Raw genomic sequence first — 72,089 nt, forward strand, 5'->3', positions numbered from 1 at the left:
ATGAAAGTGCGCATGGTGACTGTTGTATTCAATCCCAATGCAATTTTTTGTGTTTCATCAACACTCTGATAGTCCACACATTACAGAATGCCTCCAGATGAGCATCGGAAACTACTACTGGTCTTCCAGGGAACGATCAAAGCGTCGACTGTCTGAGACATTACTCCTGTGGAGGAAAGTGCGCATGGTGACTGTTGTATTCAATCGCGATGCAATTTCTGTGTTTCATCAACACTCTGATAGTCCACAGATTACAGAATGCCACCAGATGTGCATCTAAAACTACTACTGGTATTCCAGGGAATGATCAAAGCGTCGACTGTTTGAGACATTACCCCCGTGGAGGGAGTGCGAATGGTGACGGTTGTATTGAATCCCGATGCAATTTCTGGGTATCATCAACACTCAGCTTGTCCACAGACTTCATAATGCCTCCATATGTGCATCGGAATCTACTACTGGTCTTCCAGGGAACGATCAAAGCATAGACAGTTTGAGACATTACTCCCATGGAAGAAATAGCACATGGTGAATGTAGTATTTAATCCCGATGCAATTTCAGTGTTTCATCAACACTCTGATAGTCCACAGATAACAGAATGCATCCAGATGTGCATCGGAAACTACTACTGGTCTTCCAGGGAACGATCGAAGCGTAGACTATTTGAGACATTACTCCCATGGAGGAAAGTGCGCATGGTGACTGTTGTATTCAATCCCGATGCTATTTCTCTGTTTCATCAACACTCTGATAGTCCACATATTAAGGAATGCCACCAGATGTGCATCGGAACTACTACTGGTCTTCCAGGGAACGATCAAAGCGTCGACTGTTTGAGACATTACACCTGTGGAGGAAAGTGCGCATGGTGACTGTTGTATTCAATCCCGATGCAATTTCTGTGTTTCATCAACACTCTAATAGTCCACAGATTACAGAATGCCACCTGATTTGCATCTGAAACTACTACTGGTCTTCCAGGGAATGATCAAAGCGTAGAAGGTTTGAGATATTACTAGCAAGGAGGAAAGTGCGCATGGTGACTGTTGTATTCAATCCCGATGCAATTTCTCTGTTTCATCAACACTCTGATATTCCAGAGATTACAGAATGCCACCACACGTGCATCGGAAACTACTACTGGTCTTCCAGGGAACGATCAAAGCGTAGACTGTTTGAGACACTACTCTCATGGATGAAAGTGCGCATGGTGACTGTTGTATTCAATCTCGATGCAATTTCGGTGTTTCATCAACACTCTGATAGTCCACAGATAACAGAATGCCACCAGACGTGCATCGGAAACTACTACTGGTCTTCCAGGGAACGATCAAAGCGTAGACTGTTTGAGACACTACTCTCATGGAAGAAAGTGCGCATGGTGACTGTTGTAATCAATCCCGATGCAATTTCTGTGTTTCATCAACACTCTGTTAGTCCACAGATTACAGAATGCCTCCAGATGTGAATCAGAAACTACTGGTGGTCCTCCAGGGAACGATCAAAGCGTAGACTGTTTGACACATTACTCCCATGGAGGAACGTGCGCATGGTGACTGTTGTATTCAATCCCGATGCAATTTCTGTGTTTCATCAACACTCTGATAGTCCACAGATTACAGAATGCCACCAGATGTGCATCTGAAACTACTACTGGTCTTCCAGGGAATGATCAAAACGTAGACTGTTTGAGACATTATTTCAATGGAAGAAATAGCACATGGTGACTGTTGTATTTAATCCCGATGCAATTTCTGTGTCTCATCAACACTCTGATAGTCCACAGATTACTGAATTTCTCCAGATGTGCATCGGAAACTACTAGTGGTCTTCCAGAGAACGATCAAAGCTTAGACTGTTTGAGACATTACTCCCGTGGAGGAAGTGCGCATGGTGGCTTTTGTATTCAATCCTCATGCAATTTGTTTATTTCATCAACACTCTGACAGTCCACAGATTACAGAATGCCTCCAGATGTGCATCAGAAACTACTTCTGGTCTTCCAGGGAACGATCAAAGCGTAGACTTTTTGACTTACTACTCCCATGGAGGAAAGTGCGCGTGGTGACTGTTACATTCAATCCCGATGCAATTTCTGTGTTTCATCAACACTCTGATAGTCCACAGATTACAGAATGCCACCAGATGTGCATCTGAAACTACTACTGGTCTTCCAGGTAACGATCAAAGCGTAGACTGTTAGAGACATTACTCCCATGGAGGTTACTGCGCATAGTGACTGTTGTATTCAATCCCGATGCAATTTCTTTGTTTCATCAACACTCTGATAGTCCACACATTACAGAATACCTCCAGATGTGCATCGGAAACTACTACTGGTCTTCCAGGGAACGATCAAACAGTAGACTGTTTGAGACATTACTCCCGTGGAGGAAAGTGCGCATGGTGACTGTTTTATTCAATCCCGATTCAATTTGTGTATTTCATCAACGTCTCTGACAGTCCACAGATTACAGAATGCCTCCAGATGTGCATCGGAAACTACTTCTGGTCTTCCAGGGAACGATCAAAGCGTAGACTCTTTGACACACTACTCCCATGGAGGATTGTGCGCATGGTGACTGTTGTATTCAATCCCGATGCAATTTCTGTGTTTCATCAACACTCAGATAGTCCACAGATTACTGAATGCCTCCAGATGTGCATTGGAAACTAATACTGGTCTTCCAGGGAACGATCACAGGATAAAATGTTAGAGACATTACTCCCATGGAGGAAAGTGCGCATGGTGACTGTTGCATTCAATCCCGATGCAATTTCTGTGTATCATCAACACTCTGATAGACCACAGATTACGGACTGAACCGGATGTGCATCGGAAACTACTACTGGTCTTCTAGGAAACGATCAAAGCGTAGACTGTTTGAGACATTACTCCCGTGGAGAAAAGTGCGGATGGTGACTGTTGTATTCAATCCCTATCTAATATCTCTGTTTCATCAACACTATGATAGTCTACAGATTACAGAATGCCACCAGACGTGCATCGGAAGCTACTACTGGTCTCCCAGGGAATGATCAAAGCGTAGACTGTTTGAGACACTACTCTCATAGATGAAACTGCGCAAGGTGACTGTTGTATTCAATCCCGATGCAATTTTTTGTGTTTCATCAACACTCTGATAGTCCACAGATTACAGAATGCCTCCAGATGTGCATCTTAAACTACTACTTCTCTTCCAGGGTACGATCAAAGCATAGACTGTTTGAGACATTACTCCCATGGAGGAAAGTGCGCATGGTGACTGTTGTATTCAATCCAGATGCAATTTCGGTGTTTCATCAACACTCTGATAGTCCACAGATTACAGAATGCCACCAGACATGCAGGAGAAACTACTACTGGTCTTCCAGGGATCGATGAAAGCGTAGACTGTTTGAGACACTACTCTCATGGAAGAAAGTGCGCATGGTGACTGTTGTATTCAATCCCGAAGCAATTTCTGTGTTTGATCAACACTTTGATAGTCCACAGATTACAGCATGCCTCCAGATGTGAATCGGAAACGACTACTGGTCCTCCAGGGAACGATCAAAGCGTAGACTGTTTGAGACATTACTCCCAAGGAAGAAAGTGGGCATGGTGACTGTTATATTCAATCCCGATGCGGTATCTGTGTTTCATCAACACTCTGATAGTCCACAGACTACAGAGTGCCTCCAGATGTGCATCGGAAACTAATACTGGTCTTCCAGGGAGCGATCAAAGCGTAGACTGTTTGAGACATTACTAACATGGAGGCAAGAGCGCTTGGTGACTGTTGTATTCAATCCCGATGCAATTTCTGTGTGTCATCAACACTCTGATAGTCCACAGATTACAGATTGCATCCAGATTTGCATCGGAAACTACTACTGGTCTTCCAGGGAACGATCAAAGCGTAGACTAATTGAGACATTACTCCCATGGAGGAAAGTGCGCATGGTGACTGTTGTATTCAATCCCGATGCAATTACTGTGTTTCATCAACACTTTGAAGGTCCACAGATTACAAAATGCATCCAGATGTGCATCGGAAACTACTACTGGTCTTCCAGGGAACCATCGAAGCGTAGACTATTTGAGACATTACTTCCATGGAGGAAAGTGCACATGGTGTCTGTTGTATTCAATCCCGATGCAATTTCTGTGTTTCATCAACACTCTGATAGTCCACAGATTAAGGATTGCTACCAGATGTGCATCGGAAACTACTACTGGTGTTCCAGGGAACGATCAAAGCGTAGACTGTTTGAGACACTACACTCATGGAAGAAAGTGCGCATGGTGACTGTTGTATTCAATCCCGATGCAATTTCTGTGTTTCATCAACACTCTGATAGTCCACAGATTAAGGAATGCTACCAGATGTGCATCGGAAACTACTACTGGTCTTAGAGGGAACGATCAAAGCGTCGACTGTTTGGGACATTACTCCAGTGGAGGAAAGTGCGCATGGTGACTGTTGTATTCCATCCCGATGCAATTTCTGTGTTTCATCAACACTCTGATAGTCCACAGATTACAGAATGAACCGGATGTGCATCGGAAACTACAACTGGTCTTCCAGGGAACGATCAAAGCGTAGAATGTTTGAGACATTAGTCCCGTGGAGGAAAGTGCGGATGGTGACTGTTGAATTCAATCCCGATGCAATTTCTGTGTTTCATCAAAACTCTGATATTCCACAGATTACTGAATGCCACCAGACTTGAATCGGAAACTACTACTGGTCTTCCAGGGAACGATCAAAACGTAGACTGTTTGAGACACTACTCTCATGGATGAAAGTGCGCATGGTGACTGTTGTATTCAATCCCAGTTCAATTCTTTGTGTTTCATCAACACTCTGATAGTCCACAGATTACAGAATGCCTCCAGAGGAGCATCGGAAACTACTACTGGTTTTCCAGGGAACGATCAAAGTGTAGACTCTTTGAGACATTACTCCCGTGGAAAAAATTGCGGATGGTGACTGTTGTATTCAATCACTATCTAATTTCTCTGTTTCATCAACACTATGATAGTCTACAGATTACAGAATGCCACCAGACGTGCATCGGAAACTACTACTGGTCTCCCAGGGAATGATCAAAGCGTAGACTGTTTGAGACACTACTCTCATGGATGAAACTGCGCATGGTGACTGTTGTATTCAATCCCGAAGCAATTTCTGTGTTTGATCAACACTCTGATAGTCCACAGATTGCAGCATGCCTCCAGATGTGTATCGGAAACTACTACTGGTCCTCCAGGGAACGATCAAAGCGTTGACTGTTTGAGACATTACTCCCAAGGAGGAAAGTGGGCATGGTGACTGTTGTATTCTATCCCGATGCGGTATCTGTGTTTCATCTACACTCTGATAGTCCACAGATTACAGAGTGCCTCCAGATGTGCATCGGAAATTAATACTTGTCTTCCAGGGAGCGATCAAAGCGTAGACTGTTTGAGACATTACTAACATGGAGGCAAGAGAGCTTGGTGATTGTTGTATTTAATCCCGCTGCAATTTCTGTGTTTTATCAACACTCTGATAATCCACAGATTACAGAATGCATCCAGATTTGCATCGGAAACTACTACTGGTCTTCCAGGGAACGATCAAAGCGTAGACTATTTGAGACATTACTCCCATGGAGGAAAGTGCGCATGGTGACTTTTGTATTCAATCCCGATGCAATTTCTGTGTTTCATCAACACTTTGAAGGTCCACAGATTACAAAATGCATCCAGATGTGCATCGGAAACTACTACTGGTCCTCCAGGGAACCATCGAAGCGTAGATTATTTGAGACATTACTTCCATGGAGGAAAGTGCACATTGTGTCTGTTGTATTCAATCCCGATGCAATTTCTGTGTTTCATCAACACTCTGATAGTCCACAGATTAAGGAATGCTACCAGATGTGCATCGGAAACTACTACTGGTCTTAGAGGGAACGATCAAAGCGTCGACTGTTTGAGACATTACTCCTGTGGAGGAAAGTGCGCATGGTGACTGTTGTATTCAATCCCGATGCAATTTCTGTGTATCATCAACACTCTGATAGTCCACAGATTACAGAATGAACCGGATGTGCATTGGAAACTACAACTGGTCTTCCAGGGAACGATCAAAGCGTAGACTGTTTGAGACATTAGTCCCGTGGAGGAAATTGCGGATGGTGACTGTTGAATTCAATCCCGATGCAATTTCTGTGTTTCATCAAAACTCTGATATTCCACAGATTACTGAATGCCACCAGACTTGAATCGGAAACTACTACTGGTCTTCCAGGGAACGATCAAAACGTAGACTCTTTGAGACACTACTCTCAAGGAAGAATGTGCGCATGGTGACTGTTGTATTCAATCCCGATACTATTTCTGTGTTTCATCAACACTCTGTTAGTCCACAGATAACAGAATGCCTCCAGATGTGCATCAGAAACTACTACTGGTCCTCCAGGGAACGATCAAAGCGTAGACTGTTTGAGACATTACTCCCATGGAGGAAAGCGCGCATGGTCACTGTTTTATTCAATCCCGATACAATTTCTGTGTTTCGTCAACAATCTGATAGTCCACAGGTTACAGAATGCCTGCAGATGAGCATCGGAAACTACTACTAGTTTTCCAGGGAACGATCAAAGTGTAGACTCTTTGAGACATTACTCCTGTGGAGGAAAGTGCGCATGGTGACTGTTGTATTCAATCTCGATGCATTTTCGTTGTTTCATCAACACTCTGATAGTCCACAGATAACAGATTGCCACCAGACGTGCATCGGAACCTACTACTGGTCTTCCAGGGAACGATCAAAGCGTAGACTCTTTGAGACACTACTCTCAAGGAAGAATGTGCGCATGGTGACTGTTGTATTCAATCCCGATACTATTTCTGTGTTTCATCAACACTCTGTTAGTCCACAGATAACAGAATGCCTCCAGATGTGCATCAGAAACTACTACTGGTCCTCCAGGGAACGATCAAAGCGTAGACTGTTTGAGACATTACTCCCATGGAGGAAAGCGCGCATGGTCACTGTTTTATTCAATCCCGATACAATTTCTGTGTTTCGTCAACAATCTGATAGTCCACAGATTAAGGAATGCCACCAGATGTGCATCGGAAACTACTACTGGTCTTCCAGGGAGCGATCAAAGAGTCGACTGTTTGAGACATTACTCCTGTGGAGGAAAGTGCGCATGGTGACTGTTGTATTCAATCGCGATACAATTTCTGTGTTTCATCAACACTCTGATAGTCCACAGATTACAGAATGCCACCAGATGTGCATCTGAAACTACTACTGGTCTTCCGGGGAATGATCAAAGCGTAGACTGTATGAGACATTACTCCCGTGGAGGAAAGTGCACATGGCGACTGTTGTATTGAATCCCGATGCAATTTCTGGGTATCATCAACACTCAGCTTGTCCACAGATTTCATAATGCCTCCATATGTGCATCGGAATCTACTACTGGCCTTCCAGGGAACGATCAAAGCGTCGACTGTTTGAGACATTACTCCTGTGGAGGAAAGTGCGCATGGTGACTGTTGTATTCAATCGCGATGCAATTTCTGTGTTTCATCAACACTCTGATAGGTCACAGATTACAGAATGCCACCAGATGTGCATCTAAAACTACTACTGGTATTCCAGGGAATGATCAAAGCGTAGACTGTTTGAGACATTACCCCCGTGGAGGAAAGTGCGAATGGTGACTGTTGTATTGAATCCCGATGCAATTTCTGGGTATCATCAACACTCAGCTTGTCCACAGACTTCATAATGCCTCCATATGTGCATCGGAATCTACTACTGGTCTTCCAGGGAACGATCAAAGCATAGACAGTTTGAGACATTACTCCCATGGAAGAAATAGCACATGGTGAATGTAGTATTTAATCCCGATGCAATTTCGGTGTTTCATCAACACTCTGATAGTCCACAGATAACAGAATGCATCCAGATGTGCATCGGAAACTACTACTGGTTTTCCAGGGAAAGATCGAAGCGTAGACTATTTGAGACATTACTCCCATGGAGAAAAGTGCGCATGTTGACTGTTGTATTCAATCCCGATGCAATTTCTCTGTTTCATCAACACTCTGATAGTCCACATATTAAGGAATGCCACCAGATGTGCATCGGAACTACTACTGGTCTTCCAGGGAACGATCAAAGCGTCGACTGTTTGAGACATTACACCTGTGGAGGAAAGTGCGCATGGTGACTGTTGTATTCAATCCCGATGCAATTTCTGTGTTTCATCAACACTCTAATAGTCCACAGATTACAGAATGCCACCTGATGTGCATCTGAAACTACTACTGGTCTTCCAGGGAAAGATCAATACGTAGAAGGTTTGAGATACTACTAGCGTGGAGGAAAGTGCGCATGGTGACTGTTGTATTCAATCCCGATGCAATTTCTCTGTTTCATCAACACTCTGATATTCCAGAGATTACAGAATGCCACCACACGTGCATCGGAAACTACTACTGGTCTTCCAGGGAACGATCAAAGCGTAGACTGTTTGAGACACTACTCTCATGGATGAAAGTGCGCATGGTGACTGTTGTATTCAATCTCGATGCAATTTCGGTGTTTCATCAACACTCTGATAGTCCACAGATAACAGAATGCCACCAGACGTGCATCGGAAACTACTACTGGTCTTCCAGGGAACGATCAAAGCGTAGACTGTTTGAGACACTACACTCTTGGAAGAAAGTGCGCATGGTGACTGTTGTATTCAATCCCGATGCAATTTCTGTGTTTCATCAACACTCTGTTAGTCCACAGATTACAGAATGCCTCCAGATGTGCATCAGAATCTACTGCTGGTCCTCTAGGGAACGATCAAAGCGTTGACTGTTTGACACATTACTCCCATGGAGGAAAGTGCGCATGGTGACTGTTGTATTCAATCCCGATGCAATTTCTGTGTTTCGTCAACACTCTGATAGTCCACAGATTAAGGAATGCCACCAGATGTGCATCGGAAACTACTACTGGTCTTCCAGGGAGCGATCAAAGCGTCGACTGTTTGAGACATTACTCCTGTATAGGAAAGTGCGCATGGTGACTGTTGTATTCAATCGCGATGCAATTTCTGTGTTTCATCAACACTCTGATAGTCCACAGATTACAGAATGCCACCAGATGTGCATCTGAAACTACTACTGGTCTTCCAGGGAATGATCAAAGCGTAGACTGTTTGAGACATTATTTCCATGGAAGAAATAGCACATGGTGACTGTTGTATTTAATCCCGATGCAATTTCTGTGTCTCATCAACACTCTGATAGTCCACAGATTACTGAATGCCTCCAGATGTGCATCGGAAACTACTAGTGGTCTTCCAGAGAACGATCAAAGCTTAGACTGTTTGAGACATTACTCCCGTGGAGGAAGTGCGCATGGTGGCTTTTGTATTCAATCCTCATGCAATTTGTTTATTTCATCAACACTCTGACAGTCCACAGATTACAGAATGCCTCCAGATGTGCATCAGAAACTACTTCTGGTCTTCCAGGGAACGATCAAAGCGTAGACTGTTTGACTCACTACTCCCATGGAGGAAAGTGCGCGTGGTGACTTTTACATTCAATCCCGTTGCAATTTCTGTGTTTCATCAACACTCTGATACTCCACAGATTACAGAATGCCTTAAGATGTGCATCGGAAACTACTACTGGTCTTCCAGGGAACGATCAAAGCGTCGACTGTTTGAGACATTACTCCTATGGAGGAAAGTGCGCATGGTGACTGTTGTATTTAATCCCGATGAAATTTCTGTGTTTCATCAACACTCTGATAGTACACAGATTACAGAATGCCTCCAGATGTGCATTGGAAACTAATACTGGTCTTCCAGGTAACGATCAAAGCGTAGACTGTTAGAGACATTACTCCCATGGAGGAAACTGCGCATGGTGACTGTTGTATTCAATCCCGATGCAATTTCTTTGTTTCATCAACACTCTGATAGTCCACACATTACAGAATACCTCAAGATGTGCATCGGAAACTACTACTGGTCTTCCAGGGAACGATCAAACAGTAGACTGTTTGAGACATTACTCCCGTGGAGGAAAGTGCGCATGGTGACTGTTGTATTCAATCCCGATTCAATTTGTGTATTTCATCAACGTCTCTGACAGTCCACAGATTACAGAATGCCTCCAGATGTGCATCGGAAACTACTTCTGGTCTTCCAGGGAACGATCAAAGCGTAGACTCTTTGACACACTACTCCCATGGAGGATTGTGCGCATGGTGACTGTTGTATTCAATCCCGATGCAATTTCAGTGTTTCATCAACACTCAGATAGTCCACAGGTTACTGAATGCCTCCAGATGTGCATTGGAAACTAATACTGGTCTTCCAGGGAACGATCACAGGATAAAATGTTAAAGACATTGCTCAAATGGAGGAAAGTGCGCATGGTGACTGTTGCATTCAATCCCGATGCAATTTCTGTGTTTCATCAACACTCTGATAGTCTACCAATTACACAATGCCACCAGATGTGCATCGGAAACTACTACTGGTCTTCCAGAGAACGATGAAAGCGTAGACTGTTTGAGACATTACTCACGTGGAGGAAAGTGCGCATGGTGACTGTTGTATTCAATCCCGATGCAATTTCTGTGTTTCATCAACACTCTGATAGTCCACAGATTACAGAATGAACCGGATGTGCATTGGAAACTACTACTGGTGTTCCAGGGAACGATCAAAGCGTAGACTGTTTGAGACATTACTCCCAAGGAGGAAAGTGCGCATGGTGACTGTTGTACTCAATCCCGATGCAATTTCTGTGTTTCATCAACACTCTGGTAGACCACAGATTACAGACTGAACCGGATGTGCATCGGAAACTACTACTGGTCTTCTAGGACACGATCAAAGCGTAGACTGTTTGAGACATTACTCCCGTGGAGAAAAGTGCGGATGGTGACTGTTGTATTCAATCCCTATCTAATTTCTCTGTTTCATCAACACTATGATAGTCTACAGTTTACAGAATGCCACCAGACGTGCATCGGAAGCTACTACTGGTCTCCCAGGGAATGATCAAAGCGTAGACTGTTTGAGACACTACTCTCATGGATGAAACTGCGCAAGGTGACTGTTGTATTCAATCCCGATGCAATTTTTTGTGTTTCATCAACACTCTGATAGTCCACAGATTACAGAATGCCTCCAGATGTGCATCTTAAACTACTACTTCTCTTCCAGGGTATGATCAAAGCGTAGACTGTTTGAGACATTACTCCCATGGAGGAAAGTGCGCATGGTGACTGGTGTATTCAATCCAGATGCAATTTCGGTGTTTCATCAACACTCTAATAGTCCACAGATTACAGAATGCCACCAGACGTGCAGGAGAAACTACTACTGGTCTTCCAGGGAACGATGAAAGCGTAGACTGTTTGAGACACTACTCTCATGGAAGAAAGTGCGCAAGGTGACTGTTGTATTCAATCCCGAAGCTATTTCTGTGTTTGATCAACACTCTGATAGTCCACAGATTACAGCATGGCTCCAGATGTGAATCGGAAACTACTACTGGTCCTCCAGGGAACGATCAAAGCGTAGACTGTTTGAGACATTACTCCCAAGGAGGAAAGTGGGCATGGTGACTGTTGTATTCAATCCCGATGCGGTATCTGTGTTTCATCAACACTCTGATAGTCCACAGATTACAGAGTGCCTCCAGATGTGCATCGGAAACTAATACTGGTCTTCCAGGGAGCGATCAAAGCGTAGACTGTTTGAGACATTACTAACATGGAGGCAAGAGCGCTTGGTGACTGTTGTATTCAATCTCGATGCTATTTCTGTGTGTCATCAACACTCTGATAGTCCACAGATTACAGATTGCATCCAGATTTGCATCGGAAACTACTACTGGTCTTCCAGGGAACGATCAAAGCGTAGACTATTTGAGACATTACTCCCATGGAGGAAAGTGCGCATGGTGACTGTTGTATTCAATCCCGATGCAATTTCTGTGTTTCATCAACACTTTGAAGGTCCACAGATTACAAAATGCATCCAGATGTGCATCGGAAACTACTACTGGTCTTCCAGGGAACCATCGAAGCGTAGACTATTTGAGACATTACTTCCATGGAGGAAAGTGCACATGGTGTCTATTGTATTCAATCCCGATGCAATTTCTGTGTTTCATCAACACTCTGATAGTCCACAGATTAAGGAATGCTACCAGATGTGCATCGGAAACTAACACTGGTCTTAGAGGGAACGATCAAAGCGTCGACTGTTTGGGACATTACTCCCGTGGAGGAAAGTGCGGATGGTGACTGTTGTATTCAATCCCTATCTAATTTCTCTGTTTCATCAACACTATGATAGTCTACAGATTACAGAATGCCACCAGACGTGCATCGGAAGCTACTACTGGTCTCCCAGGGAATGATCAAAGCGTAGACTGTTTGAGACACTACTCTCATGGATGAAACTGCGCATGGTGACTGTTGTATTCAATCCCGAAGCAATTTCTGTGTTTCATCAACACTCTGATAGTCCACAGATTGCAGCATGCCTCCAGACGTGAATCGGAAACTACTACTGGTCCTCCAGGCAACGATCAAAGCGTAGACTGTTTGAGACATTACTCCCAAGGAGGAAAGTGGGCATGGTGACTGTTGTATTCTATCCCGATGCGGTATCTGTGTTTCATCTACACTCTGATAGTCCACAGATTACAGAGTGCCTCCAGATGTGCATCGGAAACTAATACTTGTCTTCCAGGGAGCGATCAAAGCGTAGACTGTTTGAGACATTACTAACATGGAGGCAAGAGAGCTTGGTGATTGTTGTATTCAATCCCGGTGCAATTTCTGTGTTTCATCAACACTCTGATAATCCACAGATTACAGAATGCATCCAGATTTGCATCGGAAACTACTACTGGTCTTCCAGGGAACGATCAAAGCGTAGACTATTTGAGACATTACTCCCATGGAGGAAAGTGCGCATGGTGACTGTTGTATTCAATCCCGATGCAATTTCTGTGTATCATCAACACTCTGATAGTCCACAGATTACAGAATGAACCGGATGTGCATTGGAAACTACAACTGGTCTTCCAGGGAACGATCAAAGCGTAGACTGTTTGAGACATTAGTCCCGTGGAGGAAAGTGCGGATGGTGACTGTTGAATTCAATCCCGATGCAATTTCTGTGTTTCATCAAAACTCTGATATTCCACAGATTACTGAGTGCCACCAGACTTGAATCGGAAACTACTACTGGTCGTCCAGGGAACGATCAAAACGTAGACTGTTTGAGACACTACTCTCACGGATAAAAGTGCGCATGGTGACTGTTGTATTCAATCCCAGTTCAATTCTTCGTGTTTCATCAACACTCTGATAGTCCACAGATTACAGAATGCCTGCAGATGAGCATCGGAAACTACTACTAGTTTTCCAGGGAACGATCAAAGTGTAGACTCTTTGAGACATTACTCCTGTGGAGGAAAGTGCGCATGGTGACTGTTGTATTCAATCTCGATGCATTTTCGGTGTTTCATCAACACTCTGATAGTCCACAGATAACAGATTGCCACCAGACGTGCATCGGAAACTACTACTGGTCTTCCTGGGAACGATCAAAGCGTAGACTGTTTGAGACATTACTCCCATGGAGGAATGAGCGCATGGTGACTGTTGTATTCAATCCCGATCCAATTTCTGTGTTTCATCAACACTCTGATAGTCCACAGATTACAGAATGCCACCAGATGTGCATCGGAAACTACTACTGGTCTTCCTGGGAACGATCAAAGCGTAGACTGTTTGAGACATTACTCCCATGGAGGAATGAGCGCATGGTGACTGTTGTATTCAGTCCCGATGCGATTTCTCTGTTTCATCAACACTCTGATAGTCCACAGATTACAGAATGCCTCCAGATGTGCATCGGAAACTACTAGTGGTCTTCCAGAGAACGATCTAAGAGTCCACTGTTAGAGACATTACTCCCATGGAGGAAAGTGCGCATGGTGATTGTTGTATTTTATCCCGTTGCAATTTCTGTGTTTCATCAACACTCTGATAGTCCACAGATTACAGAATGCCTTCAGCAGTGCATCGGAAACTACTACTAGTCTTCCAGGGAACGATCAAAGCGTAGACTGTTTGAGACATTACTCCCAAGGAGGAAAGTGCGCATGGTGACTGTTGTACTCAATCCCGATGCAATTTCTGTGTTTCATCAACACTCTGATAGACCACAGATTACAGACTGAACCGGATGTGCATCGGAAACTACTACTGGTCTTCTAGGACACGATCAAAGCGTAGACTGTTTGAGACATTACTCCCGTGGAGAAAAGTGCGGATGGTGACTGTTGTATTCAATCCCTATCTAATTTCTCTGTTTCATCAACACTATGATAGTCTACAGTTTACAGAATGCCACCAGACGTGCATCGGAAGCTACTACTGGTCTCCCAGGGAATGATCAAAGCGTAGACTGTTTGAGACACTACTCTCATGGATGAAACTGCGCAAGGTGACTGTTGTATTCAATCCCGATGCAATTTTTTGTGTTTCATCAACACTCTGATAGTCCACAGATTACAGAATGCCTCCAGATGTGCATCTTAAACTACTACTTCTCTTCCAGGGTATGATCAAAGCGTAGACTGTTTGAGACATTACTCCCATGGAGGAAAGTGCGCATGGTGACTGGTGTATTCAATCCAGATGCAATTTCGGTGTTTCATCAACACTCTAATAGTCCACAGATTGCAGAATGCCACCAGACGTGCAGGAGAAACTACTACTGGTCTTCCAGGGAACGATGAAAGCGTAGACTGTTTGAGACACTACTCTCATGGAAGAAAGTGCGCATGGTGACTGTTGTATTCAATCCCGAAGCTATTTCTGTGTTTGATCAACACTCTGATAGTCGACAGATTACAGCATGGCTCCAGATGTGAATCGGAAACTACTACTGGTCCTCCAGGGAACGATCAAAGCGTAGACTGTTTGAGACATTACTCCCAAGGAGGAAAGTGGGCATGGTGACTGTTGTATTCAATCCCGATGCGGTATCTGTGTTTCATCAACACTCTGATAGTCCACAGATTACAGAGTGCCTCCAGATGTGCATCGGAAACTAATACTGGTCTTCCAGGGAGCGATCAAAGCGTAGACTGTTTGAGACATTACTAACATGGAGGCAAGAGCGCGTGGTGACTGCTGTATTCAATCTCGATGCTATTTCTGTGTGTCATCAACACTCTGATAGTCCACAGATTACAGATTGCATCCAGATTTGCACCGGAAACTACTACTGGTCTTCCAGGGAACGATCAAAGCGTAGACTATTTGAGACATTACTCCCATGGAGGAAAGTGCGCATGGTGACTGTTGTATTCAATCCCGATGCAATTTCTGTGTTTCATCAACACTTTGAAGGTCCACAGATTACAAAATGCATCCAGATGTGCATCGGAAACTACTACTGGTCTTCCAGGGAACCATCGAAGCGTAGACTATTTGAGACATTACTTCCATGGAGGAAAGTGCACATTGTGTCTGTTGTATTCAATCCCGATGCAATTTCTGTGTTTCATCAACACTCTGATAGTCCACAGATTAAGGAATGCTACCAGATGTGCATCGGAAACTACTACTGGTCTTAGAGGGAACGATCAAAGCGTCGACTGTTTGAGACATTACTCCTGTGGAGGAAAGTGCGCATGGTGACTTTTGTATTCAATCCCGATGCAATTTCTGTGTATCATCAACACTCTGATAGTCCACAGATTACAGAATGAACCGGATGTGCATTGGAAACTACAACTGGTCTTCCAGGGAACGATCAAAGCGTAGACTGTTTGAGACATTAGTCCCGTGGAGGAAAGTGCGGATGGTGACTGTTGAATTCAATCCCGATGCAATTTCTGTGTTTCATCAAAACTCTGATATTCCACAGATTACTGAATGCCACCAGACTTGAATCGGAAACTACTACTGGTCTTCCAGGGAACGATCAAAACGTAGACTGTTTGAGACACTACTCTCACGGATAAAAGTGCGCATGGTGACTGTTGTATTCAATCCCAGTTCAATTCTTCGTGTTTCATCAACACTCTGATAGTCCACAGATTACAGAATGCCTGCAGATGAGCATCGGAAACTACTACTAGTTTTCCAGGGAACGATCAAAGTGTAGACTCTTTGAGACATTACTCCTGTGGAGGAAAGTGCGCATGGTGACTGTTGTATTCAATCTCGATGCATTTTCGGTGTTTCATCAACACTCTGATAGTCCACAGATAACAGATTGCCACCAGACGTGCATCGGAAACTACTACTGGTCTTCCTGGGAACGATCAAAGCGTAGACTGTTTGAGACATTACTCCCATGGAGGAATGAGCGCATGGTGACTGTTGTATTCAATCCCGATCCAATTTCTGTGTTTCATCAACACTCTGATAGTCCACAGATTACAGAATGCCACCAGATGTGCATCGGAAACTACTACTGGTCTTCCTGGGAACGATCAAAGCGTAGACTGTTTGAGACATTACTCCATTGGAGGAATGAGCGCATGGTGACTGTTGTATTCAGTCCCGATGCGATTTCTCTGTTTCATCAACACTCTGATAGTCCACAGATTACAGAATGCCTCCAGATGTGCATCGGAAACTACTAGTGGTCTTCCAGAGAACGATCTAAGAGTCCACTGTTAGAGACATTACTCCCATGGAGGAAAGTGCGCATGGTGATTGTTGTATTTTATCCCGTTGCAATTTCTGTGTTTCATCAACACTCTGATAGTCCACAGATTACAGAATGCCTTCAGAAGTGCATCGGAAACTACTACTAGTCTTAGAGGGAACGATCAAAGCGTAGACTGTTTGAGACATTACTCCCAAGGAGGAAAGTGCGCATGGTGACTGTTGTACTCAATCCCGATGTAATTTCTGTGTTTCATCAACACTCTGATAGACCACAGATTACAGACTGAACCGGATGTGCATCGGAAACTACTACTGGTCTTCTAGGACACGATCAAAGCGTAGACTGTTTGAGACATTACTCCCGTGGAGAAAAGTGCGGATGGTGACTGTTGTATTCAATCCCTATCTAATTTCTCTGTTTCATCAACACTATGATAGTCTACAGTTTACAGAATGCCACCAGACGTGCATCGGAAGCTACTACTGGTCTCCCAGGGAATGATCAAAGCGTAGACTGTTTGAGACACTACTCTCATGGATGAAACTGCGCAAGGTGACTGTTGTATTCAATCCCGATGCAATTTTTTGTGTTTCATCAACACTCTGATAGTCCACAGATTACAGAATGCCTCCAGATGTGCATCTTAAACTACTACTTCTCTTCCAGGGTATGATCAAAGCGTAGACTGTTTGAGACATTACTCCCATGGAGGAAAGTGCGCATGGTGACTGGTGTATTCAATCCAGATGCAATTTCGGTGTTTCATCAACACTCTAATAGTCCACAGATTACAGAATGCCACCAGACGTGCAGGAGAAACTACTACTGGTCTTCCAGGGAACGATGAAAGCGTAGACTGTTTGAGACACTACTCTCATGGAAGAAAGTGCGCATGGTGACTGTTGTATTCAATCCCGAAGCTATTTCTATGTTTGATCAACACTCTGATAGTCCACAGATTACAGCATGGCTCCAGATGTGAATCGGAAACTACTACTGGTCCTCCAGGGAACGATCAAAGCGTAGACTGGTGGAGACATTACTCCCATGGAGGAAAGTGGGCATGGTGACTGTTGTATTCAAACTCGATGCTATTTCTGTGTGTCATCAACACTCTGATAGTCCACAGATTACAGATTGCATCCAGATTTGCATCGGAAACTACTACTGGTCTTCCAGGGAACGATCAAAGCGTAGACTATTTGAGACATTACTCCCATGGAGCAAAGTGCGCATGGTGACTGTTGTATTCAATCCCGATGCAATTTCTGTGTTTCATCAACACTTTGAAGGTCCACAGATTACAAAATGCATCCAGATGTGCATCGGAAACTACTACTGGTCTTCCAGGGAACCATCGAAGCGTAGACTATTTGAGACATTACTTCCATGGAGGAAAGTGCACATGGTGTCTATTGTATTCAATCCCGATGCAATTTCTGTGTTTCATCAACACTCTGATAGTCCACAGATTAAGGAATGCTACCAGATGTGCATCGGAAACTAACACTGGTCTTAGAGGGAACGATCAAAGCGTCGACTGTTTGGGACATTACTCCCGTGGAGGAAAGTGCGGATGGTGACTGTTGTATTCAATCCCTATCTAATTTCTCTGTTTCATCAACACTATGATAGTCTACAGATTACAGAATGCCACCAGACGTGCATCGGAAGCTACTACTGGTCTCCCAGGGAATGATCAAAGCGTAGACTGTTTGAGACACTACTCTCATGGATGAAACTGCGCATGGTGACTGTTGTATTCAATCCCGAAGCAATTTCTGTGTTTCATCAACACTCTGATAGTCCACAGATTGCAGCATGCCTCCAGACGTGAATCGGAAACTACTACTGGTCCTCCTGGGAACGATCAAAGCGTAGACTGTTTGAGACATTACTCCCAAGGAGGAAAGTGGGCATGGTGACTGTTGTATTCTATCCCGATGCGGTATCTGTGTTTCATCTACACTCTGATAGTCCACAGATTACAGAGTGCCTCCAGATGTGCATCGGAAACTAATACTTGTCTTCCAGGGAGCGATCAAAGCGTAGACTGTTTGAGACATTACTAACATGGAGACAAGAGAGCTTGGTGATTGTTGTATTCAATCCCGGTGCAATTTCTGTGTTTCATCAACACTCTGATAATCCACAGATTACAGAATGCATCCAGATTTGCATCCGAAACTACTACTGGTCTTCCAGGGAACGATCAAAGCGTAGACTATTTGAGACATTACTCCCATGGAGGAAAGTGCGCATGGTGACTGTTGTATTCAATCCCGATGCAATTTCTGTGTTTCATCAACACTTTGAAGGTCCACAGATTACAAAATGCATCCAGATGTGCATCGGAAACTACTACTGGTCTTCCAGGGAACCATCGAAGCGTAGACTATTTGAGACATTACTTCCATGGAGGAAAGTGCACATTGTGTCTGTTGTATTCAATCCCGATGCAATTTCTGTGTTTCATCAACACTCTGATAGTCCACAGATTAAGGAATGCTACCAGATGTGCATCGGAAACTACTACTGGTCTTAGAGGGAACGATCAAAGCGTCGACTGTTTGAGACATTACTCCTGTGGAGGAAAGTGCGCATGGTGACTTTTGTATTCAATCCCGATGCAATTTCTGTGTATCATCAACACTCTGATAGTCCACAGATTACAGAATGAACCGGATGTGCACTGGAAACTACAACTGGTCTTCCAGGGAACGATCAAAGCGTAGACTGTTTGAGACATTAGTCCCGTGGAGGAAAGTGCGGATGGTGACTGTTGAATTCAATCCCGATGCAATTTCTGTGTTTCATCAAAACTCTGATATTCCACAGATTACTGAATGCCACCAGACTTGAATCGGAAACTACTACTGGTCTTCCAGGGAACGATCAAAACGTAGACTGTTTGAGACACTACTCTCACGGATAAAAGTGCGCATGGTGACTGTTGTATTCAATCCCAGTTCAATTCTTCGTGTTTCATCAACACTCTAATAGTCCACAGATTACAGAATGCCTGCAGATGAGCATCGGAAACTACTACTAGTTTTCCAGGGAACGATCAAAGTGTAGACTCTTTGAGACATTACTCCTGTGGAGGAAAGTGCGCATGGTGACTGTTGTATTCAATCTCGATGCATTTTCGGTGTTTCATCAACACTCTGATAGTCCACAGATAACAGATTGCCACCAGACGTGCATCGGAAACTACTACTGGTCTTCCTGGGAACGATCAAAGCGTAGACTGTTTGAGACATTACTCCCATGGAGGAATGAGCGCATGGTGACTGTTGTATTCAATCCCGATCCAATTTCTGTGTTTCATCAACACTCTGATAGTCCACAGATTACAGAATGCCACCAGATGTGCATCGGAAACTACTACTGGTCTTCCTGGGAACGATCAAAGCGTAGACTGTTTGAGACATTACTCCCATGGAGGAATGAGCGCATGGTGACTGTTGTATTCAGTCCCGATGCGATTTCTGTGTTTCATCAACACTCTGATAGTCCACAGATTACAGAATGCCTCCAGATGTGCATCGGAAACTACTAGTGGTCTTCCAGAGAACGATCTAAGAGTCCACTGTTAGAGACATTACTCCCATGGAGGAAAGTGCGCATGGTGATTGTTGTATTTTATCCCGTTGCAATTTCTGTGTTTCATCAACACTCTGATAGTCCACAGATTACAGAATGCCTTCAGAAGTGCATCGGAAACTACTACTAGTCTTCCAGGGAACGATCAAAGCGTAGACTGTTTGAGACATTACTCCCATGGAGGAAAGTGCGCGTGGTGACTGTTGTAATCAGTCCCGATGCAATTTCTGTGTTTCATCAACACTCTGATAGTCCACAGATTACAGAATGCCACCAGAAGTGCATCGGAAACTACTACTGGTCTTCCTGGGAACGATCAAAGTGTAGACTGTTTGAGACATAACTCCCGTGGAGGAAAGTCCGCATGGTGACTTTTGTATTCAATCCCGATGCAAGTTGTTTAATTCATCAACACTCTGACAGTCCACAGATTACAGAATGCCTCCAGATGTGCATCAGAAACTACTTCTGGTCTTCCAGGGAACGATCAAAGCGTAGACTGTTTGAGACACTACTCTCATTGATGAAAGTGCGCATGGTGACTGTTTTATTCAATCCCAATTCAATTTTTTGTGTTTCATTAACACTCTGATAGTCCACAGATTACAGAATGCCTCCAGATGAGATCGGAAACTACTACTGGTCTTCCAGGGAACGATCAAAGCGTAGACTCTTTGAGACATTACTCCTGTGGATGAAACTGCGCATGGTGACTGTTGTATCCAATCTCGATGCAATTACTGTGTTTTATCAACACTCTGTTAGTCCACAGATTACAGAATGCCTCCAGATGTGCATCAGAAACTACTACTGGTCCTCCAGGGAACGATCAAAGCGTAGACTGTTTGAGACATTACTCCCATGGAGGAAAGCGCGCATGGTGGCTGTTGTATTCAATCCCGATGCAAATTCTGTGTTTCGTCAACAATCTGATAGTCTACAGATTAAGGAATGCCACCAGATGTGCGTAGGAAACTACTACTGGTCATCCAGGGAGCGATCAAAGCGTCGACTGTTTGAGACATTACTCCTGTGAAGGATAGTCCGCATGGTGACTGTTGTATTTAATCCCGATGAAATTTCTGTGTTTCATCAACACTCTGATAGTCCACAGATTACAGAATGCCACCAGACGTGCATCGGAAACTACTACTGATCTTCCAGGGAACGATCAAAGCGTAGACTGTTTGAGACATAAGTCCCGTGGAGGAAAGTGCGCATGGTGACTTTTGTATTCAATCCCGATGCAATTTGTTTATTCATCAACACTCTGACAGTCCACAGATTACAGAATGCCTCCAGATGTGCATCAGAAACTACTTCTGGTCTTCCCAGGAACGATCAAAGCGTAGACTGTTTAACACACTACTCCCATGGAGGAAAGTGCGCATGGTGACTGTTGCATTCAATACCGATGCAATTTCTGTGTTTCGTCAACACTCTGATACTCCGCAGATTACAGAATGCCTCCAGATGTGCATCGGAAACTACTACTGGTCTTCCAGGGAACGATCAAAGCGTAGACTGTTTGAGACATTACTTCCGTGGAGGAAAGTGCGCATGGTGACTGTTGTATTCAATCCCGATGGAATTTCTGTATTTCATCGACACCCACACAATCCAAAGATTACAGAATGCCTCCAGATGTGCATCGGAAACTACTTCTGGTCTTCCAGGGAACGATCAAAGCGTAGACTGTTTGACACACTACTCCCATGGAGGGATGTGCGCATGGTGACTGTTGTATTCAATCCCGATGCAATCTCTGTGTTTCATCAACACTCTGATAGTCCACAGATTACAGATTGCCTCCAGATGTGCATCGGGAATTAATACTGGTCTTCCAGGGAACGATCAAAGCGTAGACTGTTTGAGACATTACTCCCATGGAGGAAAGTTCGCATGGTAACTGTGGTATTTAATTCCGATGAAATGTCGGTGTTCATCAACACTCTGATATTCCACAGATTACAGAATGCCTCCAGATGTGCATTGGAAACTACTACTGGTCTTCCAGGGAACGATCACAGGGTAAAATGTTAGAGACATTACTACCATGGAGGAAAGTGCGCATGGTGACTGTTGTATTCAATCCCAATGCAATTTCTGTGTTTCATCAACACACTGATAGTCCACAGATTACAGAATGCCTCCAGATGTGCATCGGAAATTACCACTGGTCTTCCAGGGAACGATCAGAGCGTAGACAGTTTGAGACATTACTCCCATGGAGGAAAGTGCGCATGGTAACTGTTGTATTTCATCCCGATGAAATTTCGGTGTTCATCAACACTCTGATAGACCACAGATTACAGAATGCCTCCAGATGAGCATTGGAAACTACTACTGGTCTTCCAGGGAACGATCACAGGGAAAAATGTTAGAGACATCACTACCATGGAGGAAAGTGCGCATGGTGACTGTTGTACTCAATCCTGATGCAATTTCTGTGTTTCATCAACACTCTGATAGTCTACAAATTACACAATACCACCAGATGTGCATCGGTAACTACTACTGGTCTTCCAGGGAACGATCAAAGTGTAGACTGTTTGAGACATTACTCCCGTGGAGGAAAGTGCGCATGGTGACTGTTGTATTCAATTCAGATGCAATTCATGTGTTTCATCAACACTCTGATAGTCCACAGATTACAGAATGAACCGGATGTGCATCGGAAACTACTACTGGTATTCCAGGGAACGATCAAAGCGTAGACTGTTTCAGACATTACTCCCATGGAGGCAAGTGCGCATGGTGACTGTTGTAATCAATCCCGATGCAATTTCTGTGTTTCATCAACACTCTCATAGTCCACAGATTACAGAATGAACAGGATGTGCATCGGAAACTACTACTGGTCTTCAAGGGAACGATCAAAGCGTAGACTGCTTGAGACATTACTCCCGTGGAGGAAAGTGCGGATGGTGATTGTTGTATTCAATCCCTATCTAATTTCTCTGTTTCATGAACACTCTGATAGTCCACAGATTACAGAATGCCACCAGACGTGCATCGGAAACTACTACCGGTCTTCCAGGGAACGATAAAAGCGTAGACTGTTTGAGACACTACTCTCATGGTTGAAACTGCGCATGGTGACTGTTGTATTCAATCCCGTTGCAATTTTTTGTGTTTCATCAACACACTGATAGTCCACAGATTACAGAATGCCTCCAGATGTGCATCTTAAACTACTACTGCTCTTCCAGGGTACGATCAAAGCGTAGACTGTTTGAGACATTACTCCCATGGAGGAAAGTGCGCATGGTGTCTGTGGTATTCAATCCCGATGCAATTTCGGTGTTTCATCAACACTCTGATAGTCCACAGATTACAGAATGCCACCAGACGTGCATCGGAAACTACTACCGGTCTTCCAGGGAACGACCAAAGCGTAGACTGTTTGAGACATTAGTCCCATGGAGGAAAGTGGGCATGGTTACTGTTGTATTCTATCCCGATGCAATATCTGTAATTCATCAACACTCTGATAGTCCACAGATTACAGAATGCCTCCAGATGTGCATCGGAAACTACCACTGGTCTTCCAGGGAATGATCAAATCGTAGACTGTTTGAGACATTACTAACATGGGGGCAAGTGCGCATGGTGACTGTTGTATTCAATCCCGATGCAATTTCTGTGTTTCATCAACACTTTGAAGGTCCACAGATTACAAAATGCATCCAGATGTGCATTGGAAACTACTACTGGCCTTCCAGGGAACGATCAAGGCGTAGACTATTTGAGACATTACACCCATGGAGGAAAGTGCGCATGGAGACTGTTGTATTGAATCCCGACGCAGTCTCTGTGTTTCATGAACACTCAACTTGTCCACAGATTTCATGATGCCTCCATATGTGCATCGGAATCTACAGCTGGTCTTCAGGGAACGATCAAAGCGTAGACTGTTTGAGACATTACTCCCATGGAGGAAAGTGCTCATGGTGACTTTGGTATTCAATCCTGATATTATTTCTGTGTTTCATCAACACTCTGATTGTCCACAGATTACAGAATGCCACCAGATGTGCATAGGAAACTACCACTGGTCTTCCAGGGAGCGATCAACGCGTAGACTGTTTGAGACATTACTAACATGGAGGCAAGTGCGCATGGTGACTGTTGTATTCAATCCCGATGCATTTTCTTTGTTTCATCAACACTCTGATAGTCCACACATTACAGAATACCTCCAGATGTGCATCGGAAACTACTACTGGTCTACCAGGGAACGATCAAAGCGTAGACTGTTTGAGACATTACTCCCGTGGAGGAAAGTGCGCATGGTGACTGTTGTATTCAATCCCGATGCAATTTGTGTATTTCATCAACACTCACACAGTCCATAGATCACAGAATGTCTCCAGATGTGCATCGGAAACTACTTCTGGTCTTCCAGGGAACGATCAAAGCGTAGACTGTTTGACACAATACTCCCATGGAGGGATGTGCGCATGGTGACTGTTGTATTCAATCCCAATGCAATTTCTGTGTTTCATCAACACACTGATAGTCCACAGATTACAGAATGCCTCCAGATGTGCATCGTAAATTACCACTGGTCTTCCAGGGAACGATCAAAGCGTAGACTGTTTGAGACATTACTCCCATGGAGGAAAGTGCGCATGGTAATTGTTGTATTTCATCCCGATGAAATTTCGGTGTTCATCAACACTCTGATAGTCCACAGATTACAGAATGCCTCCAGATGAGCATTGGAAACTACTACAGGTCTTCCAGGGAACGATCACAGGGAAAAATGTTAGAGCCATCACTACCATGGAGGAAAGTGCGCATGGTGACTGTTGTATTCAATCCTGATGCAATTTCTGTGTTTCATCAACACTCTGATAGTCTACAAATTACACAATACCACCAGATGTGCATCGGTAACTACTACTGGTCTTCCAGGGAACGATCAAAGCGTAGACTGTTTGAGACATTACTCCCGTGGAGGAAAGTGCGCATGGTGACTGTTGTATTCAATTCAGATGCAATTCCTGTGTTTCATCAACACTCTGATAGTCCACAGATTACAGAATGAACCGGATGTGCATCGGAAACTACTACTGGTCTTCCAGGGAACGATCAAAGCGTAGACTGTTTCAGACATTACTCCCATGGAGGCAAGTGCGCATGGTGACTGTTGTAATCAATCCCGTGCAATTTCTGTGTTTCATCAACACTCTCATAGTCCACAGATTACAGAATGAACAGGATGTGCATCGGAAAGTACTACTGGTCTTCAAGGGAACGATCAAAGCGTAGACTGCTTGAGACATTACTCGCGTGGGGGAAAGTGCGGATGGTTACTGTTGTATTCGATCCCTATCTAATTTCTCTGTTTCATGAACACTCTGATAGTCCACAGATTACTGAATGCCACCAGACGTGCATCGGAAACTACTACTGGTCTTCCAGGGAATGATCAAAGCGTAGACTCTTTGAGACACTACTCTCATGGTTGAAACTGCGCATGGTGACTGTTGTATTCAATCCCGATGCAATTTCGGTGTTTCATCAACACACTGATAGTCCACAGATTACAGAATGCCACCAGACGTGCATCGGAAACTACTACCGGTCTTCCAGGGAACGATCAAAGCGTAGACTGTTTGAGACACTACTCTCATGGAAGAAAGTGCGCATGGAGACTGTTGTATTCAATCCCGAAGCAATTTCTGTATTTGATCAACACTCTGATAGTCCACATATTACAGAATGCCTCCAGATGTGAATCGAAAACTACTACTGGTCCTCCAGGGAACGACCAAAGCGTAGACTGTTTGAGACATTACTCCCATGGAGGAAAGTGGGCATGGTTACTGTTGTATTCTATCCCGATGCAATATCTGTGTTTCATCAACACTCTGATAGTCCACAGATTACAGAATGCCTCCAGATGTGCATCGGAAACTACCACTGGTCTTCCAGGGAATGATCAAAGCGTAGACTGTCTGAGACATTACTAACATGGGCTCAAGTGCGCATGGTGACTGTTGTATTCAATCCCGATGTAATTTCTTTGTTTCATCAACACTTTGAAGGTCCACAGATTACAGAATGCATCCAGATGTGCATTGGAAACTACTACTGGCCTTCCAGGGAACGACCAAGGCGTAGACTATTTGAGACATTACTCCCATGGAGGAAAGTGCGCATGGAGACTGTCGTATTCAATCCCGACGCAGTCTCTGTGTTTCATGAACACTCAACTTGTCCACAGATTTCATAATGCCTCCATATGTGCATCGGAATCTACAGCTGGTCTTCCAGGGAACGATCAAAGCGTAGACTGTTTGAGACATTACTCCTATGGATGGAAGTGCGCATGGTGACTGTTGTATTCAATCCCGATGCAATTTCTGTGTTTCATCAACACTCTGATAGTCCACAGATTAAGGAATGCTACCAGATGTGCATCGGAAACTACTACTGGTCTTAGAGGGAACGATCAAAGCGTCGACTGTTTGAAACATTACTCCTGTGGAGGAAAGTGCGCATGGTGACTTTTGTATTCAATCCCGATGCAATTTCTGTGTATCATCAACACTCTGATAGTCCACAGATTACAGAATGAACCGGATGTGCATTGGAAACTACAACTGGTCTTCCAGGGAACGATCAAAGCGTAGACTGTTTGAGACATTAGTCCCGTGGAGGAAAGTGCGGATGGTGACTGTTGAATTCAATCCCGATGCAATTTCTGTGTTTCATCAAAACTCTGATATTCCACAGATTACTGAATGCCACCAGACTTGAATCGGAAACTACTACTGGTCTTCCAGGGAACGATCAAAACGTAGACTGTTTGAGACTCTACTCTCACGGATAAAAGTGCGCATGGTGACTGTTGTATTCAATCCCAGTTCAATTCTTCGTGTTTCATCAACACTCTGATAGTCCACAGATTACAGAATGCCTGCAGATGAGCATCGGAAACTACTACTAGTTTTCCAGGGAACGATCAAAGTGTAGACTCTTTGAGACATTACTCCTGTGGAGGAAAGTGCGCATGGTGACTGTTGTATTCAATCTCGATGCATTTTCGGTGTTTCATCAACACTCTGATAGTCCACAGATAACAGATTGCCACCAGACGTGCATCGGAACCTACTACTGGTCTTCCAGGGAACGATCAAAGCGTAGACTCTTTGAGACACTACTCTCAAGGAAGAATGTGCGCATGGTGACTGTTGTATTCAATTCCGATGCAATATCTGTGTTTCATCAACACTCTGTTAGTCCACAGATAACAGAATGCCTCCAGATGTGCATCAGAAACTACTACTGGTCCTCCAGGGAACGATCAAAGCGTAGACTGTTTGAGACATTACTCCCATGGAGGAAAGCGCGCATGGTCACTGTTGTATTCAATCCCGATGCAATTTCTGTGTTTCGTCAACAATCTGATAGTCCACAGATTAAGGAATGACACCAGATGTGCATCGAAAACTACTACTGGTCTTCCAGGGAGCGATCAAAGAGTCGACTGTTTGAGACATTACTCCGATGGAGGAAAGTGCTCATGGTGATTGTTGTATTCAGTCCCGATGCGACTTCTGTGTTTCATCAACACTCTGATAGTCCACAGATTACAGAATGCCTCCAGATGTGCATCGGAAACTACTAGTGGTCTTCCAGAGAACGATCTAAGAGTCCACTGTTAGAGACATTACTCCCATGGAGGAAAGTGCGCATGGTGATTGTTGTATTTTATCCCATTGCAATTTCTGTGTTTCATCAACACTCTGATAGTCCACAGATTACAGAATGCCTCCAGAAGTGCATCGGAAACTACTACTAGTCTTCCAGGGAACGATCAAAGCGTAGACTGTTCGAGACATTACTCCCATGGAGGAAAGTGCGCGTGGTGACTGTTGTAATCAGTCCCGCTGCAATTTCTGTGTTTCATCAACACTCTGATAGTCCACAGATTACAGAATGCCACCAGAAGTGCATCGGAAACTACTACTGGTCTTCCTGGGAACGATCAAAGTGTAGACTGTTTGAGACATTACTCCCGTGGAGGAAAGTGCGCATGGTGACTTTTGTATTCAGTCCCGATGCAATTTGTTTATTCATCAACACTCTGACAGTCCACAGATTACAGAATGCCTCCAGATGTGCATCAGAAACTACTTCTGGTCTTCCCAGGAACGATCAAAGCGTAGACTGTTTGACACACTACTCCCATGGAGGAAAGTGCGCATGGTGACTGTTGCATTCAATACCGATGCAATTTCTGTGTTTCGTCAACACTCTGATACTCCGCAGATTACAGAATGCCTCCAGATGTGCATCGGAAACTACTACTGGTCTTCCATTGAACGATCAAAGCGTAGACTGTTTGAGACATTACTTCCGTGGAGGAAAGTGCGTATGGTGACTGTTGTATTCAATCCCGATGGAATTTCTGTATTTCATCAACAGTCACACAGTCCAAAGATTACAGAATGCCTCCAGATGTGCATCGGAAACTACTTCTGGTCTTCCAGGGAACGATCAAAGCGTAGACTGTTTGACACACTACTCCCATGGAAGGATGTGCGCATGGTGACTGTTGTATTCAATCCCGATGCAATCTCTGTGTTTCATCAACACTCTGATAGTCCACAGATTACAGAATGATCAGGATGTGCATCGGGAATTAATACTGGTCTTCCAGGGAACGATCAAAGCGTAGACTGTTTGAGACATTACTCCCATGGAGGAAAGTTCGCATGGTAACTGTGGTATTTAATCCCGATGAAATGTCGGTGTTCATCAACACTCTGATATTCCACAGATTACAGAATGCCTCCAGATGTGCATTGGAAACTACTACTGGTCTTCCAGGGAACGATCGCAGGGTAAAATGTTAGAGACATTACTACCATGGAGGAAAGTGCGCATGGTGACTGTTGTATTCAATCCCGATGCAATTTCTGTGTTTCATCAACACTCTGATAGTCCACAGATTACAGAATGCCACCAGACGTGCATCGGAAACTACTACTGGTCTTAAAGGGAATGATCAAATCGTAGACTGTTTGAGACATTACTCCCATGGTTGAAACTGCGCATGGTGACTGTTGTATTCAATCCCGATGCAATTTTTTGTGTTTCATCAACACTCTGATAGTCCACAGATTACAGAATGCCTCCAGATGTGCATATTAAACTACTACTGCTCTTCCAGGGTACGATCAAAGCGTAGACTGTTTGAGACTTTACTCCCATGGAGGAAAGTGCGCATGGTGACTGTTGTATTCAATCCCGATGCAATTTCGGTGTTTCATCAACACTCTGATAGTCCACAGATGACAGAATGCCACCAGACGTGCATCGGAAACTACTACTGGTCTTCGAGGGAACGATCAAAACGTAGACTGTTTGAGACACTACTCTCATGGAAGAAAGTGCGCATGGTGAGTGTTGTATTCAATCCCGAACCAAATTATGTGTTTGATCAACACTCTGATAGTCCACAGATTACAGAATGCTTTCAGATGTGAATCGGAAACTACTACTGGTCCTCCACCGAACGACCAAAGCGTAGACTGTTTGAGACATTACTCCCATGGAGGGAAGTGGGCATGGTTACTGTTGTATTCTATCCCGATGCAATATCTGTGTTTCATCAACACTCTGATAGTCCACAGATTACAGAATGCCTCCAGATGTGCATCGGAAACTACCACTGGTCTTCCAGGGAGCGATCAACGCGTAGATTGTTTGAGACATTACTAACTTAGAGGCAAGTGCGCATGGTGACTGTTGTATTCAATCCCGATGCAATTTCTTTGTTTCATCAACACTCTGATAGTCCACACATTACAGAATACCTTCAGATGTGCATTGGAAACTAATACTGGTCTACCAGGGAACAATCGAAGCGTAGACTGTTTGAGACATTACTCCCATGGAGGGATGTGCGCATGGTGACTGTTGTATTCAATCCCAATGCAATTTCTGTGTTTCATCAACACACTGATAGTCCACAGATTACAGAATGCCTCCAGATGTGCATCGGAAATTACCACTGGTCTTCCAGGGAACGATCAAAGCGTAGACTGTTTGAGACATTACTCCCATGGAGGAAAGTGCGCATGGTAACTGTTGTATTTCATCCCGATGAAATTTCGGTGTTCATCAACACTCTGATAGTCCACAGATTACAGAATGCCTCCAGATGAGCATAGGAAACTACTACTGGTCTTCCAGGGAACGATCACAGGGAAAAATGTTAGAGACATCACTACCATGGAGGAAAGTGCGCATGGTGACTGTTGTACTCAATCCTGATGCAATTTCTGTGTTTCATCAACACTCTGATAGTCTACAAATTACACAATACCACCAGATGTGCATCGGTAACTACTACTGGTCTTCCAGGGAACGATCAAAGTGTAGACTGTTTGAGACATTACACCCGTGGAGGAAAGTGCGCATGGTGACTGTTGTATTCAATTCAGATGCAATTCCTGTGTTTCATCAACACTCTGATAGTCCACAGATTACAGAATGAACCGGATGTGCATCGGAAACTACTACTGGTCTTCCAGGGAACGATCAAAGCGTAGACTGTTTCAGACATTACTCCCATGGAGGCAAGTGCGCATGGTGACTGTTGTAATCAATCCCGATGCAATTTCTGTGTTTCATCAACACTCTCATAGTCCACAGATTACAGAATGAACAGGATGTGCATCGGAAACTACTACTGGTCTTCAAGGGAACGATCAAAGCGTAGACTGCTTGAGATATTACTCCCGTGGAGGAAAGTGCGGATGGTGACTGTTGTATTCAATCCCTATCTAATTTCTCTGTTTCATGAACACTCTGATAGTCCACAGATTACAGAATGCCACCAGACGTGCATCGGAAACTACTACTGGTCTTCCAGGGAATGATCAAAGCGTAGACTCTTTGAGACACTACTCTCATTGTTGAAACTGCGCATGGTGACTGTTGTATTCAATCCCGATGCAATTTTTTGTGTTTCATCAACACACTGATAGTCCACAGATTACAGAATGCCTCCAGATGTGCATCTTAAACTACTACTGCTCTTCCAGGGTACGATCAAAGCGTAGACTGTTTGAGACATTACTCCCATGGAGGAAAGTGCGCATGGTGACTGTGGTATTCAATCCCGATGCAATTTCGGTGTTTCATCAACACTCTGATAGTCCACAGATTACAGAATGCCACCAGACGTGCATCGGAAACTACTACCGGGCTTCCAGGGAACGATCAAAGCGTAGGCTGTTTGAGACACTACTCTCATGGAAGAAAGTGCGCATGGTGACTGTTGTATTCAATCCCGAAGCAATTTCTGTATTTGATCAACACTCTGATAGTCCACATATTACAGAATGCCTCCAGATGTGAATCGAAAACTACTACTGGTCCTCCAGGGAACGACCAAAGCGTAGACTGTTTGAGACATTACTCCCATGGAGGAAAGTGCGCATGGTTACTGTTGTATTCAATCCTGATATTATTTCTGTGTTTCATCAACACTCTGATAGTCCACAGATTACAGAATGCCACCAGACGTGCATCGGAAACTACCACTGGTCTTCCAGGGAGCGATCAACGCGTAGACTGTTTGAGACATTACTAACATGGGGGCAAGTGCGCATGGTGACTGTTGTATTCAATCCCGATGCAATTTCTTTGTTTCATCAACACTCTGATAGTCCACACATTACAGAATACCTCCAGTTGTGCATCAGAAACTACTACTGGTCTACCAGGGAACGATCAAAGCGTAGACTGTTTGAGACATTACTCCCGAGGAGGAAAGTGCGCATGGTGACTGTTGTATTCAATCCCGATGCAATTTGTGTATTTCATCAACACTCACACAGTCCACAGATCACAGAATGCCTCCAGATGTGCATCGGAAACTACTTCTGGTCTTCCAGGGAACGATCAAAGCGTAGACTGTTTGACACACTACTCCCATGGAGGGATGTGCGCATGGTGACTGTTGTATTCAATCCCAATGCAATTTCTGTGTTTCATCAACACACTAATAGTCCACAGATTACAGAATGTCTCCAGATGTGCATCGGAAATTACCACTGGTCTTCCAGGGAACGATCAAAGCGTAGACTGTTTGAGACATTACTCCCATGGAGGAAAGTGCGCATGGTAATTGTTGTATTTCATCCCGATGAAATTTCGGTGTTCATCAACACTCTGATAGTCCACAGATTACAGAATGCCTCCAGATGAGCATTGGAAACTACTACAGGTTTTCCAGGGAACGATCACATGGAAAAATGTTAGTGACATCACTACCATGGAGGAAAGTGCGCATGGTGACTGTTGTATTCAATCCTGATGCAATTTCTGTGTTTCATCAACACTCTGATACTCTACAAATTACACAATACCACCAGATGTGCATCGGTAACTACTACTGGTCTTCCAGGGAACGATCAAAGCGTAGACTGTTTGAGACATTACTCCCGTGGAGGAAAGTGTGCATGGTGACTGTTGTATTCAATTCAGATGCAATTCCTGTGTTTCATCAACACTCTGATAGTCCACAGATTGCAGAATGAACCGGATGTGCATCGGAAACTACTACTGGTCTTCCAGGGAACGATCAAAGCGTAGACTGTTTCAGACATTACTCCCATGGAGGCAAGTGCGCATGGTGACTGTTGTAATCAATCCCGATGCAATTTCTGTGTTTCATCAACACTCTCATAGTCCACAGATTACAGAATGAACAGGATGTGCATCGGAAACTACTACTGGTCTTCAAGGGAACGATCAAAGCGTAGACTGCTTGAGACATTACTCCCGTGGAGGAAAGTGCGGATGGTTACTGTTGTATTCGATCCCTATCTAATTTCTCTGTTTCATGAACACTCTGATAGTCCACAGATTACTGAATGCCACCAGACGTGCATCGGAAACTACTACTGGTCTTCCAGGGAATGATCAAAGCGTAGACTCTTTGAGACACTACTCTCATGGTTGAAACTGCGCATGGTGACTGTTGTATTCAATCCCGATGCAATTTTTTGTGTTTCATCAACACACTGATAGTCCACAGATTACAGAATGCCTCCAGATGTGCATCTTAAACTACTACTGCTCTTCCAGGGTACGATCAAAGCGTAGACTGTTTGAGACATTACTCCCATGGAGGAAAGTGCGCATGGTGACTGTTGTATTCAATCCCGATGCAATTTCGGTGTTTCATCAACACTCTGATAGTCCACAGATTACAGAATGCCACCAGACGTGCATCGGAAACTACTACCGGTCTTCCAGGGAACGATCAATGCGTAGACTGTTTGAGACACTACTCTCATGGAAGAAAGTGCGCATGGAGACTGTTGTATTCAATCCCGAAGCAATTTCTGTATTTGATCAACACTCTGATAGTCCACATATTACAGAATGCCTCCAGATGTGAAACGAATACTACTACTGGTCCTCCAGGAAACGACCAAAGCGTAGACTGTTTGAGACATTACTCCCATGGAGGAAAGTGGGCATGGTTACTGTTGTATTCTATCCCGATGCAATATCTGTGTTTCATCAACACTCTGATAGTCCACAGATTACAGAATGCCTCCAGATGTGCATCGGAAACTACCACTGGTCTTCCAGGGAATGATCAAAGCGTAGACAGTTTGAGACATTACTAACATGGGGGCAAGTGCGCATGGTGACTGTTGTATTCAATCCCGATGCAATTTCTTTGTTTCATCAACACTTTGAAGGTCCACAGATTACAGAATGCATCCAGATGTGCATTGGAAACTACTACTGGCCTTCCAGGGAACGATCAAGGCGTAGACTATTTGAGACATTACTCCCATGGAGGAAAGTGCGCATGGAGGCTGTTGTATTCAATCCCGACGCAGTCTCTGTGTTTCATGAACACTCAACTTGGCCACAGATTTCATAATGCCTCCATATGTGCATCGGAATCTACAGCTGGTCTTCCAGGGAAGGATCAAAGCGTAGACTGTTTGAGACATTACTCCCATGGAGGAAAGTGCTCATGGTGACTGTGGTATTCAATCCTGATATTATTTCTGTGTTTAATCAACACTCCGATAGTCCACAGATTACAGAATGCCTCCAGATGTGCATCAGAAACTACTTGTGGTCTTCCAGGGAACGATCACAAGATAAAATGTTAGAGACATTACTCCCATGGAGGAAAGTGCGCATGGTGACTGTTGTATTCAATCCCGATGTAATTTCTGTGTTTCGTCAACACTCTGATAGTCTACAAATTACACAATGCCACCAGATGTGCATCGGAAACTACTACTGGTCTTCCAGGGAACGATCAAAGCGTAGACTGTTTGAGACATTACTCCCGTGGAGGAAAGTGCGCATGGTGACTGTTGTATTCCATCCCGATCCAATTTCTGTGTTTCATCAACACTCTGATAGTCCACAGATTACAGAATGAACCGGATGTGCATCGGAACCTACTACTGGTCTTCCAGGGAACGATCAAAGCGTAGACTGTTTGAGACATTACTCCCGTGGACGAAAGTGCGCATGGTGACTGTTGTATTCAATCCCGATGCAATTTCTGTGTTTCATCAACACTCTGATAGACCTCAGATTACAGACTGAACCGGATGTGCATCGGAAACTACTACTGGTCTTCTAGGAAACGATCAAAGCGTAGACTGTTTGAGACATTACTCCCTTGGAGGAAATTGCGCATGGTGACTGTTGCATTCAATCCCGATGCAATTTCTGTGTTTCATCAACACTCTGATAGCCCACAGATTACAGAATGCCTCCAGATGTGCATTGGAAACTACTACTGGTCTTCCAGGGAACGATCACAGGGAAAAATGTTAGAGACATCACTACCATGGAGGAAAGTGCGCATGGTGACTCTTGTATTCAATCCTGATGCAATTTCTGTGTTTCATCAACACTCTGATAGTCTACAAATTACACAATACTACCAGATGTGCATCGGTAAGTACTACTGGTCTTCCAGGGAACGATCAAAGCGTAGACTGTTTGAGACATTACTCCCGTGGAGGAAAGTGCGCATGGTGGCTGTTGTATTCAATTCAGATGCAATTCCTGTGTTTCATCAACACTCTGATAGTCCACAGATAACAGAATGAACCGGATGTGCATCGGAAACTACAACTGGTCTTCCAGGGAACGATCAAAGCGTAGACTGTTTCAGACATTACTCCCATGGAGGCAAGTGCGCATAATGACTGTTGTAATCAATCCCGATGCAATTTCTGTGTTTCAACAACACTCTCATAGTCCACAGATTACAGAATGAACAGGATGTGCATCGGAAACAACTACTGGTCTTCAAGGGAACGATCAAAGCGTAGACCGTTTGAGACATTGCTCCCATGGAGGAAAGTGCGCATTGTGACTGTTGTATTCAATCCCGATGCAATTTCTGTGTTTCATCAACACTATGATAGTCCACAGATTACAGAATGAACAGGATGTGCATCGGAAACTACTACTGGTCTTCAAGGGAACGATCAAAGCGTAGACTGTTTGAGACATTACTCCTGTGGAGAAAAGTGCGCATGGTGACTGTTGTATTCAATCGCGATGCAATTTCTGTGTTTCATCAACACTCTGATAGTCCACAGATTACAGAAAGCCTCCAGATGTGCATCGGTAACTACCACTGGTCTTCCAGGGAGCGATCAAAGGGTAGAGTGTTTAAGACATTACTAACATGGAGGCAAGTGCGCATGGTTACTGTTGTATTCAATCCCGATGCAATTACTGTGTTTCATCAACACTTTGAAGGCCCACAGATTACAGAATGCATCCAGATGTGCATCGGAAACTACTACTGGTCTCCCAGGGAACGATCGAAGCGTAGACTATTTGACACATTACTTCCATGTAGGAAAGTGCCCATGGTGTCTGTTTTATTCAATCCCGATGCAATTTCTGTGTTTCATCAACACTCTGATAGTCCACAGATTAAGGAATGCCACCAGATGTGCATCGGAAACTACTACTGGTCTCAGAGGGAACGATCAAAGCGTCGACTGTTTGGGACATTACTCCTGTGGAGGAAAGTGCGCATGGTGACTGCTGTATTCAATCCCGATGCAATTTCTGTGTTTCATCAACACTCTGATAGTCCACAGATTACAGAATGCCACCGGATGTGCATCTGAAACTACTACTGGTCTTCCAGGGAATGATCAAATCGTAGACTGTTTGAGACATTACTCCTGTGGAGGAAAGTGCGCATGGTGACTGTTGTATTCAATCCCGATGCAATTTCTGTGTTTCATCAACTCTCTGATAGTCCACAGATTACAGAATGAACCGGATGTGCATCGGAAACTACTACTGGTCTTCCAGGGAACGATAAAAGCGTAGACTGTTTGAGACATTAGTCCCGTGGAGGAAAGTGCGGATGGTGAGTGTTGAATTCAATCCCGAAGCAATTTCTGTGTTTCATCAAAACTCTGATATTCCACAGATTACAGAATGCCACCAGACGTGAATCGGAAACTACTACTGGTCTTCCAGGGAACGATCAAAACGTAGACTGTTTGAGACACTACTCTCATGGATGAAAGTGCGTATGGTGACTGTTGTATTCAATCCCAATTCAATTCTTTGTGTTTCATCAACTCTCTGATAGTCCACAGATTACAGAATGCCTCCAGATGTGCATCGGAAACTACCACTGGTCTTCCAGGGAGCGATCAAAGGGTAGAGTGTTTAAGACATTACTAACATGGAGGCAAGTGCGCATGGTTACTGTTGTATTAAATCCCGATGCAATTTCTGTGTTTCATCAACACTTTGAAGGCCCACAGATTACAGAATGCATCCAGATGTGCATCGGAAACTACTACTGGTCTCCCAGGGAACGATCGAAGCGTAGACTATTTGACACATTACTTCCATGGAGGAAAGTGCGCATGGTGTCTGTTTTATTCAATCCCGATGCAATTTCTGTGTTTCATCAACACTCTGATAGTCCACAGATTAAGGAATGCCACCAGATGTGCATCGGAAACTACTACTGGTCTTAGAGGGAACGATCAAAGCGTCGACTGTTTGGGACATTTCTCCTGTGGAGGAAAGTGCGCATGGTGACTGTTGTATTCAATCCCGATGCAATTTCTGTGTTTCATCAACACTCTGATAGTCCACAGATTACAAAATGCCACCGGATGTGCATCTGAAACTACTACTGGTCTTCCAGGGAATGATCAAAGCGTAGACTGTTTGAGACATTACTCCTGTGGAGGAAAGTGCGCATGGTGACTGTTGTATTCATTCCCGATGCAATTTCTGTGTTTCATCAACACTCTGATAGTCCACAGATTACAGAATGAACCGGATGTGCATCGGAAACTACTACTGGTCTTCCAGGGAACGATCAAAGCGTAGACTGTTTGAGACATTAGTCCTGTGGAGGAAAGTGCGGATGGTGACTGTTGAATTCAATCCCGAAGCAATTTCTGTGTTTCATCAAAACTCTGATATTCCACAGATTACAGAATGCCACCAGACGTGAATCGGAAACTACTACTGGTCTTCCAGGGAACGATCAAAACGTAGACTGTTTGAGACACTACTCTCATGGATGAAAGTGCGTATGGTGACTGTTGTATTCAATCCCAATTCGATTCTTTGTGTTTCATCAACTCTCTGATAGTCCACAGATTACAGAATGCCTCCAGATGAGCATCGCAAACTACTACTGGTCTTCCAGGGAACGATCAAGGTGTAGACTCTTTGAGACATTACTCCCATGGAGGAAAGTGCGCATGGTGACTGTTGTATTCTATCTCGATGCATTTTCGGTGTTTCATCAACACTCTGATAGTCCACAGATAACAGAATGAAACCAGACGTGCATCGGAAACTACTACTGGTCCTCCAGGGAACGATCAAAGCGTAGACTGTTTGAGACACTACTCTCATGGAAGAAAGTACGCATGGTACTGTTGTATTCAATCCCGATGCAATTTCTGTGTTTCATCAACACTTTGAAGGTCCACAGATTACAGAATGCATCCAGATGTGAATCGGAAACTACTACTGGTCTTCCAGGGAGCGATCAAAGCGTCGACTGTTTGAGACATTACTCCTGTGGAGGAAAGTGCGCATGGTGACTGTTGTATTCAATCCCGATGCAATTTCTGTGTTTCATTAACACTCTGATAGTCCTCAGATTACAGAATGCATCCAGATTTGCATCGGAAACTACTACTGGTCTTCCAGGGAACGATCAAAGCGTAGACTATTTGAGACATTACTCCAATGGAGGAAAGTGCGCATGGTGACTGTTATATTCAATCCCGATGCAATTTCTGTGTTTCGTCAACACTCTGATAGTCCACACATTAAGGAATGCCACCAGATGTGCATCGGAAACTACTACTGGTCTTCCAGTTAGCGATCAAAGCGTCGACTGTTTGAGACATTACTCCTGTGGAGGAAAGTGCGCATGGTGACTGTTGTATTCAATCGCGATGCAATTTCTGTGTTTCATCAACACTCTGATAGTCCACAGATTACAGAATGCCTCCAGATGTGCATCGGAATCTACCACTGGTCTTCCAGGGAGCGATCAAAGCGTAGACTGTTAGAGACATTACTAACATGGAGGCAAGTGCGCATGGTGACTGTTGTATTCAATCCCGATGCAATTTCTGTGTTTCATCAACACTTTGAAGGTCCACAGATTACAGAATGCATCCAGATGTGCATTGGAAACTACTACTGGTCTTCCAGGGAACGATCACAGGGTAAAATGTTAGAGACATTACTACCATGGAGGAAAGTGCGCATGGTGACTGTTGTATTCAATCCCGATGCAATTTCTGTGTTTCGTCAACACTCTGATAGTCCTCAGATTAAGGAATGCCACCAGATGTGCATCGGAAACTACTACTGGTGTTCCAGGGAACGATCAAAACGCAGACTGTTTGAGACACTACTCTCATGGAAGAAAGTGCGCATGGTGACTGTTGTATTCAATCCCGAACCAATTGCTGTGTTTGATCAACACTCTGATAGTCCACAGATTACAGAATGCCTTCAGATGTGAATCGGAAACTACTACTGGTCGTCCACCGAACGACCAAAGCGTAGACTGTTTGAGACATTACTCCCATGGAGGAAAGTTGGCATGGTTACTGTTGTATTCTATCCCGATGCAATATCTGTGTTTCATCAACACTCTGATAGTCCACAGATTACAGAATGCCTCCAGATGTGCATCGGATACTACCACTGGTCTTCCAGGGAGCGATCAACACGTAGACTGTTTGAGACATTACTAACATGGAGGCAAGTGCGCATGTTGACTGTTGTATTCAATCCCCATGAAATTTCTGTGTTTCATCAACACTCGGATAGTACACAGATTACAGAATGCCTCCAGATGTGCATCGGAAACTACTACTGGTATTCCAGGGAACGATCAAAGCGTCGACTGTTTGAGACATTACTCCCATGGAGGAAAGTGCGCATGGAGACTGTTGTATTCAATCCCGATGCAATTTCTTTGTTTCATCAACACTCTGATAGACCACAGATTACAGAATGCCACCAGACGTGCATCGGAAACTACTACTGGTCTTCCAGGGAGCGATCAAATCGTAGACTGTTTGAGACATTACTCCCGTGGAGGAAAGTGCGCATGGTGACTGTTGCATTCATTACCGATGCAATTTCTGTGTTTCATCAACACTCTGATGGTCCACAGATTAAAGAATTCCACGAGATGTGCATCGGAAACTACTACTGGTCTCCCTTGGAAAGATCAAAGCGTAGACTGTTTGAGACACTACTCTCATGGAAGAAAGAGCGCATGGTGACTGTTGTATTCAATCCCGAAGCAATTTCTGTGTTTGATCAACACTCTGATAGTCCACAGATTACAGAATGCCTCCAGATGTGAATCGGAAACTACTACTGGTCCTCCAGGGAACGATCAAATCGTAGACTGTTTGAGACATTGCTCCCAAGGAGGAAAGTGGGCATGGTGACTGTTGTATTCTATCCCGATGCAATTTCTGTGTTTCATCAACACTCTGATAGTCTACAGATTACAGAATGAACCGGATGTGCATCGGAAACTACTACTGGACTTCCAGGGAACGATCAAAGCGTAGACTGTCTCAGACATTACTCCCATGGAGGAAAGTGCGCATTGTGACTGTTGTATTCAATCCCGATGCAATTTCTGTGTTTCATCAACAATCTGATATTCCACAGAATACAGAATGCCACCAGACGTGAATCGGAAACTACTACTGGTCTTCCAGGGAACGATCAAAACGTAGACTGTTTGAGACACTACTCTCATGGATGAAAGTGCGTATGGTGACTGTTGTATTCAATCCCAATTCAATTCTTTGTGTTTCATCAACTCTCTGATAGTCCACAGATTACAGAATGCCTCCAGATGTTCATCGGAAACTACCACTGGTCTTCCAATGAGCGATCAAAGGGTAGAGTGTTTAAGACATTACTAACATGGAGGCAAGTGCGCATGGTTACTGTTGTATTCAATCCCGATGCAATTACTGTGTTTCATCAACACTTTGAAGGCCCACAGATTACAGAATGCATCCAGATGTGCATCGGAGACTACTACTGGTCTCCCAGGGAACGATCGAAGCGTAGACTATTTGACACATTACTTCCATGGAGGAAAGTGCGCATGGTGTCTGTTTTATTCAATCCCGATGCATTTTCTGTGTTTCATCAACACTCTGATAGTCCACAGATTAAGGAATGCCACCAGATGTGCATCGGAAACTACTACTGGTCTTAGAGGGAACGATCAAAGCGTCGACTGTTTGGGACATTACTCCTGTGGAGGAAAGTGCGCATGGTGACTGTTGTATTCAATCCCGATGCAATTTCTGTGTTTCATCAACACTCTGATAGTCCACAGATTACAGATTGAACCGGATGTGCATCGGAAACTACTACTGGTCTTCCAGGGAACAATCAAAGCGTAGACTGTTTGAGACATTAGTCCTGTGGAGGAAAGTGCGGATGGTGACTGTTGAATTCAATCCCGAAGCAATTTCTGTGTTTCATCAAAACTCTGATATTCCACAGATTACAGAATGCCACCAGACGTGAATCGGAAACTACTACTGGTCTTCCAGGGAACGATCAAAACGTAGACTGTTTGAGACACTACTCTCATGGATGAAAGTGCGTATGGTGACTGTTGTATTCAATCCCAATTCAATTCTTTGTGTTTCATCAACTCTCTGATAGTCCACAGATTACAGAATGCCTCCAGATGAGCATCGGAAACTACTACTGGTCTTCCAGGGAACGATCAAGGTGTAGACTCTTTGAGACATTACTCCCGTGGAGGAAAGTGCGCCTGGCGACTGTTGTATTCTATCTCGATGCATTTTCGGTGTTTCATCAACTCTCTGATAGTCCACAGATAACAGAATGAAACGAGACGTGCATCGGAAACTACTACTGGTCTTCCAGGGAACGATCAAAGCGTAGACTATTTGAGACATTACTCCCATGGAGGAAAGTGCGCATGGTGACTGTTATATTCAATCCCGATGCAATTTCTGTGTTTCGTCATCACTCTGATAGTCCACAGATTAAGGAATGCCACCAGATGTGCATCGGAAACTACTACTGGTCTTTCAGTTAGCGATCAAAGCGTCGACTCTTTGAGACATTACTCCTGTGGAGGAAAGTGCGCATGGCGACTGTTGTATTCAATCGCGATGCAATTTCTGTGTTTCATCAACACTCTGATAGTCCACAGATTACAGAATGCCTCCAGATGTGAATCGAAAACTACTACTGGTCCTCCAGGGAACGACCAAATCGTAGACTGTTTGAGACATTACTCCCATGGAGGAAAGTGGGCATGGTTACTGTTGTATTCTATCCCGATGCAATATCTGTGTTTCATCAACACTCTGATAGTCCACAGATTACAAAATGCCACCGGATGTGCATCTGAAACTACTAATGGTCTTCCAGGGAATGATCAAAGCGTAGACTGTTTGAGACATTACTCCTGTGGAGGAAAGTGCGCATTGTGACTGTTGTATTCAATCCCGTTGCAATTTCTGTGTTTCATCAACACTCTGATAGTCCACAGATTACAGAATGAACAGGATGTGCATCGGAAACTACTACTGGTCTTCAAGGGAACGATCAAAGCGTAGACTGTTTGAGACATTACTCCTGTGGAGGAAAGTGCGCATGGTGACTGTTGTATTCAATCGCGATGCAATTTCTGTGTTTCATCAACACTCTGATAGTCCACAGATTACAGAATGCCTCCAGATGTGCATCGGAAACTACCACTGGTCTTCCAGGGAGCGATCAAAGGGTAGAGTGTTTAAGACATTACTAACATGGAGGCAAGTGCGCATGGTTACTGTTGTATTCAATCCCGATGCAATTTCTGGGTTTCATCAACACTTTGAAGGCCCACAGATTACAGAATGCACCCAGATGTGCATCGGAAACTACTACTGGTCTCCCAGGGAACGATCGAAGCGTAGACAATTGACACATTACTTCCATGGAGGAAAGTGCGCATGGTGTCTGTTTTATTCAATCCCGATGCAATTTCTGTGTTTCATCAACACTCTGATAGTCCACAAATTAAGGAATGCCACCAGATGTGCATCGGAAACTACTACTGGTCTTAGAGGGAACGATCAAAGCGTCGACTGTTTGGGACATTACTCCAGTGGAGGAAAGTGCGCATGGTGACTGTTGTATTCAATCCCGATGCAATTTCTGTGTTTCATCAACACTCTGATACTCCACAGATTACAGAATGAACCGGATGTGCATCGGAAACTACTACTGGTCTTCCAGGGAACGATCAAAGCGTAGACTGTTTGAGACATTAGTCCCGTGGAGGAAAGTGCGGATGGTGACTGTTGAATTCAATCCCGAAGCAATTTCTGTGTTTCATCAAAACTCTGATATTCACAGAATACAGAATGCCACCAGATGTGAATCGGAAACTACTACTGGTCTTCCAGGGAACGATCAAAACGTAGACTGTTTGAGACACTACTCTCATGGATGAAAGTGCGTATGGTGACTGTTGTATTCAATCCCAATTCAATTCTTTGTGTTTCATCAACTCTCTGATAGTCCACAGATTGCAGAATGCCTCCAGATGTGCATCGGAAACTACCACTGGTCTTCCAATGAGCGATCAAAGGGTAGAGTGTTTAAGACATTACTAACATGGAGGCAAGTGCGCATGGTTACTGTTGTATTCAATCCCGATGCAATTACTGTGTTTCATCAACACTTTGAAGGCCCACAGATTACAGAATGCATCCAGATGTGCATCGGAGACTACTACTGGTCTCCCAGGGAACGATCGAAGCGTAGACTATTTGACACATTACTTCCATGGAGGAAAGTGCGCATGGTGTCTGTTTTATTCAATCCCGATGCATTTTCTGTGTTTCATCAACACTCTGATAGTCCACAGATTAAGGAATGCCACCAGATGTGCATCGGAAACTACTACTGGTCTTAGAGGGAACGATCAAAGCGTCGACTGTTTGGGACATTACTCCTGTGGAGGAAAGTGCGCATGGTGACTGTTGTATTCAATCCCGATGCAATTTCTGTGTTTCATCAACACTCTGATAGTCCACAGATTACAGATTGAACCGGATGTGCATCGGAAACTACTACTGGTCTTCCAGGGAACGATCAAAGCGTAGACTGTTTGAGACATTAGTCCCGTGGAGGAAAGTGCGGATGGTGACTGTTGAATTCAATCCCGAAGCAATTTCTGTGTTTCATCAAAACTCTGATATTCCACAGATTACAGAATGCCACCAGACGTGAATCGGAAACTACTACTGGTCTCCCAGGGAACGATCAAAACGTAGACTGTTTGAGACACTACTCTCTTGGATGAAAGTGCGTATGGTGACTGTTGTATTCAATCCCAATTCAATTCTTTGTGTTTCATCAACTCTCTGATAGTCCACAGATTACAGAATGCCTCCAGATGAGCATCGGAAACTACTACTGGTCTTCCAGGGAACGATCAAGGTGTAGACTCTTTGAGACATTATTCCCGTGGAGGAAAGTGCGCATGGTGACTGTTGTATTCTATCTCGATGCATTTTCGGTGTTTCATCAACACTCTGATAGTCCGCAGATAACAGAATGAAACGAGACGTGCATCGGAAACTACTACTGGTCTTCCAGGGAACGATCAAAGCGTAGACTGTTTGAGACACTACTCTCATGAAAGAAAGTACGCATGGTACTGTAGTATTCAATCCCGATGCAATTTCTGTGTTTCATCAACACTTTGAAGGTCCACAGATTACAGAATGCATCCAGATGTGCATCGGAAACTACTACTGGTCTTCCAGGGAGCGATCAAAGCGTCGACTGTTTGAAACATTACTCCTGTGGAGGAAAGTGCGCATGGTGACTGTTGTATTCAATCCCGATGCAATTTCTGTGTTTCATTTACACTCTGATAGTCCACAGATTACAGAATGCATCCAGATTTGCATCGGAAACTACTACTGGTCTTCCAGGGAACGATCAAAGCGTGGACTATTTGAGACATTACTCCCATGGAGGAAAGTGCGCATGGTGACTGTTATATTCAATCCCGATGCAATTTCTGTGTTTCGTCATCGCTCTGATAGTCCACAGATTAAGGAATGCCACCAGATGTGCATCGGAAACTACTACTGGTCTTCCAGTTAGCGATCAAAGCGTCGACTCTTTGAGACATTACTCCTGTGGAGGAAAGTGCGCATGGTGACTGTTGTATTCAATCGCGATGCAATTTCTGTGTTTCATCAACACTCTGATAGTCCACAGATTACAGAATGCCTCCAGATGTGAATCGAAAACTACTACTGGTCCTCCAGGGAACGATCAAAGCGTGGACTATTTGAGACATTACTCCTGTGGAGGAAAGTGCGCATGGTGACTGTTGTATTCAATCGCGATGCAAATTCTGTGTTTCATCAACACTCTGATAGTCCACAGATTACAGAATGCCTCCAGATGTGCATCGGAAACTACCACTGGTCTTCCAGGGAGCGATCAAAGGGTAGAGTGTTTAAGACATTACTAACATGGAGGCAAGTGCGCATGGTTACTGTTGTATTCAATCCCGATGCAATTTCTGTGTTTCATCAACACTTTGAAGGCCCACAGATTACATAATGCACCCAGATGTGCATCGGAAACTACTACTGGTCTCCCAGGGAACGATCGAAGCGTAGACTATTTGACACATTACTTCCATGGAGGAAAGTGCGCATGGTGTCTGTTTTATTCAATCCCGATGCAATTTCTGTGTTTCATCAACACTCTGATAGTCCACAAATTAAGGAATGCCACCAGATGTGCATCGGAAACTGCTACTGGTCTTAGAGGGAACGATCAAAGCGTCGACTGTTTGGGACATTACTCCTGTGGAGGAAAGTGCGCATGGTGACTGTTGTATTCAATCCCGATGCAATTTCTGTGTTTCATCAACACTCTGATAGTCCACAGATTACAAAATGCCACCGGATGTGCATCTGAAACTACTACTGGTCTTCCAGGGAATGATCAAAGCGTAGACTGTTTGAGACATTACTCCTGTGGAGGAAAGTGCGCATGGTGACTGTTGTATTCAATCCCGATGCAATTTCTGTGTTTCATCAACACTCTTATACTCCACAGATTACAGAATGAACCGGATGTGCAACGGAAACTACTACTGGTCTTGCAGGGAACGATCAAAGCGTAGACTGTTTGAGACATTAGTCCCGTGGAGGAAAGTGCGGATGGTGACTGTTGAATTCAATCCCGAAGCAATTTCTGTGTTTCATCAAAACTCTGATATTCCACAGATTACAGAATGCCACCAGACGTGAATCGGAAACTACTACTGGTCTTCCAGGGAACGATCAAAACGTAGACTGTTTGAGACACTACTCTCATAAATGAAAGAGCGTATGGTGACTGTTGTATTCAATCCCAATTCAATTTCTTGTGTTTCATCAACTCTCTGATAGTCCACAGATTACAGAATGCCTCCAGATGTGCATCGGAAACTACCACTGGTCTTCCAGAGAGCGATCAAAGGGTAGTGTGTTTAAGACATTACTAACATGGAGGCAAGTAAGCATGGTTACTGTTGTATTTAATCCCGATGCAATTTCTGTGTTTCATCAACACTTTGAAGGCCCACAGATTACTGAATGCATCCAGATGTGCATCGGAAACTACTACTGGTCTCCCAGGGAACGATCGAAACGTAGACTATTTGACACATTACTTTCATGGAGGAAAGTGCGCATGGTGTCTGTTTTATTCAATCCCGATGCATTTTCTGTGTTTCATCAACACTCTGATAGTCCACAGATTAAGGAATGCCACCAGATGTGCATCGGAAACTACTACTGGTCTTAGAGGGAACGATCAAAGCGTCGACTGTTTGGGACATTACTCCTGTGGAGGAAAGTGCGCATGGTGACTGTTGTATTCAATCCCGATGCAATTTCTGTGTTTCATCAACACTCTGATAGTCCACAGATTACAGATTGAACCGGATGTGCATCGAAAACTACTACTGGTCTTCCAGGGAACGATCAAAGCGTAGACTGTTTGAGACATTAGTCCCGTGGAGGAAAGTGCGGATGGTGACTGTTGAATTCAATCCCGAAGCAATTTCTGTGTTTCATCAAAACTCTGATATTCCACAGATTACAGAATGCCACCAGACGTGAATCGGAAACTACTACTGGTCTTCCAGGGAACGATCAAAACGTAGACTGTTTGAGACACTACTCTCATGGATGAAAGTGCGTATGGTGACTGTTGTAATCAATCCCAATTCAATTCTTTGTGTTTCATCAACTCTCTGATAGTCCACAGATTACAGAATGCCCCCAGATGAGCATCGGAAACTACTACTGGTCTTCCAGGGAACGATCAAGGTGTAGACTCTTTGAGACATTACTCCCATGGAGGAAAGTGCGCATGGTGACTGTTGTATTCTATCTCGATGCATTTTCGGTGTTTCATCAACATTCTGATAGTCCACAGATAACAGAATGAAACGAGACGTGCATCGGAAACTACTACTGGTCTTCCAGGGAACGATCAAAGCGTAGACTGTTTGAGACACTACTCTCATGAAACAAAGTACGCATGGTACTATAGTATTCAATCCCGATGCAATTTCTGTGTTTCATCAACACTTTGAAGGTCCACAGATTACAGAATGCATCCAGATGTGCATCGGAAACTACTACTGGTCTTCCAGGGAGCGATCAAAGCGTCGACTGTTTGAAACATTACTCCTGTGGAGTAAAGTGCGCATGGTGACTGTTGTATTCAATCCCGATGCAATTTCTGTGTTTCATTTACACTCTGATAGTCCACATATTACAGAATGCATCCAGATTTGCATCGGAAACTACTACTGGTCTTCCAGGGAACGATCAAAGCGTAGACTATTTGAGACATTACTCCCATGGAGGAAAGTGCGCATGGTGACTGTTATATTCAATCCCGATGCAATTTCTGTGTTTCGTCATCACTCTGATAGTCCACAGATTAAGGAATGCCACCAGATGTGCATCGGAAACTACTACTGGTCTTCCAGTTAGCGATCAAAGCGTCGACTCTTTGAGACATTACTCCTGTGGAGGAAAGTGCGCATGGTGAGTGTTGTATTCAATCGCGATGCAATTTCTGTGTTTCATCAACACTCTGATAGTCCACAGATTACAGAATGCCTCCAGATGTGAATCGAAAACTACTACTGGTCCTCCAGGGAACGACCAAATCGTAGACTGTTTGAGACATTACTCCCATGGAGGAAAGTGGGCATGGATACTGTTGTATTCTATCCCGATGCAATATCTGTGTTTCATCAACACTCTGATAGTCCACAGATTACAAAATGCCACCGGATGTGCATCTGAAACTACTAATGGTCTTCCAGGGAACGACCAAAGCGTAGACTGTTTGAGACATAACTCCTGTGGAGGAAAGTGCGCATTGTGACTGTTGTATTCAATCCCGATGCAATTTCTGTGTTTCATCAACACTCTGATAGTCCACAGATTACAGAATGAACAGGATGTGCATCGGAAACTACTACTGGTCTTCAAGGGAACGATCAAAGCGTAGACTGTTTGAGACATTACTCCTGTGGAGGAAAGTGCGCATGGTGACTGTTGTATTCAATCGCGATGCAATTTCTGTGTTTCATCAACACTCTGATAGTCCACAGATTACAGAATGCCTCCAGATGTGCATCGGAAACTACCACTGGTCTTCCAGGGAGCGATCAAAGGGTAGAGTGTTTAAGACATTACTAACATGGAGGCAAGTGCGCATGGTTACTGTTGTATTCAATCCCGATGCAATTTCTGTGTTTCATCAACACTTTGAAGGCCCACAGATTACAGAATGCACCCAGATGTGCATCGGAAACTACTACTGGTCTCCCAGGGAACGATCGAAGCGTAGACTATTTGACACATTACTTCCATGGAGGAAAGTGCGCATGGTGTCTGTTTTATTCAATCCCGATGCAATTTCTGTGTTTCATCAACACTCTGATAGTCCACAAATTAAGGAATGCCACCAGATGTGCATCGGAAACTACTACTGGTCTTAGAGGGAACGATCAAAGCGTCGACTGTTTGGGACATTACTCCTGTGGAGGAAAGTGCGCATGGTGACTGTTGAATTCAATCCCGAAGCAATTTCTGTGTTTCATCAAAACTCTGATATTCCACAGATTACAGAATGCCACCAGACGTGAATCGGAAACTACTACTGGTCTTCCAGGGAACGATCAAAACGTAGACTGTTTGAGACACTACTCTCATAAATGAAAGAGCGTATGGTGACTGTTGTATTCAATCCCAATTCAATTTCTTGTGTTTCATCAACTCTCTGATAGTCCACAGATTACAGAATGCCTCCAGATGTGCATCGGAAACTACCACTGGTCTTCCAGGGAGCGATCAAAGGGTAGTGTGTTTAAGACATTACTAACATGGAGGCAAGTAAGCATGGTTACTGTTGTATATAATCCCGATGCAATTTCTGTGTTTCATCAACACTTTGAAGGCCCACAGATTACTGAATGCATCCAGATGTGCATCGGAAACTACTACTGGTCTCCCAGGGAACGATCGAAACGTAGACTATTTGACACATTACTTCCATGGAGGAAAGTGCGCATGGTGTCTGTTTTATTCAATCCCGATGCAATTTCTGTGTTTCATCAACACTCTGATAGTTCACAGATTAAGGAATGCCACCAGATGTGCATCGGAAACTACTACTGGTCTTAGAGGGAACGATCAAAACGTCGACTGTTTGGGACATTACTCCTGTGGAGGAAATTGCGCATGGTGACTGTTGTATTCAATCCCGATGCAATTTCTGTGTTTCATCAACACTCTGATAGTCCACAGATTACAAAATTCCACCGGATGTGCATCTGAAACTACTACTGGTCTTCCAGGGAATGATCAAAGCGTAGACTGTTTGAGACATTACTCCTGTGGAGGAAAGTGCGCATGGTGACTGTTGTATTCAATCCCGATGCAATTTCTGTGTTTCATCAACACTCTGATAGTCCACAGATTACAGAATGAACCGGATGTGCATCGGAAACTACTACTCGTCTTCCAGGGAACGATCAAAGCGTAGACTGTTTGAGACATTAGTCCCGTGGAGGAAAGTGCGGATGGTGACTGTTGAATTCAATCCCGAGCAATATCTGTGTTTCATCAAAACTCTGATATTCCACAGATTACAGAATGCCACCAGACGTGAATCGGAAACTACTACTGGTCTTCCAGGGAACGATCAAAACGTAGACTGTTTGAGACACTACTCTCATGGATGAAAGAGCGTATGGTGACTGTTGTATTCAATCCCAATTCAATTCATTGGGTTTCATCAACTCTCTGATAGTCCACAGATTACAGAATGCCTCCAGATGAGCATCGGAAACTACTACTGGTCTTCCAGGGAACGATCAAGTTGTAGACTCTTTGAGACATTACACCCGTGGAGGAAAGTGCGCATGGTGACTGTTGTATTCTATCTCGATGCATTTTCGGTTTTTCATCAACACTCTGATAGTCCACAGATAACAGAATGAAACCAGACGTGCATCGGAAACTACTCCTGGTCTTCCAGGGAACGATCAAAGCGTAGACTGTTTGAGACACTACTCTCATGGAAGAAAGTACGCATGGTACTGTTGTATTCAATCCCGATGCAATTTCTGTGTTTCATCAACACTTTGAAGGTCCACAGATTACAGAATGCATCCAGATGTGCATCGGAAACTACTACTGGTCTTCCAGGGAGCGATCAAAGCGTCGACTGTTTGAGACATTACTCCTGTGGAGGAAAGTGCGCATGGTGACTGTTGTATTCAATCCCGATGCAATTTCTGTGTTTCATTAACACTCTGATAGTCCACAGATTACAGAATGCATCCAGATTTGCATCGGAAACTACTACTGGTCTTAAAGGGAACGAACAAAGCGTAGACTATTTGAGACATTACTCCCATGGAGGAAAGTGCGCATGGTGACTGTTATATTCAATCCCGATGCAATTTCTGTGTTTCGTCAACACTCTGATAGTCCACAGATTAAGGAATGCCACCAGATGTGCATCGGAAACTACTACTGGTCTTCCAGTTAGCGATCAAAGCGTCGACTGTTTGAGACTTTACTCCAGTGGAGGAAAGTGCGCATGGTGACTGTTGTATTCAATCGCGATGCAATTTCTGTGTTTCATCAACACTCTGATAGTCCACAGATTACAGAATGCCTCCAGATGTGAATCGAAAACTACCACTGGTCCTCCAGGGAACGACCAAAGCGTAGACTGTTTGAGACATTACTCCCATGGAGGAAAGTGGGCATGGTTACTGTTGCATTCTATCCCGATGCAATATCTGTGTTTCATCAACACTCTGATAGTCCACAGATTACAGAATGCCTCCAGATGTGCATCGGAAACTACCACTGGTCTTCCAGGGAGCGATCAAAGCGTAGACTGTTTGAGACATTACTAACATGGAGGCAAGTGCGCATGGTGACTGTTGTATTCAATCCCGATGCAATTTCTGTGTTTCATCAACACTTTGAAGGTCCACAGATTACAGAATGCATCCAGATGTGCATTGGAAACTACTACTGGCCTTCCAGGGAACGATCAAGGCGTAGACTATTTGAGACATTACTCCCATGTTGGAAAGTGCGCATGGAGACTGTTGTATTCAATCCCGACGCAGTCTCTGTGTTTCATGAACACTCAACTTGTCCACAGATTTCATAATGCCTCCATATGTGCATCGGAATCTACTACTGGTCTTCCAGGGAAAGATCAAAGCGTAGACTGTTTGAGAGATTACTCCCATGGAGGAGAGTGCTCATGATGACTGTGGTATTCAATCCTGATGCTATTTCTGTGTTTCATCAACACTCTGATAAACCACAGATTACAGAATGCCTCCAGATGTGCATCAGAAACTACTTATGGTCTTCCAGGGAACGATCACAGGATAAAATGTTACAGACATTACTCCCATGGAGGAAAGTGCGCATGGTGACTGTTGTATTCAATCCCGATGCAATTTCTGTGTTTCATCAACACTCTGATAGTCTACAAATTACACAATGCCACCAGATGTGCATCGGAAACTACTACTGGTCTTCCAGGGAACGATCAAAGCGTAGACTGTTTGAGACATTACTCCCGTGGAGGAAAGTGGGCATGGTGACTGTTGTATTCAATCATGATCCAATTTCTGTGTTTCATCAACACTCTGATAGTCCACAGATTACAGAATGAACCGGATGTGCATCGGAAAGTACTACTGGTCTTCCAGGGAACGATCAAAGCGTAGACATTTTGAGACATTACTCCCGTGGACGAAAGTGCGCATGGTGACTGTTGTATTCAATCCCGATGCAATTTCTGTGTTTCATCAACACTCTGATAGACCACAGATTACAGACTGAACCGGATGTGCATCGGAAACTACTACTGGTCTTCTAGGAAACGATCAAAGCGTAGACTGTTTGAGACATTACTCCCGTGAAGGAAAGTGCGGATGGTGACTGTTGTATTCAATCCCGAAGCAATTTCTGTGTTTCATCAAAACTCTGATATTCCACAGATTACAGAATGCCACCAGACGTGAATCGGAAACTACTACTGGTCTTCCAGGGAACGATCAAAACGTAGACTGTTTGAGACACTACTCTCTTGGATGAAAGTGCGTATGGTGACTGTTGTATTCAATCCCAATTCAATTCTTTGTGTTTCATCAACTCTCTGATAGTCCACAGATTACAGAATGCCTCCAGATGAGCATCGGAAACTACTACTGGTCTTCCAGGGAACGATCAAGGTGTAGACTCTTTGAGACATTACTCCCGTGGAGGAAAGTGCGCATGGTGACTGTTGTATTCTATCTCGATGCATTTTCGGTGTTTCATCAACACTCAGTTAGTCCACAGATAACAGAATGAAACGAGACGTGCATCGGAAACTACTACTGGTCTTCCAGGGAACGATCAAAGCGTAGACTGTTTGAGACACTACTCTCATGAAAGAAAGTACGCATGGTACTGTAGTATTCAATCCCGATTCAATTTCTGTGTTTCATCAACACTTTGAAGGTCCACAGATTACAGAATGCATCCAGATGTGCATCGGAAGCTACTACTGGTCTTCCAGGGAGCGATCAAAGCGTCGACTGTTTGAAACATTACTTCTGTGGAGGAAAGTGCGCATGGTGACTGTTGTATTCAATCCCGATGCAATTTCTGTGTTTCATTTACACTCTGATAGTCCACAGATTACAGAATGCATCCAGATTTGCATCGGAAACTACTACTGGTCTTCCAGGGAACGATCAAAGCGTGGACTATTTGAGACATTACTCCCATGGAGGAAAGTGCGCATGGTGACTGTTATATTCAATCCCGATGCAATTTCTGTGTTTCGTCATCACTCTGATAGTCCACAGATTAAGGAATGCCACCAGATGTGCATCGGAAACTACTACTGGTCTTCCAGTTAGCGATCAAAGCGTCGACTCTTTGAGACATTACTCCTGTGGAGGAAAGTGCGCATGGTGACTGTTGTATTCAATCGCGATGCAATTTCTGTGTTTCATCAACACTCTGATAGTCCACAGATTACAGAATGCCTCCAGATGTGAATCGAAAACTACTACTGGTCCTCCAGGGAACGATCAAAGCGTGGACTATTTGAGACATTACTCCTGTGGAGGAAAGTGCGCATGGTGACTGTTGTATTCAATCGCGTTGCAAATTCTGTGTTTCATCAACACTCTGATAGTCCACAGATTACAGAATGCCTCCAGATGTGCATCGGAAACTACCACTGGTCTTCCAGGGAGCGATCAAAGGGTAGAGTGTTTAAGACATTACTAACATGGAGGCAAGTGCGCATGGTTACTGTTGTATTCAATCCCGATGCAATTTCTGTGTTTCATCAACACTTTGAAGGCCCACAGATTACAGAATGCACCCAGATGTGCATCGGAAACTACTACTGGTCTCCCAGGGAACGATCGAAGCGTAGACTATTTGACACATTACTTCCATGGAGGAAAGTGCGCATGGTGTCTGTTTTATTCAATCCCGATGCAATTTCTGTGTTTCATCAACACTCTGATACTCCACAAATTAAGGAATGCCACCAGATGTGCATCGGAAACTACTACTGGTCTTAGAGGGAACGATCAAAGCGTCGACTGTTTGGGACATTACTCCTGTGGAGGAAAGTGCGCATGGTGACTGTTGTATTCAATCCCGATGCAATTTCTGTGTTTCATCAACAATCTGATAGTCCACAGATTACAAAATGCCACCGGATGTGCATCTGAAACTACTACTGGTCTTCCAGGGAATGATCAAAGCGTAGACTGTTTGAGACATTACTCCTGTGGAGGAAAGTGCGCATGGTGACTGTTGTATTCAATCCCGATGCAATTTCTGTGTTTCATCAACACTCTTATACTCCACAGATTACAGAATGAACCGGATGTGCATCGGAAACTACTACTGGTCTTCCAGGGAACGATCAAAGCGTAGACTGTTTGAGACATTAGTCCCGAGGAGGAAAGTGCGGATGGTGACTGTTGAATTCAATCCCGAAGCAATTTCTGTGTTTCATCAAAACTCTGATATTCCACAGATTACAGAATGCCACCAGACGTGAATCGGAAACTACTACTGGTCTTCCAGGGAACGATCAAAACGTAGACTGTTTGAGACACTACTCTCATAAATGAAAGAGCGTATGGTGACTGTTGTATTCAATCCCAATTCAATTTCTTGTGTTTCATCAACTCTCTGATAGTCCACAGATTACAGAATGCCTCCAGATGTGCATCGGAAACTACCACTGGTCTTCCAGGGAGCGATCAAAGGGTAGTGTGTTTAAGACATTACTAACATGGAGGCAAGTAAGCATGGTTACTGTTGTATTTAATCCCGATGCAATTTCTGTGTTTCATCAACACTTTGAAGGCCCACAGATTACTGAATGCATCCAGATGTGCATCGGAAACTACTACTGGTCTCCCAGGGAACGATCGAAACGTAGACTATTTGACACATTACTTCCATGGAGGAAAGTGCGCATGGTGTCTGTTTTATTCAATCCCGATGCAATTTCTGTGTTTCATCAACACTCTGATAGTTCACAGATTAAGGAATGCCACCAGATGTGCATCGGAAACTACTACTGGTCTTAGAGGGAACGATCAAAACGTCGACTGTTTGGGACATTACTCCTGTGGAGGAAATTGCGCATGGTGACTGTTGTATTCAATCCCGATGCAATTTCTGTGTTTCATCAACACTCTGATAGTCCACAGATTACAAAATTCCACCGGATGTGCATCTGAAACTACTACTGGCCTTCCAGGGAATGACCAAAGCGTAGACTGTTTGAGACATTACTCCTGTGGAGGAAAGTGCGCATGGTGGCTGTTGTATTCAATCCCGATGCAATTTCTGTGTTTCATCAACACTCTGATAGTCCACAGATTACAGAATGAACCGGATGTGCATCGGAAACTACTACTCGTCTTCCAGGGAACGATCAAAGCGTAGACTGTTTGAGACATTAGTCCCGTGGAGGAAATTGCGGATGGTGACTGTTGAATTCAATCCCAAACAATTTCTGTGTTTCATCAAAACTCCGATATTCCACAGATTACAGAATGCCACCAGACGTGAATCGGAAACTACTACTGGTCTTCCAGGGAACGATCAAAACGTAGACTGTTTGAGACACTACTCTCATGGATGAAAGAGCGTATGGTGACTGTTGTATTCAATCCCAATTCAATTCATTGGGTTTCATCAACTCTCTGATAGTCCACAGATTACAGAATGCCTCCAGATGAGCATCGGAAACTACTACTGGTCTTCCAGGGAACGATCAAGTTGTAGACTCTTTGAGACATTACACCCGTGGAGGAAAGTGCGCATGGTGACTGTTGTATTCTATCTCGATGCATTTTCGGTTTTTCATCAACACTCTGATAGTCCACAGATAACAGAATGAAACCAGACGTGCATCGGAAACTACTACTGGTCTTCCATGGAACGATCAAAGCGTAGACTGTTTGAGACACTACTCTCATGGAAGAAAGTACGCATGGTACTGTTGTATTCAATCCCGATGCAATTTCTGTGTTTCATCAACACTTTGAAGGTCCACAGATTACAGAATGCATCCAGATGTGCATCGGAAACTACTACTGGTCTTCCAGGGAGCGATCAAAGCGTCGACTGTTTGAGACATTACTCCTGTGGAGGAAAGTGCGCATGGTGACTGTTGTATTCAATCCCGATGCAATTTCTGTGTTTCATTAACACTCTGATAGTCCACAGATTACAGAATGCATCCAGATTTGCATCGGAAACTACTACTGGTCTTAAAGGGAACGAACAAAGCGTAGACTATTTGAGACATTACTCCCATGGAGGAAAGTGCGCATGGTGACTGTTATATTCAATCCCGATGCAATTTCTGTGTTTCGTCAACACTCTGATAGTCCACAGATTAAGGAATGCCACCAGATGTGCATCGGAAACTACTACTGGTCTTCCAGTTAGCGATCAAAGCGTCGACTGTTTGAGACTTTACTCCTGTGGAGGAAAGTGCGCATGGTGACTGTTGTATTCAATCGCGATGCAATTTCTGTGTTTCATCAACACTCTGATAGTCCACAGATTACAGAATGCCTCCAGATGTGAATCGAAAACTACCACTGGTCCTCCAGGGAACGACCAAAGCGTAGACTGTTTGAGACATTACTCCCATGGAGGAAAGTGGGCATGGTTACTGTTGCATTCTATCCCGATGCAATATCTGTGTTTCATCAACACTCTGATAGTCCACAGATTACAGAATGCCTCCAGATGTGCATCGGAAACTACCACTGGTCTTCCAGGGAGCGATCAAAGCGTAGACTGTTTGAGACATTACTAACATGGAGGCAAGTGCGCATGGTGACTGTTGTATTCAATCCCGATGCAATTTCTGTGTTTCATCAACACTTTGAAGGTCCACAGATTACAGAATGCATCCAGATGTGCATTGGAAACTACTACTGGCCTTCCAGGGAACGATCAAGGCGTAGACTATTTGAGACATTACTCCCATGTTGGAAAGTGCGCATGGAGACTGTTGTATTCAATCCCGACGCAGTCTCTGTGTTTCATGAACACTCAACTTGTCCACAGATTTCATAATGCCTCCATATGTGCATCGGAATCTACTACTGGTCTTCCAGGGAAAGATCAAAGCGTAGACTGTTTGAGAGATTACTCCCATGGAGGAGAGTGCTCATGATGACTGTGGTATTCAATCCTGATGCTATTTCTGTGTTTCATCAACACTCTGATAAACCACAGATTACAGAATGCCTCCAGATGTGCATCAGAAACTACTTATGGTCTTCCAGGGAACGATCACAAGATAAAATGTTACAGACATTACTCCCATGGAGGAAAGTGCGCATGGTGACTGTTGTATTCAATCCCGATGCAATTTCTGTGTTTCATCAACACTCTGATAGTCTACAAATTACACAATGCCACCAGATGTGCATCGGAATCTACTACTGGTCTTCCAGGGAACGATCAAAGCGTAGACTGTTTGAGACATTACTCCCGTGGAAGGAAAGTGCGCATGGTGACTGTTGTATTCAATCATGATCCAATTTCTGTGTTTCATCAACACTCTGATAGTCCACAGATTACAGAATGAACCGGATGTGCATCGGAAAGTACTACTGGTCTTCCAGGGAACGATCAAAGCGTAGACATTTTGAGTCATTACTCCCGTGGACGAAAGTGCGCATGGTGACTGTTGTATTCAATCCCGATGCAATTTCTGTGTTTCATCAACACTCTGATAGGCCACAGATTACAGACTGAACCGGATGTGCATCGGAAACTACTACTGGTCTTCTAGGAAACGATCAAAGCGTAGACTGTTTGAGACATTACTCCCGTGAAGGAAAGTGCGGATGGTGACTGTTGTATTCAATCCCTATGCAATTTCTGTGTTTCATCAACACTCTGATAGTCCACAGATTACAGAATGCCACCAGACGTGCATCGGAAACTACTACTGGTCGTCCAGGGAACGATCAAAGCGTAGACTGTTTGAGACATTACTCCCGTGAAGGAAAGTGCGGATGGTGACTGTTGTATTCAATCCCTATGCAATTTCTGTGTTTCATCAACACTCTGATAGTCCACAGATTACAGAATGCCACGAGATGTGCATCGGAAACTACTACTGGTCTCCCTTGGAAAGATCAAAGTGTAGACTCTTTGAGACACTACTCTCATGGAAGAAAGAGCGCATGGTGACTGTTGCATTCAATCCCGAAGCAATTTCTGTGTTTGATCAACACTCTGATAGTCCACAGATTACAGAATGCCTCCAGATGTGAATCGGATACTACTACTGGTCCTCCAGGGAACGATCAAAGCGTAGACTCTTTGAGACATTGTTCCCAAGGAGGAAAGTGGGCATGGTGACAGTTGTATTCTATCCCGATGCAATTTCTGTGTTTCATCAACACTCTGATAGTCCACAGATTACAGAATGAACCGGATATGCATCGGAAACTACTACTGGTCTTCCAGGGAACGATCAAAGCGTAGACTGTTTGAGACATTAGTCCCGTGGAGGAAAGTGCGGATGGTGACTGTTGAATTCAATTTCGAAGCAATTTCTGTGTTTCATCAAAACTCAGATATTCCACAGATTACAGAATGCCACCAGACGTGAATCGGAAACTACTACTGGTCTTCCAGGGAACGATCAAAACGTAGACTGTTTGAGACACTACTCTCATGGATGAAAGTGCGTATGGTGACTGTTGTATTCAATCCCAATTCAATTCTTTGTGTTTCATCAACTCTCTGATAGTCCACAGATTACAGAATGCCTCCAGATGAGCATCGGAAACTACTACTGGTCTTCCAGGGAACGATCAAGGTGTAGACTCTTTGAGACATTACTCCCGTGGAGGAAAGTGCGCATGGTGACTGTTGTATTCTATCTCGATGCATTTTCGGTGTTTCATCAACACTCTGATAGTCCACAGATAACAGAATGAAACCACACGTGCATCGGAAACTACTACTGGTCTTCCAGAGAACGATCAAAGCGTAGACTGTTTGAGACACTACTCTCATGGAAGAAAGTACGCATGGTACTGTTGTATTCAATCCCGATGCTATTTCTGTGTTTCATCAACACTTTGAAGGTCCACAGATTACAGAATGCATCCAGATGTGCATCGGAAACTACTACTGGTCTTCCAGGGAGCGATCAAAGCGTCGACTATTTGAGACATTACTCCTGTGGAGGAAAGTGCGCATGGTGACTGTTGTATTCAATCCCGATGCAATTTCTGTGTTTCATTTACACTCTGATAGTCCACAGATTACAGAATGCATCCAGATTTGTATCGGAAACTACTACTGGTCTTCCAGGGAACAATCAAAGCGTAGACTATTTGGGACATTACTCCCATGGAGGAAAGTGCGCATGGTGACTGTTATATTCAATCCCGATGCAATTTCTGTGTTTCGTCAACACTCTGATAGTCCACAGATTAAGGAATGCCACCAGATGTGCATCGGAAACTACTACTGGTCTTAGAGGGAACGATCAAAGCGTCGACTGTTTGGGACATTACTCCTGTGGAGGAAAGTGCGCATGGTGACTGTTGTATTCAATCCCGATGCAATTTCTGTGTTTCATCAAAACTCTGATATTCCACAGATTACAGAATGCCACCAGACGTGAATCGGAAACTACTACTGGTCTTCCAGGGAACGATCAAAGCGTAGACTGTTTGAGACACTACTCTCATTTAAGAAAGTACGCATGGTACTGTTGTATTCAATCCCGATGCAATTTCTGTGTTTCATCAACACTCTGTTAGTCCACAGATTACAGAATGCCTCCAGATGTGCATCAGAAACTACTACTGGTCCTCCAGGGAACGATCAAAGCGTAGACTGTTTGAGTCATTACTCTTATGGAGGAAAGCGCGCATCGTGACTGTTGTATTCAATCCCGAAGCAATTTCTGTGTTTCGTCAACAATCTGATAGTCCACAGGTTAAGGAATGCCACCAGATGTGCATCGGAAACTACTACTGGTCTTCCAGGTAGCGATCAAAGCGTCGACTGCTTGAGACATTACTCCTGTGGAGGAAAGTGCGCATGGTGACTGTTGTATTCAATCTCGATGCAATTTCTGTGTTTCATCAACACTCTGATAGTCCACAGATTACAGAATGCCTCCAGATGAGCATCGGAAACTACTACTGGTCTTCCAGGGAACGATCAAAGCGTAGACTCTTTGAGACATTACTCCCGCGGAGGAAAGTGCGCATGGTGACTGTTGTATTCAATCTCGATGCATTTTCGGTGTTTCATCAACACTCTGATAGTCCACTGATAACAGAATGCCACGAGACGTGCATCGGAAACTACTACTGGTCTTCATGGTAACGATCAAAGCGTAGACTTTTTGAGACATTACTCCCATGGAGGAAAGCGCGCATGGTGACTGTTGTATTCAATCCCAATGCAATTTCTGTGTTTCGTTAACAATCTGATAGTCCACAGATTACAGAATGCCACCAGACGTGCATCGGAAACTACTACTGGTCTTCATGAGAAGGATCAAAGCGTTTTTTGTGTTTCATCAACACTCTGATAGTCCACAGGTTACAGAATGCCTCCAGATGAGCATCGGAAACTACTACTGGTCTTCCAGGGAACGATCAAAGCGTAGACTCTTTGAGACATTACTCCCGTGGAGGAAATTGCGCATGGTTGAATGTTGTATTCAATCTCGATGCATTTTCGGTGTTTCATCAACACTCTGATAGTCCACTGATAACAGAATGCCACGAGACGTGCATCGGAAACTACTACTGGTCTTCATGGTAACGATCAAAGCGTAGACTTTTTGAGACATTACTCCCATGGAGGAAAGCGCGCATGGTGACTGTTGTATTCAATCCCAATGCAATTTCTGTGTTTCGTTAACAATCTGATAGTCCACAGATTACAGAATGCCACCAGACGTGCATCGGAAACTACTACTGATCTTCCAGGGAACGATCAAAGCGTAGACTTTTTGAGACATTACTCCCGTGGAGGAAAGTGCGCGTGGTGACTGTTGTATTCAGTCCCGATGCAATTTCTGTGTTTCATCAACACTCTGATAGTCCACAGATTACAGAATGCCACTAGATGTGCATCGGAAACTACTACTGGTCTTCCTGGGAACGATCAAAGCGTAGATTGTTTGAGACATTACTCCCATGGAGAAATGTGCGCATGGTGACTGTTGTATGCAATCCCGATCCAATTTCTGTGTTTCATCAACACTCTGTTAGTCCACAGATTACAGAAAGCCTCCAGATGCGCATCGGAAACTACTTCTGGTCTTCCAGGGAACGGTCAAAGCGTAGACTGTTTCAGACCTTACTCCCATGGAGGAAAGTGCTCATGGTGACTGTTGTATTCAGTCCCGATGCGATTTCTGTGTTTCACCAACACTCTGTTAGTCCACAGATTACAGAATGCCTCCAGATGTACATCGGAAACTACTAGTGGTCTCCCAGAGATCGATCAAAGCGTCGACTGTTAGAGACATTACTCCCATGGAGGAAAGTGCGCATGGAGACTGTTGTATTCAATCCCGATGAAATTTCTGTGTTTCATCAACACTCTGATAGTACACAGATTACAGAATGCCTCCAGATGTGCATCGGAAACTACTACTGGTATTCCAGGGAACGATGAAAGCGTAGACTGTTTGAGACATAACTCCCGTGGAAGGAAGTGCGCATGGTGACTGTTGCATTCAATCCCGCTGCAATTTCTGTGTTTCGTCAACACTCTGATACTCCGCAGATTACACAATGCCTCCAGATGTGCATCGGAAAATACTATTGGTCTTCCAGGGAACGATCAAAGCGTCGACTGTTTGAGACATTACTCCCATGGAGGAAAGTGCGCATGGTGACTGTTGTAGTTAATCCCGATGAAATTTCTGTGTTTCATCAACACTCTGATAGTACACAGATTACAGAATATCTCCAGATGTGCATCGGAAACTACTACTGGTCTTCCAGGTAACGATCAAAGCGTAGACTGTTAGAGACATTACTCCCATGGAGGAAAGTGCGCATGGTGACTGTTGTATTCAATCCCATGCAATTTCTGTGTTTCATCAACACTCTGATAGTCCACAGATTACAGAATGCCTCCAGATGTGCATCGGAAATTACTACTGGTCTTCCAGGGAACGATCAAATCGTAGACTGTTTGAGACATTACTCCCATGGAGGAAACTGCGCATGGTAACTGTTGTATTTAATCCCGATGAAATGTCGGTGTTCATCAACACTCTGATATTCCACAGATTACAATATGCCTCCAGATGTGCATTGGAAACTACTACTGGTCTTCAAGGGAACGATCACAGGGTAAAATGTTAGACATTACTACCATGAAGGAAAGTGCGCATGGTGAGTGTTGTATTCAATCCCGATGCAATTTCTGTGTTTCATCTACACTCTGATTGTCTACAAATTACACAATGCCACCAGATGTGCATCGGAAACTACTACTGGTCTTCCAGGGAACGACCAAAGCGTAGACTGTTTGAGACATAACTCCCGTGGAGGAAAGTGCGCATGGTGACATTTGTATTCAATCCCGATGCAATTTCTGTGTTTCATCAATACTCTGATAGTCCACAGATTACAGAATGCCTCCAGATGTGCATCAGAAACTACTTCTGGTCTTCCAGGGAACGATCAAAGCCTAAACTGTTTGACACACTACTCCCATGGAGGTAAGTGCGCATGGTGACTGTTGTATTTAATCCCGATGAAATTTCTGTGTTTCATCAACACTCTGATAGTCTACAGATTACAGAATGCCTCCAGATGTGCATCGGAAATTACTACTGGTCTTCCAGGGAACGATCAAAGAGTAGACTGTTTGAGACATTACTCCCATTTAGGAAAGTGCGCATGGTAACTGTTGTATTTAATCCCGATGAAATGTCGGTGTTCATCAACACTCTGATATTCCACAGATTACAGAATGCCTCCAGATGTGCATTGGAAAATACTACTGGTCTTCCAGGGGACGATCACAGGGTAAAATGTTAGACATTACTACCATGGAGGAAAGTGCGCATGGTGACTGTTGTATTCAATCCCGATGCAATATCTGTGTTTCATCAACACTCTGATAGTCTACAAATTACACAATGCCACCAGAAGTGCATCGGAAACTACTACTGGTCTTCCAGGGAACGATCAAAGCGTAGACTGTTTGAGACATTACTGCCGTGGAGGAAAGTGCGCATGGTGACTGTTGTATTCAATCCCGATGCAATTTGTGTATTTCATCAACACTCACACAGTCCACAGATTACAGAATGCCTCCAGATGTGCATCGGAAACTACTTCTGGTCTTCCAGGGAACGATCAAAGCGTAGACTGTTTGACACACTACTCCCATGGAGGGATGTGCGCATGGTGACTGTTGTATTCAATCCCGATGCAATTTCTGTGTTTCATCAACACTCTGAGAGTCCACAGATTACAGAATGCCTAAAGATGTGCATCGGAAATTACTACTGGTCTTCCAGGGAACGATCAAAGCGTAGACTGTTTGAGACATTACTCCCATGGAGGAAAGTGCGCATGGTAACTGTTGTATTTTATCCCGATGAAATGTCGGTGTTCATCAACACTCTGATATTCCACAGATTACAATATGCCTCCAGATGTGCATTAGAAACTACAACTGGTCTTCCAGGGAACGATCACAGGGTAAAATGTTAGACATTACTACCATGAAGGAAAGTGCGCATGGTGAGTGTTGTATTCAATCCCGATGCAATTTCTGTGTTTCATCTACACTCTGATAGTCTACAAATTACACATTGCCACCAGATGTGCATCGGAAACTACTACTGGTCTTCCAGGGAACGTTCAAAGCGTAGACTGTTTGAGACATAACTCCCGTGGAGGAAAGTGCGCAAGGTGACCTTTGTATTCAATCCCGATGCAATTTCTGCGTTTCATCAATACTCTGATAGTCCACAGATTACAGAATGCCTCCAGATGTGCATCAGAAACTACTTCTGGTCTTCCAGGGAACGATCAAAGCCTAAACTGTTTGACACACTACTCCCATGGAGGAAAGTGCGCATGGTGACTGTTGCATTCAATCCCGATGCAATTTCTGTGTTTCGTCAACACTCTGATACTCCGCAGATTACAGAATGCCTCCAAATGTGCATCGGAAACTACTACTGGTCTTCCAGGGAACGATCAAAGCGTCGACTGTTTGAGACATTACTCCCATGGAGGAAAGTGCGCATGGTGACTGTTGTATTTAATCCCGATGAAATTTCTGTGTTTCATCAACACTCTGATAGTCTACAGATTACAGAATGCCTCCAGATGTGCATCGGAAATTACTACTGGTCTTCCAGGGAACGATCAAAGCGTAGACTGTTTGAGACATTACTCCCATTTAGGAAAGTGCGCAGGGTAACTGTTGTATTTAATCCGGATGAAATGTCGGTGTTCATCAACACTCTGATATTCCACAGATTACAGAATGCCTCCAGATGTGCATTGGAAACTACTACTGATCTTCCAGGGAACGATCACAGGGTAAAACGTTAGACATTACTACCATGGAGGAAAGTGCGCATGGTGACTGTTGTATTGAATCCCGATGCAATATCTGTGTTTCATCAACACTCTGATAGTCTACAAATTACACAATGCCACCAGATGTGCATCGGAAACTACTACTGGTCTTCCCGGGAACGATCAAAGCGTAGACTGTTTGAGACATTACTCCCGTGGAGGAAAGTGCGCATGGTGACTGTTGTATTCAATCCCGATGCAATTTCTGTGTTTCATCAACACTCTGATAGTCCACAGATTACAGAATGAACAGGATGTGCATCGGAAACTACTACTGGTCTTCAAGGGAACGATAAAAGCGTAGACTGCTTGAGACATTACTCCCGTGGAGGAAAGTGCGGATGGTGACTGTTGTATTCAATCCCTATGTAATTTCTCTGTTTCATCAACACTCTGATAGACCACAGATTACAGAATGTCTCCAGATGTGCATCTTAAACTACTACTGCTCTTCCAGGGTACGATCAAAGCGTACACTATTTAAGACATTACTCCCATGGAGGAAAGTGCGCATGGTGACTGTTATATTTAATCCCGATGCAATTTTGGTGTTTCATCAACACTCTGATAGTCCACAGATTACAGAATGCCTCCAGATGTGCATCGGAAACTACCACTGGTCTTCCAGGGAGCGATCAAAGCGTAGGGTGTTTGAGACATTACTAACATGGAGGCAAGTGCGCATTGTTACTGTTGTATTCAATCCCGATGCAATTTCTGTGTTTCATCAACACTTTGAAGTTCCACAGATTACAGAATGCATTTAGATGTGCATCGGAAACTACTACTGGTCTTCCAGGGAACGATCGAAGTGTAGACTATTTGACACGTACCTCCATGGAGGAAAGTGCGCATGGTGTCTGTTTTATTGAATCCCGATGCAATTTCTGTGTTTCATCAAGACTCTGATAGTCCACAGATTAAGGAATGCCACCAGATGTGCATCGGAAACTACTACTGGTCTTAGAGGGAACGATCAAAGCGTCGACTGTTTGGGACATTACTCCTGTGGAGGAAAGTGCGCATGGTGACTGTTGTATTCAATCCCGATGCAATTTCTGTGTTTCATCAAAACTCTGATATTCCACAGATTACAGAATGCCACCAGACGTGAATCGGAAACTACTACTGGTCTTCCAGGGAACGATCAAAGCGTAGACTGTTTGAGACACTACTCTCATGGTTGAAACTGCGCATGGTGACTGTTGTATTTAATCCCGATGCAATTTTTTGTGTTTCATCAACACACTGATAGTCCACAGATTACAGAATCCCTCCAGATGTGCATCTTAAACTACTACTGCTCTTCCAGGGTACGATCAAAGCGTAGACTGTTTGAGACATTACTTCCATGGAGGAAAGTGCGCATGGTGACTGTTGTGTTCAATTTCGATGCAATTTCGGTGTTTCATCAACACTCTGATAGTCCACAGATTACAGAATGCCACCAGACGTGCATCGGAAACTACTACCGGTCTTCCAGTGAACGATCAAAGCGTAGACTGTTTGAGACACTACTCTCATGGAAGAAAGTGCGCATGGTGACTGTTGTATTGAATCCCGAAGCAATTTCTGTATTTGATCAACACTACGATAGTCCACAGATTACAGAATGCCTCCAGATGTGCATCGGGAATTACTACTGGTCTTCCAGGGAACGATCAAAGCGTAGACTGTTTGAGACATTACTCCCATGGAGGAAAGTGCGCATGGTAACTGTTGTATTTAATCCCGATGAAATGTCGGTGTTCATCAACACTCTGATATTCCACAGATTACAATATGCCTCCAGATGTGCATTAGAAACTACTACTGGTCTTCCAGGGAACGATCACTGGGTAAAATGTTAGACATTACTACCATGAAGGAAAGTGCGCATGGTGAGTGTTGTATTCAATCCCTATGCAATTTCTGTGTTTCATCTACACTCTGATAGTCTACAAATTACACAATGCCACCAGATGTGCATCGGAAACTACTACTGGTCTTCCAGGGAACGTTCAAAGCGTAGACTGTTTGAGACATAACTCCCGTGGAGGAAAGTGCGCAAGGTGACCTTTGTATTCAATCCCGATGCAATTTCTGTGTTTCATCAATACTCTGATAGTCCACAGATTACAGAATGCCTAAAGATGTGCATCAGAAACTACTTCTGGTCTTCCAGGGAACGATCAAAGCCTAAACAGTTTGACACACTACTCCCATGGAGGAAAGTGCGCATGGTGACTGTTGCATTCAATCCCGATGCAATTTCTGTGTTTCGTCAACACTCTGATACTCCGCAGATTACAGAATGCCTCCAAATGTGCATCGGAAACTACTACTGGTCTTCCAGGGAACGATCAAAGCGTCGATTGTTTGAGACATTACTCCCATGGAGGAAAGTGCGCATGGTGACTGTTGTATTTCATCCCGATGAAATTTCTGTGTTTCATCAACACTCTGATAGTCTACAGATTACAGAATGCCTCCAGATGTGCATCGGAAATTACTACTGGTCTTCCAGGGAACGATCAGAGCGTAGATTGTTTGAGACACTACTCCCATTTAGGAAAGTGCGCATGGTAACTGTTGTATTTAATCCCGATGAAATGTCGGTGTTCATCAAAACTCTGATATTCCACAGATTACAGAATGCCTCCAGATGTGCATTGGAAACTACTACTGGTCTTCCAGGGATCGATCACAGGGTAAAATTTTAGACATTACTACCATGGAGGAAAGTGCGCATGGTGACTGTTGTATTGAATCCCGATGCAATATCTGTGTTTCATCAACACTCTGATAGTCTACAAATTACACAATGCCAACAGATGTGCACCGGAAATTACTACTGGTCTTCCCGGGAACGATGAAACGTAGACTGTTTGAGACATTACTCCCGTGGAGGAAAGTGCGCATGGTGACTGTTGTATTCAATCCTAATGCAATTTCTGTGTTTCATCAACACTCTGATAGTCCACAGATTACAGAATGAACAGGATGTGCATCGGAAACTACTACTGGTCTTCAAGGGAACGATCAAAGCGTAGACTGCTTGAGACATTACTCCCATGGAGGAAAGTGCGCATGGTGACTGTTGCATTCAATCCCGATGAAATTTCTGTGTTTCATCAACACTCTGATAGTACACAGATTACAGAATGCCTCCAGATGTGCACCGGAAACTACTACTGGTATTCCAGGGAACGATCAAAGCGTAGACTGTTTGAGACATAACTCCCGTGGAGGAAAGTGCGCATGGTGACTTTTGTATTCAATCCCGATGCAATTTGTTTAATTCATCAACACTCTGACAGTCCACAGATTACAGAATGCCTCCAGATGTGCATCAGAAACTACTACTGGTCTTCCAGGGAACGATCAAAGCGTCGACTGTTTGAGACATTACTTCCATGGAGGAAAGTGCGCATGGTGACTGTTGTATTTAATCCCGATGAAATTTCTGTGTTTCATCAACACTCTGATAGTCCACACATTACAGAATACCTCCAGATGTGCATCGGAAACTACTACTGGTCTACCAGGGAACGATCAAAGCGTAGACTGTTTGAGACATTACTCCCATGGAGGAAAGTGCGCATGGTAACTGTTGTATTTAATCCCGATGAAATTTCGGTGTTCATCAACACTCTGATAGTCCACAGATTACAGAATGCCTAAAGATGTGCATTGAAAACTACTACTGGTCTTCCAGGGAACTATCACAGGGTAAAATGTTAGAGACATTACTACCATGGAGGAAAGTGCGCATGGTGACTGTTGCATTCAATCCCGATGAAATTTCTGTGTTTCATCAACACTCTGATAGTACACAGATTACAGAATGCCTCCAGATGTGCACCGGAAACTACTACTGGTATTCCAGGGAACGATCAAAGCGTACACTGTTTGAGACATAACTCCCGTGGAGGAAAGTGCGCATGGTGACTTTTGTATTCAATCCCGATGCAATTTGTTTAATTCATCAACACTCTGACAGTCCACAGATTACAGAATGCCTCCAGATGTGCATCAGAAACTACTTCTGGTCTTCCAGGGAACGATCAAAGAGTAGACTGTTTGAGACACTACTCTCATTGATGAAAGAGCGCATGGTGACTGTTTTATTCAATCCCAATTCAATTTTTTGTGTTTCATCAACACTCTGATAGTCCACAGATTACAAAATGCCTCCAGATGAGCATCGGAAACTCCTACTGGTCTTCCAGGGAACGATCAAAGCGTAGACTCTTTGAGACATTACTCCTGTGGATGAAAGTGCGCATGGTGACTGTTGTATCCAATCTCGATGCATTTTCGGTGTTTCATCAACACTCTGATAGTCCACAGATAACAGAATGCCACGAGACGTGCATCGGAAACTACTACTGGTCTTCCCAGGATCGATCAAAGCGTAGACTGTTTGACACACTACTCCCTTGGAGAAAAGTGCGCATGGTGACTGTTGTATTCAATCCCGATGCAATTTCTGTGTTTCATCAACACTCTGATAGTCCACACATTACAGAATACCTCCAGATGTGCATCGGAAACCACTACTGGTCTTCCAGGGAACGATCAAAGCGTAGACTGATTGAGACTTTACTTCCGTGGAGGAAAGTGCGCATGGTGACTTTTGTATTCCATCCCGATGGAATTTGTGTATTTCATCAACACTCACACAGTCCACAGATTACAGAATGCCTCCAGATGTGCATCGGAAACTACTTCTGGTCTTCCAGGGAACGATAAAAGCGTAGACTGTTTGACACACTACTCCCATGGAGGGATGTGCTCATGGTGACTTTTGTATTCAATCCCGATGCAATCTCTGTGTTTCATCAACACTCTGATGGTCCACAGATTACAGAATGCCTCCAGATGTGCATCGGGAATTACTACTGGTCTTCCAGGGAACGATCAAAGCGTAGACTGTTTGAGACATTACTCCCATGGAGGAAAGTGCGCATGGTAACTGTTGTATTTAATCCCGATGAAATGTCGGTGTTCATCAACACTCTGATATTCCACAGATTACAGAATGCCTCCAGATGTGCATTGGAAACTACTACTGGTCTTCCAGGGAACGATCACAGGGTAAAATGTTAGAGACATTACTACCATGGAGGAAAGTGCGCATGGTGACTGTTGTATTCAATCCCGATGCAATTTCTGTGTTTCATCAACACTCTGATAGTCCACAGATTACAGAATGAACAGGATGTGCATCGGAAACTACTACTGGTCTTCAAGGGAACGATCAAAGCGTAGACTGCTTGAGACATTACTCCCATGGAGGAAAGTGCGGATGGTGAATGTTGTATTCAATCCCTATCTAATTTCTATGTTTTATCAACACTCTGATAGTCCACAGATTACAGAATGCCACCAGACGTGCATTGGAGTCTACTACTGGTCTTCCAGGGAATGAACAAAGCGTAGACTGTTTGAGACATTACTCCCATGGAGGAAAGTGCGCATGGTGACTGTTGTATTCAATCCCGATGCAATTTCGGTGTTTCATCAACACTCTGATAGTCCACAGATTACAGAATGCCTCCAGATGTGCATATTAAACTACTACTGCTCCTCCAGGGTACGATCAAAGCGTAGACTGTTTGAGACTTGACTCCCATGGAGGAAAGTGCGCATGGTGACTGTTGTATTCAATCCCGATGCAATTTCGGTGTTACATCAACACCCTGATAGTCCACAGATTACAGAATACCACCAGACGTGCATTAAAAACTACTACTGGTGTTCCAGGGAACGATCAAAACGTAGACTGTTTGAGACACTACTCTCATGGAAGAAAGTGCGCATGGTGACTGTTGTATTCAATCCCGAACCAATTTCTGTGTTTGATCAACACTCTGATAGTCCACAGATTACAGAATGCCTCCAGATGTGAATCGGAAACTACTACTGGTCCTTCACCGAACGACCAAAGCGTAGTCTGTTTGAGACATTACTCCCATGGAGGAAAGTGGGCATGGTTACTGTTGTATTCTATCCCGATGCAATATCTTTGTTTCATCAACACTCTGATAGTCCACAGATACAGAATGCCTCCAGATGTGCATCGGAAAGTACCACTGGTCTTCCAGGGAGCGATCAACGCGTAGAATGTTTGAGACATTACTAACATGGAGGCAAGTGCGCATGGTGACTGTTGTATTCAATCCCGATGAAATTTCTGTATTTCATCAACACTCTGATAGTACACATATTACAGAATGCCTCCAGATGTGCATCGGAAACTACTATTGGTATTCCAGGGAACGATCAAAGCGTCGAATGTTTGAGACATTACTCCCATGGAGGAAAGTGCGCATGGTGACTGTTGTATTCAATCCCGATGCAATTTCTTTGTTTCATCAACACTCTGATAGTCCACACATTACAGAATACCTCCAGATGTGCATCGGAAACTACTACTGGTCTACCAGGGAACGATCAAAGCGTAGACTGTTTGAGACATTACTCCCGTGGAGGAAAGTGCGCATGGTGACTGTTGTATTCAATTCAGATGCAATTCCTGTGTTTCATCAACACTCTGATAGTCCACAGATTACAGAATGAACCGGATGTGCATCGGAAACTACAACTGGTCTTCCAGGGAACGATCAAAGCGTAGACTATTTCAGACATTACTCCCATGGAGGCAAGTGCGCATGGTGTCTGTTGTAATAAATCCCGATGCAATTTCTGTGTTTCATCAACACTCTAAGAGTCCACAGATTACAGAATGAGCAGGATGTGCATCGGAAACTACTACTGGTACCTTCAAGGGAACGATCAAAGCGTAGACTGCTTGAGACATTACTCCCGTGGAGGAAAGAGCGGATGGTGACTGTTGTATTCAATCCCTATCTAATTTCTTTGTTTCATGAACACTCTGATAGTCCACAGATTACAGAATGCCACCAGACGTGCATCGGAAACTACTACTGGTCTTCCAGGGAATGATCAAAGCGTAGACTGTTTGAGACACTACTCTCATGGTTGAAACTGCGCATGGTGACTGTTGTATTCAATCCCGATGCAATTTTTTGTGTTTCATCAACACACTGATAGTCCACACATTACAGAATGCCTCCAGATGTGCATCTTAAACTACTACTGCTCTTCCAGGGTACGATCAAAGCGTAGACTGTTTGAGACATTACTCCCATGGAGGAAAGTGCGCATGGTGACTGTTGTGTTCAATTTCGATGCAATTTCGGTGTTTCATCAACACTCTGATAGTCCACAGATTACAGAATGCCACCAGACGTGCATCGGAAACTACTACCGGTCTTCCAGGGAACGATCAAAGCGTAGACTGTTTGAGACACTACTCTCATGGAAGAAAGTGCGCATGGTGACTGTTGTATTCAATCCCGAAGCAATTTCTGTATTTGATCA

Source organism: Schistocerca gregaria, chromosome 10 (genome assembly GCF_023897955.1).
Source record: "Schistocerca gregaria isolate iqSchGreg1 chromosome 10, iqSchGreg1.2, whole genome shotgun sequence".
Lineage (NCBI taxonomy): Eukaryota > Metazoa > Arthropoda > Insecta > Orthoptera > Acrididae > Schistocerca > Schistocerca gregaria.